Source organism: Pogonomyrmex barbatus, unplaced genomic scaffold, assembly GCF_055798465.1.
Source record: "Pogonomyrmex barbatus isolate J1 unplaced genomic scaffold, ASM5579846v1 scaffold4, whole genome shotgun sequence".
NCBI lineage: Eukaryota > Metazoa > Arthropoda > Insecta > Hymenoptera > Formicidae > Pogonomyrmex > Pogonomyrmex barbatus.
Genome location: NW_028297138.1, coordinates 8560730 through 8632818, shown reverse-complemented (window position 1 = coordinate 8632818; position 72089 = coordinate 8560730). Strand labels below are relative to the sequence as shown.

The 72089-nt window shown below is 40.3% G+C and overlaps 1 protein-coding gene and 1 long non-coding RNA gene across 4 annotated transcripts; both read left to right on the top strand.

Annotated features, from left to right (window-relative positions):
- Positions 1–41292: 41292 nt before the first annotated feature.
- Sgf29 (SAGA-associated factor 29) lies at positions 41293–44059 on the top strand. Of its 3 annotated transcripts, XM_011636572.3 has the most exons (4): positions 41294–41486; positions 42691–43650; positions 43764–43805; positions 43920–44059. In XM_011636572.3, coding segments are annotated over exons 2-3 (882 nt in total). In that variant the 5' UTR covers positions 41294–41486; positions 42691–42770; the 3' UTR covers positions 43766–43805; positions 43920–44059. The 3 variants fall into 3 exon arrangements, with proteins under 3 accessions (XP_011634871.2, XP_011634874.2, XP_088936929.1); XM_011636569.3 differs by lacking the exon at positions 43764–43805 and having other exon boundaries at positions 41293–41486; XM_089080803.1 differs by lacking the exons at positions 41294–41486; positions 43764–43805 and adding an exon at positions 41513–41637.
- An 11293-nt stretch (positions 44060–55352) lies between these two features.
- Positions 55353–59101, top strand: LOC105425700 (uncharacterized). Its single transcript, XR_016140206.1, has 2 exons — positions 55353–57612; positions 58532–59101. It is a non-coding gene; the product is annotated as an uncharacterized LOC105425700 (long non-coding RNA).
- The last annotated feature ends 12988 nt before the right edge of the window (positions 59102–72089 follow it).

Genomic DNA, 72089 nt, shown 5'->3' with positions numbered 1-72089 from the left:
ACACACGTGTATCGCGGGAACGGAGTTACGTACCAAACCGCGGAGTCGTACATCGAATAGATCTGCTATCTAAGGGAAACGAATCTACCGGTCGATGCATCATTTGTCGCGCCACGCACGCTGAAGTTGCAGCTCAATTATCGAACGCGCGTACGCGTATGCGTGTGCGTGTGCGTGAGCGTGCGTGTGCGGCGTGCATGCGATATCGCAGCTGCGCGTGTACGGGTAACATTAACGTCGGGGGATTTTAAGAAATTGACGTATAAACGGAACGCGAACCGGTTTCACGATTGGTTAGGTATTGATTCGATTAATTTCGAATGGAGTAACAAGACGCGAATTGGCAACGCGAACTTTTACGCCATTTTATATTTAAGCATTTTATGCAAAATCAGTCTTGATAGCGATCCGGTAGTGATCCGGTTGTAAATTAAACGAACTCGAACACTCATTAATGGCCCGATGCTATTGAATATGTTAAACGTGATAAAGTAAAACTTTCATATAGGATTTATTTATATGATAATAAGATAATTTATATTCTTAATTGACACGACTACGTTTAAGATTTCGCGAGAAATGTACCATTACGTTACTAAATTACACCGACACGGTCTGCGAAACATTTTCAGTTGTATCTTTGAGAAAATTTTACGATATTTACAGAACCCATATATATATTAGCCAGAGCACCTTACGTGTGATTTATGGATGCAACGTGCGTTTTCGCGTTCCTTTCCTTTCTCGACAACGAAATACTCTATCTTACGGTACATTTACACTTGTCTAAAATATTCACACGTGCTGCTTGCGTACACGCCTTTCCGGACATGAAATTCGCTTTTTGAAGTAACAACTATTATTATTTACCGTGCAAAATCCAGGTATATGAAACAGCCAGTGTTCTCTCTAGTCATAGCGAATCATAATTCACGAGCTAGGTAGCTTAGCTATTACCAATCTACTATCAACTGAAAGCAAATCGAAAGCGATCGGTCGATCAACGTATCATTTGTCGTATGCTGAATTTGTGGCTTACTGATCATACATGCTCGATATATGCGTACCAGTAGTCTCGTACCGCGTGCGTTTGTAATGAGTGGACAAGCGATTACTTGGAATTGGATTAAAATTATTTCCTAGTGTTTAATAGTGTTTAGTAATAAAAATTAGCGCGATCAATATCGATCATCTGTAAAAATTTTATAACCTTACGCTACGATATATCTGCATGGAAAAAATAGTTTTGTTGACAAATCTAAAAATTTTATACAGATACGAGTGTGAAAATAATTTTGTTGAATCATTACAATTATTATGTAGGACATTTAAGTATTATAATAATAATATTACAAAATAATGTTACTGAAATTTTTTATTTTCTAACAACCAATTTGAACGTATATAATAATTCTAAAGGATTAACAAAATTTTTATTTCAGATTTATATTTGGCCAAATTTTTAGATCTTTTAGCAAAACTGTTCTTTCGATATACGCGTGCATTCGTAATATACTATTTTTAAAAAATTAAAAAAGAAAGATATTGTGTGGATATTGGTGCTGGATTGTGTCACGTTGTTAAAATTAATTTCCCGTGATAAGCGTTAGAATATATAAATACGCGCCACTTATGTTCGCCATCGGGTAAAAAACGAAAGTTTTATTTCGACGTAATTACCCGCCATTATCTCGCACACGCAAGAAACCATAATTTGTTTTACTAGCGGTTAGTGCTGTAATACAACTTCTGTGGGAATCAGATTACATGGCAGGAGTCACGCCAGCCACTGTACAAAACGTATTCGCGCCGCTTCGTCTGATTTATTATTTATTAAGTTGAAATCGTCCGGCGTAGGGATCATTTGTTACGTTGCGGGCGCAGAAACTAGCGTTTCCGTTATCGCAACACGCGTGTAGCGTGTCTAGCACGGTGCATTCACGCGTTTGCCCTTCTCTGTGAGATTCGAGCGGCCCGCCAGGCGGGAGAGCGAGGCTTTATATGAGAAATGACAAATGATAGATTCCATGATAATCATTGTATGCCACGCACCTTTCGATACGTTCGAATGTCGATCGAGAATGAACGTTAAAATCCAGCGGATAACAGTTATACTTCTTCGACAATTATCACCGCAAAAGCACGCTTATTGCAATTAATAAAATGAGACGGAAATATCAGCACGTAATAATCACCGGTCGCGAAAAGATCGCGACGAGCCTCGTAATTGCGTTTATCAATCCTTTATGATATTACCAACGTGCTATTTCCAGATCGCGAATGTGCGCGACTTGTAGAGAGTCATACATCTCCTACGATTGATATCTGAAGAAAGAGAGAGAGAGAGAGAGAGAGAGAGAGAGAGACAGAGAGAGCGAGAGTCGAACTGATACATGTATCGACTCGACGATACATCATTTGTCACTTTGGCACTAAATTCATACCTCAAATTAACAGAACCGGTACGTGCGCCCGCATACGTACGCGCGTAAGCGAGAGGCGAATAAGTTGAAAGCTGCGAAAAGGTATTTAATGGTAACGCTAGAGCTAATAGCCTCTCGCGCGAGAAACCGGACATTTGTCTAGAATTTGAATAACCAACACATACATATACATGTCGCGAGGTTGCCCGTCGCTCGCGTGCCCAACGCATTCATCGTCGCGCCGGTATGTTTATGCATGCCGTTCCGCACGTGCGACTTCGACGAGTAAAGAGCTCAAGTAGAGAAATACGGAAACTACTACACGCGTTCCCGATAGAGAGCGGTACGCGTTACGATTGGACTGTAAATCCTCATCACCACATGTTTATCGAACGCGCCGTACGTGTTCGCAGATCCGGATTAACGTCGTGTCGTATCATTATCACATCTAGATTATCCGCCAATAATTCAACGGACGGTCGACTCGTCTTTTAGCATAATTATTACGTTTCGCGAGAAAGTGACACGCCGGGTTAGCAATCACGCGTGCTCGGCCGTTAATAAATCGTCGCGTCGTCATTTACGCGTAAAATTACGCGGCATGACTTCGGCAGCGGTGGCGGCGGCGGCGGCGGACGGCAATAAGGAGTCGTACATTTACTATGGCTGATATCTGGTGAAAACGAATCAGCCGACCGATACATCATTTGTCGCGCCAACCACTAACTTGTGACTCAATTATCGAGCGCATGTGTGCGTCGAAAGCGTGAAGCGGCGATGCAGCGGACGAGTTGCGAGTCCTCGCGTGCGCGCATGCAGCCGCGAGGCACAGACGAGCGATGATAGCGAGAAAAACGTGGAATGACAGATTTACGGAAATTATGGCTCGCTTCGTCAAACTTTCCGCGATCCCCGTAATTATTTCAGATTCCGGAGCGCACGTGCATTTGCATATCGAACATAAATGCCGGCGAGGCCGCATCGCGTGCTTTTACGAGCCGCCTGCGTTAAACGTCGTTTATCATTTCTATATAGCGCACCGCGCGCGCGGTTCTTTAATAATTTTACTTTACGATTATTTAAATGAGAGTGACGTATTATATATAGTCCGGCATTATATTTTTCTGAGATTATTATATATTTTTCTCGAGATAATCAATACCCAAGCAGCGTAGAAATTAATGCTGTATTAAGATGTAGGGAACTGTAGGGAAAGTTACCATCTCTCCGAAACCTCGAGTCGTATCGATTATACTTTAATTTCGGGGTACAGGTCTAATGTGCGTGAAGCCGTTTTCGTCAAGCCTCAATGCCGTCGTAGGCATTAATTTCCGATGATGAAAATCATTTCGTAATTTGCACGTGACAACGACAAACGCGAGATTATTTGAGGCGTCACGAAAACGCGTTCTCTACGCCTACCGCGTCTGATATCCGGCGGAAACGAATCGTCCGAACGATACATCATTTGTCGCGTTGGCCGCTAAATTTGTGACTCAATTATCGCGCAGGCGCGTGTGCGTGCGTGCGTGTCTACATGCCTACGTGCGTGCCTGCGTGCGTGCGTGCACGCACTTGTCGCAGGGAGGAGCCGAGGGAGTCGAGGTGGTGATAAAAGAGAATGAGAGGCGCCTTCGTACGCTAACCAGTCGATTAAGTTAACGCTTCGGATTCGCCGGTAATATTCTTCTGGCGCCCCGCCGTGCGTCCGAACGGTTATGGCACCTCCGCCGACGAAGGTGCCCGTAATTACTCTAACGCGTCGAATCTCTTCGTGTTAATCGTCTCTTCGGACCGATCGAAAGAGATCTGCTCTCGTAGCAGCTTTCGTCGCGATTCCGTGTTCCTAAGGTCGTTTTCGACCGGTGAAAATGTACACAGAAATGACTCGGTGCTCCAGTATGATGAAAGATGCACAATCGCTTTCGTTTTCTTTCATTCTATTAGAATCAATGTTGCGAGAGGTAAAGTGGAAACTTTAATAATTTCTTTTCTTTATTATCGTCAGTGATAAAGCTACAAATCTGGAATTTATATGTAGATAAAAATGATTTTATTTACACTTCGTATAATAAACTTCACGGCCATAAATGCGCATATTCGAGAAATGCATCTTGTGCGTGATTAAACGAACGCGTAATCGTAGCCGAAGCTGTTATTATGGTTCCGTTGAAGGTGATCGGCAATTATCTTACGAGCGTGTTAATTTTGCTGATGTTGATCATCTTTTTAGCACGCGATCAAGTAGATTCCTCGTATACTTTCGTAATTGTCGGCGAATTTTCCCTTCCTCGCTTTTATCTGTCGTCTCATCAAATATTGAGAGTAACAAGCAAATATTGAAAATTTTTATTTAGTCGAACCTTTCATTGAAAAAAACGCAGATTGCAATATAAAATTAATAACTAGCATAAGAAAATCAACCAAGCGCACGGAATCACCAATTAATTATTACATTTAAAAAAATGCAGTTATCATTTTTCCATCCAGTTTTTAGTTGCGCTATTTTCCTCTCACGCGCGAACCTGATCCGTATTTAACCTCATCTCAAAGCAACACTTGACGTTACATCGCTTTCACAGCTGATGATCCGTAATTATCCTACGCGCGCGTTAACTCATCGATGTTAATCACTCTCATCGTAGCGATCGAGCTATATCGCGCGTACTTTTTCAGTCCCGGGTATATCTTTTCTGCCTTATCGTTTTACAAGACAGATGATAGGTAAATAGATAAATGAGTTTATCTTGTCATAATTTTTTTGACGACATAGCAAGCGCGTTTGAAAAAAAATACATGATTAGAGAAACAAGCGATAAAAAACTAGCAATAAGAATAATTCGTTTCGCGAATAAAATAAAACAATAAAATTAATAAAGTAGTTCGTAATAAATAATTAGAGCGCGTCTTAAGATTATAGATGTAATCGATGTATATATAATTAATGCGGATAATCTTGACGTTATTAATAATATGTTCGATAATGATATACGCGAGTATGTCATATATACACATAAATGATAGAGAAGATATATTGCGTTTCTTTGATATTTAAGTAGTTCCGCGAGAGATCTATCTATTCGATTTTATATAGACGGAACTGCCAAAGCTTTCTGTTGCACGCATCCACGGTACATACCTATTTCGCACTTCATATGCCACGGTGGGAACTCTGTACGATCGTGTTGGTTACCTCCGAGAGGTAGTTATTGAGCGTGCGAGCGAGATAGAAAGAATTCTCGATAATCATCGCGAGTATGGTTACCCGGAAAATCCTTTGACCTGCGCTATACGAGAGCCTAGTCATCACGAATTCATCGAGAGGATGCGTTCGAAGGCTTTCTCGTTAAAATAGAGAAATAATATTTCTTGGAGGTTTTATCCGCTTCTGCTGATGACGTATGAGCAGATTGCATCAATTCTGTATATGTTGAAATAATCCCTGGATTGCTCAAGAGTAATCCGCGATATCGAGAACTAATTTTTTTCAAACATTATCAGCAATCTCCACCTTCAATTCCTCTCATGTGAAGATCGCTCGCGATACCGTTTGCCATAAGCTGAGAATCAAACGAACTGCGATGCAATTCCGCGGTTGCGCTCTGTGCGAGATCGCAACAGAGATCGAGATATTCGAAAATTTCGCATCTTGGATCCCTCGGGGCAAGGAAACAAGGCCACACAGTTTGCATACACGCAAATACGCCATTGTTCCTATTTACATACATATGGATATACATCGAAAGCGCGTTAAGAGTGACGCGCGCGAGTGTGCGCGCGCGCGCAAATGTTAATGGCGACGGTAGCCTTGGCCGCCCTACCACATTCCCCGATCCTGTACCGTTTTGCAGTATCTGCCGGTTTAACAGGCAGGCAAGAAGCAAGGATTGCGAGGTAATGGGGCGCGGAGAGGAGGCCAGTTAGGAGCGGTGGAAGATGGACGGCGAGGGAGAACGAGGAACCGAAGAAGCGGAGGGCGAAGAGAGCGAGAGCGCGCGGCGCTTGCGGGCACGGGAGCCGCTTTTTCTGGACTTAGCACATTTTTCAATGCCCGTCGACAGCTATCCCGATCTTTCCTCTCCGTCTCTCCCTCTCGTTTTCTACCACCTCTATCTTCCATCTATTTGACTCCTCTTCGTTTCTTCGGGTTTCCTCGCGCGTTTCCTCCACCAATGACGCGTTCGCCACCTTCTGCTGCCGTTCCGACGACAGACGGTTTCTTCCATTACACGCTATCATGAAGGACGACGACATTTGCGCGTTTTCACGCTCGTCGGCGCTTTAGAAAAACCATGAGAGCAAGAGTTCATCCGGTTAAAGCCACTTCGCTACAAACGTCATTGAATTTGTGCAGAATGAACAATTTTATCCTGCAGCGTCAAGTAATTTACATACGACTGCATGCAAGATGTTTGTCAAATTTCTAAGTATTACACGATTCTAAGTATTATTATATTTACCCACGAGAAAATATAAATTATTGCATTATAATAATTAAATGACAACAAAACTAAATATTAAAATATTAAGATGTTACTTCGCTTGATATTACTTTCGAACGAAATAGGTAATATATTTGCCATAATATATTTATTATTTTTATTGGAATACATTATAATACATCTTTTAACAGAGTACTTCCCGTGCAGCCAAACAAGATTAGTATCCACGTGTAATAGAAGAATGCGTTTATTGATTCAATTAAATCCTAATTGCAAAACCACATAGTGATAAATACGTCGGTAGAGTCTTTTCTCTTTTCTTCTCTTTCTGAACTCGTTCTGAAAGTGACAAAGGAGACTTTTACTCCGAACAAACGTGCGCACAAAAAACCGAGCCGCCGCACTGTATACTCGCCTCTGGAGACGCTTGTTACATGTGTACGAACATCCGATAACAATGTGCATTCGTTCTCTTGAATTCGTCGGCGCTGTTTTTCTCCGCATCGAGCTATGAGCTCCCAGAATCCTCCCCGAGGACTCGTGCGCATTAAATGCGCGCCGATATCGTTCGCGCATGCCGTATCGCAACAGCATCTCGCAGAGAGAGACTTCGCGATCTCGTTGAAACGCTCTTAAAGAAAACTGCCAATGGCACGAAATGAGACCCCGTAGCGAGACAAAACAACGAAGCGGAGATAAAAGAATATGGCAAATGAAAAAGAAGATCAGATTATCTCTGATCTACTTTTCTCTCTTCTTTTCCCCTCTCTCTCTCTCTCTCTCTCTCTCTTTCTCATGGACGTATATCTCATGACTATTAAACGACTAGTAAGTAATGCCACGACGCAAGAGGAGACGCAAACGGTGGTTCATGGTGCTAATGAAAATGTATCGAGGTAGGAAGTCATGGGCCGACTGGCCTTTCAAGAAGGGTTCACATTGGGTTGGCATCGGCTCTTCCACCAAATGCGATCCTCAAAGGCGCGATTCTGCTTCTTCTCTGCTGTACTTCTCGTCCTTGGACTTTTGTTCTTCTTTTTCTTCTTCTTCAATATGTTATCCTTTCTTCTCTTCTTTCCCTTTTCCGATCTGACCTCTCGTTCTCTCGTCTCTGGTATTACAGAGGCTTCAGATATATCCTGGGCCCTGAAGGTAGTTTGTTCGCTCTCAGTGCTTTAGCGAACGACTGTACCGAGGCAAAGCAACCATAGCCACTGTCGCTATCTACCATCTGGCATAAATCAACTCAATGCTCAACTCTTAGAAGCTTCACTCTCCCTTAAGCCCATATTGCTTGCCTTCCTATTCTTTTTCCTCTCGCCCAACGTGTTCGAGGGGAAGCTGCTATCCGGCCGATCTACCGATTATTAATTCAACTCGTCTTTCTACCCTCCGTATACACTGGACATCCTGGATCCTTCTCTCGCAATCTTTTTTGACGACCTCGCGCGCACTTCACTTAACTTTTATGGTTTTGATTCCGCACCTTCGTGCAACAGAATTCGACCATTATTGGACCAGCCGTACCCACGACGATAGGTCACTAATTCGGCTTATGAGCACTACGGATAAAAAATTACGAATTTTGACTAAAAAAATCGATGATTCGATTCAAAGACAAGCCGATGAGATTTAAAACACAAGAAGGGACGGATGAAGAGAAGTAGAGAATAAGAGAGTCACGGTGTTTGCTCGCTGGCGGGTTCGTTGCTGTATACTTTGTGCTCTCCGAGATACTTCGATAGCGAGGCACACCTCCTTCTTCTTTTAGGTTCCTCACTACACGGTTGCAAAGATTCTACGGGAGAGATCAGGACAACGGGCGTAACAAAGGATTCAGCCATATACACTTCGCTGATGGAAGCTGGGAAGGGATGAAGAGGAGCAGGTAAATGCTGCGTCGGCGTACATATATAGCCAAACGCGTACGTGAGCGCGTATGTCCGGCCGTTATCGTCCTATCGTGGCGCACGCGGAAAACTAGATCCGTCGTGAACTCGAAAGATGATAAATCTAACGAGCTGCAAGCAGGACTCTCGACGCTAACTGGTATGATTCACGATCACGTGCGAGTATCTCTCGTCGTGAGCATGCGAGGTGTTCGGATATACCAGAATCCTTGCTGATATCTGTAAGTCTTTCCTTCTCTTGTTCCCGGCTGAGGATTTACGCGAGAACTCAGTTCAGCTCTGGTAAGCGTGAGACTAAGGAAGAGAACGACCAGAGGCCGTCCAGAATATTGCGAAGGACGCCATCCACCAATTAGTTTGGAAATATCTACCCGCCACGCCGTCCGATCTGCCGCGAATGTATAGTCCGCTATCAAGTTACTTCTTAACGTAATTGCGTGAAACTATGGTTTACGAGATTCCATGACTTAGCGTGCGTCTTGCAGTCTTGGCAGGCCAACGAAATTTGATAATGGATCACGATAAAACTCTTGCGTGAGAGGAAATTTGAGCAAAATTCTTAGTCGTCTAACAATATCCGCCACTGAATCTACAGGTGCACGTAAAAATAATCGTCAAAGTATTGCTTGGCCTTAACCTCTTCTTGACCGGTAATAAAAGTACTTTTCGGTAATAAATTATCAGCATATAAATTAGAAGAAGCGATTGCACGTTCTTTGTTCAAACGGAACATACGAATGATCCTTATCGTTCGCATTGCCGCGTACCAAAACTGCTTTCCCAGAACTGCGATCGTGCGGTAAAAAAGTTTTCTGCATCCTCGGAGCTCAACCGACCGTTTTCGTCGATGGCGGGACCATAGCCGCGGGCATTGGTAACGAGAGCGAGTAAAAATCACGCGCGAGTAAATCAGTCGCCTGTCGTTTGCATCCTTCGATCCATCGGGCCGAAGCTCGGGCCAACGGCCGTCGCGCCCGATGCCGAGCGGGTTAGAAAGCGGTGCCGGGGCCGGTGCAGCAGAATTTAAGCGAGTTTTTGCCCGGAACAGGGCCCTGTCAATGCAAATGATTGGTGCGCGCGAAAATGGAACAAGACACCACGAGACAAGGGGACTCCTTCCTCTCACGCCGCACCTTGGCCACCATTTGTTATACGAGCCTTGTACGAAACATGACGACGGCAATGATGCATGGCGGAGATATTGGGCCGGACCAAAATATCTCGCACTCCAAGTGTACGTATGAGCGCGCGCGCGCGCGCGCGTGTGTGTGTGTGTGTGTGTGTGTGTGAGAATGCGGGGCGCTATCGATGGTACCAAGGACCATCAGACCATGCGATATCTGGCCGGACAGTCAGCCGATGTTCCAAATACTGGATACGTATCATCGAGAGACGCGGCCGGATAGACATTATGTATGTTCGTCTGAGCGAACTCGTGTTTTGTCAGGAATTTTACGTATGTCGATACAGTTAATTAGAAACGAGTTGTGTATACGCTTATCACGTATTATCTCGTGTCATTCCTCGTGCGATACAAAGCACGTGATATGTTAGAAGCAGCGTATTTCGTGTCGCAACCGAGTAAAACCACACGTAAGTTTAATGTCGTAAGTTTGCCGTGTATTAACGCGCAATCTCCGAGCGTCGAGTAACCCGTAATTAAATGCGTTACGCTCAAAACAGAAATCTGTGATTTGCTACAAATTTGCACGGCGATTGTCGAAGCGGGAGGAAAGTAAGGCCGTTCCGTTCTATAACCGCATTACGTCACGTAAAATAAATTCCTATTACACGTGACGCCTTCGGCGATTAGCGCGGAAAGTAATTGCATAGGTGCCCCGTAGTCGTAGAAGGGTTAATCCAATAAAGCGGTTAAGTGACTGCCTGTGTCAGTGGTGGGACGAAAACCGGCTGAATGATTTGCAGCGACAGCTTCGTTCATATTTCTTGCGTTGATACACCAGTTTCCCACACGATCATTACTGCGACCGGTAACGAGCGATGCCAGGCCTTTTGTGCGAACGATGAATGGCACGCTATCTGTTCACGCATCCGATCACGCTTATTGCATAATATGCATATGCGTAACGTCTCTTGGGAATAGTCGAATAGTTGATATTACTCGCGGTTTAAGGAACGAATCTTGCCGGAACCATTGGAATCCCGAGCAGTCCCGCAGGCATTGCCGAGCTCCCTGTGAAACCACGGCGCTATCGTGGCGGCGGTTATAACTGCAAAATCGCCGGCGAGATAGCTCGGGAAACGGTTTAACCGTATGTGCACACATACGCGCGTCGCATACGTGTATGTCGAGCGCGGGATCGGTATATTTGAGTTTGTCGCAGCGCGTTACACGCAAGGTTGCCTCCCTGTCGTGGCATAGCCGGGTGCGAGCTGGCGACGCGCCAGAATCGAAAAGAATCCCCCTCTCCTATTAAAAACCGGGAATGTCCTCTTACGTCTTTCCCATCCCGTTCTCTTCTTCAAAGAGAACTCTACGGTCGTTTCCGCGCACCGACACACCGACAAGGCAGAAAAATAGAGAAGCAGCGTACGACAGCCAGCATGCTGGCCGACAGCGAGCTTACGAACGGAATTGTTGATTGAAAACACTTTGTAAAGTTTGATCCTAGTCAATTGTCAAAGTTTTATAAATAATGTCTGAATAATTTATTTTAAAAATCGGGATGTCTCCCAAATGCGATTTTAAAATAAATACATCTCCTTCCGATTTTCCAATATATTCGGAAAATATTAATTTAGAAAATTATAATTTGATATTATATTAAAGGCACAAGAGGATGGCAAATGTTAAATTTAAGAAAATGGGACAATCATATATGGAGAATGGAGAGGTGACTCAAAGTTCAGGATAAGCGTTCCTTGATATAAAGCGGCATATATAACTGGATGTAAAAAAGATACGATGTCGCAATCCTCTCTCATTTGTTTTCTACGCTCATATCCTTTCCTACTCTCTTATCGTAACAAACGGTGTATAGCACGGAATTGCCGTTTAAGCGGCGTGTTTCTTATATGATTTCTGAGATGGCGACCGTCCAAACTCATTAATCGTAATGCTCCTGGATGGCGGAACGTAACATACTCCCACAGAATTCTCTTCCGGTAATAACTGCCGCGCCGCCAGAACGTTTTTCAAACCCGCTGCCTCCGGAACGGGGCGAATCTACCGTCTATTTCGTAAGTGCTGCGTAAGTCCGCTCGTAGCTCGTGAATATTACGCGATGTCGAGATGATAACGTTGCACTTGAGCGACAAAACTTCGCAATTTGTTCCATCTCGATTATAGATCTCATTTGACAGCCTTTCATATACTCTCCTTTACGTACTACTCGTGCAAGTTATGCGTCATAAAGCGCAATATACATCCTTTATAATAAAAGTGGCATTCATTTACTATCCTAATTAATAGATAATTATAAGCAGACTCGATATGTAAAAGAATTATCACTTTTGACTTTGTATTCGCTCCTCATTGTAACATTAAAATGCGTTACATGTCAAAGCTAATTTCGCGTACATAATTTTAATGCAATCAATATTATTTGACGCGGTCAAAAACGTTACGCCTCGTGCAAATGCAATACACAAGAGTTGTGGTATGAAAAGCAAAACGTTGGTGTAATTTCCGGAAATGTACGGAAGAATATCAAAAGTGGCTTTTGGTATAATATACGGCTCTTCAATTTCGCGCGACCCAGCACTGCTGTGCTGGATCAGAGTAAAATATGCAAGCGGCCGGGCCGTAAAGCTTCGGCCTTAAAGTGACAGTCATAAAAGGCGGTGCTTTATGCAGAAGTCGAGATAAAAGATTTCATCTCTGCTGTTTCCGCGGAAGACAGCTCCGGAGTAGTCTCCGGAGTATTAAAATCGAAAAACACGCATCTACGATCTATTCGCGGAAAATAAAAGCATTTAATTTTTCCTTAAATGTAAAACCTCTGGAAACCGGATTAAAACATATACATCGATTAACTTTATCCGTATCGATGCTGTGGCAAACGGATACTTTAAAGTAATGATATAAGCGTAATTTTAACGACAATATTTGTTCAACTTAAATCTTAATTTCCAAGTTTCATATTGAAGCACAGATACACGAAATCACTTGTATCGCAATATCACATTATCCCGGATCCCTCGTGCGAGAGAATCTTTCGCGGGCACGTTTTAAAACAATTGCCCTCAGCGAGAGAGTCGTTTCGTAAGCGGAATACGCAGCTATCGGCCGAACGGGTCGATCGAACTCGCACAAGGTTCACTCGGTCGAGGGCGTCGATACCGATTAAATTAAACACGCCGAAAGCTCCGTAGCGACGGACGGGTTAAATATGAAAGAAGAGGTCTTACCGAGAGGAACGGATGAGAAATAATGAGTACGCCCGGCATAAGTATACCCTCGGTGAAGGTGCAAACAGACGAAAAAAGGCGCCAGCCGCCCGGCCGCAAAACGAGAACCATCCCGCTGGATATCTGGGATGGACTCCTGTCAGTTCGCACGTCCGCGAGCCCGAGCACCTCCTCTTTTCTTCTCTTCGCTTCGCCTCGCTTCGCCTCCTCTTCAGCTCGCGCCAGTGCCGGCACCCTAACACCGTCTTTTTATTTGATAAGAGAATCCTCCTCGAGGCAATTTTCACGGTCTCCGCGGCCGCACGAAACATCGTTTTCGTCTTAAACGAAATAATGATACTGGCAGTAACACGATGAAGTTCTTTCTCTGTGAACGAGCGTACGCTTTTTACGATTTGCGCTCATGTGTTGCCGAGATACTGTGTGTTCTACGCTGTCGAATTTTCTGCCGAAGAGCAGAACATACACGAAATAAGCGCGAACATTCGATCACGCGAGGCGAGCCGCGATGGCGAGCATTAATTACCTGGTTTCCTCCAGACGTCGATTTTTTTACGTCTCGCAGCGTTTAATGATCGCGATAATGTCATGAAGGTAACTAATCGCCGCGCTACCAAAGCCGGACCGATCCGATGAGCATTCAAGATTTCGACGTCGATTAATAGCGAACGATCACCTCCGTGATTCGTGCCTGCGAATCGTTTTCTTTTGAAATACAAAAGGCGAAATAGCATTTCTGCGCATGGGCGGCGTGCATAAAGATGCGCCGCGTGAACGAAGACGTGCCGCAGCTGACTTTGAATGATTCCGGTCTCGTTCTTTCGGCAATTTCAGGCGTCTAAGGCGTCCCCATTATCAACGACGATTATGATGGAGAGATACCGCGTTTGCACCTGCTGCGCCAACGCTCCCGTCTGCCCATGGGGAGTTAGCGCGAACGCGGTAGGGAACATATCGCGTGCCTTTATGCGAGGAGCAAAGCCGGCCGCGCGGCGCAGAGGCAGAGATGAGCTGTGGAATATTTATGGTCATTCTAGGTGCAGAGGACAATGGCGTCTCATTGAACTCCACGTGGGGGGGAGGCTGCATCAGAGACGTGCGCCAACTACGGCACAAATGGAAGATCCGAGCCCCGGCCGTGGCTTATGCGCTCGTCTAGCGAAGGAGATGAAATATTTTAATGATTAACACCCGAAGAGCACCGGCATGATCCACTTTTACAGTGCATTTTGCGAGCTTCTACGAGAAACTGTGAACTTTTCCGTAAAACTGTGGAATTTAAAATGAATTTTTTAGAAGCTCACTGTACCTACAAAAGCTGCCCTGCAGCATTCCACCTTTAACGAGAATAATGTAAAATTTTAAAGGCAAATTTATATATATATATATATATATATATATATATATATATATATGTGTAAATGTATATATTAATATTTTCAATTGAAATTAATTATTAATTAAACTTGAATGTGTAATGTTAGATGAATATATCTGTGTGTATTTTCTATAATTTAATAAAAAAAAAATTTTTTATGTTATGTAAATTATAATGTAGAATTCTGTAATACATTCTACATTTACTATTATGTCATATTCCAATATATTAAATTGTTGTATACTTCAGTATATTAAATTGTATATTTATGTACATAGGATATATTTATAAATACATAATTAAATTGTTTTTTTTCTATATTTTTTTTTTGCTCTATATTTATATCTGTATCTACATCTTCGATTTAATCCTAAAATAGTATCCCCAGAAAGTGATCTTTCGACTAGCGAAACATGTAACGAAAAACTAGCGAGTGGCTTACTGCATCGATGTATTTCCCCCTGGCATTTTTATGTCTGGTAAAATGTGGAAGAACTCGTAGATAAAACTTCTTGAGGGAGAGGCGCTCGGGCAAGTGGCAAACGATATAAAGTTAGCCGAAAAGTTAAAATGTGTGCGCATGCATTTCCAAACAGGTACCTTGCCGTCGCAGCAAGATAGAGATAGCATTATCTGAAGTAGAAAAATAGTAATGCGGTATAATCATAGCAAAAATGTGGTAGCATGTAGCAAAAAACAGCAAGAATTAGTCTATAAAAGTGGTAAAAACATCTGCTTGTTATTAGTATTTTCAACATTTTATTTAACTATATTCCGCTTCGTTCAAAACAATTCGTTTGACAATTTTTTGAATTTAATGAAATTGTTAATATTTAGTAAACAGGACCGGTCGAATAAAATAATTCTTCAAGAAATGGAACGAAGTTTTCCTCCGACCATGCGATGTCTTTCGTACTTTTCGTCCGGCATTATTCTCTTAACTTAACTCGTAACACGCCTCCGCAGGGTTCAACGAATCGCGAGACATTTCCCATCGTAAAAATATCCCGAGGGAGCTCATAGATATCGCCGGCAAGCCGAAGTCCCGAGCCCGCGCGGCGCGCAGGCTGCTAGGGTACACTTCCTGTATAAGAATAGTGCGCGCTCGTGCCTTATATCGCTCCTCCCGCTTAAGCTGCCATGCTTCCCGCGAATGTTGCACGTACCAGTCCGGGCGAATCGTCGGAAACTTATCTTCTATCCCGTGCGCGTCTGCTGCTCGTAAAACCAGCTTCGGGAATATAACCTATCGTCAGGATAGCACCTACGTTCAGTGGTAAACGCGGCCCCCTCGTTTCCCTGCATTCCTCCAAGGGGGCTCTTTTCGCCTACCCATCCGACAATAATGATCTTGCGAAGGCCTCTACGTCGGCCGCGATGCGATTTTACGAGATCAAGGTGCAGCGCGGCGGATCAACGCTCGATTGTCTTACCTCTTCTATTTGCATACCGCGCCTGGTACACGGCCAATGAAAAGAAATCGCAGATGCTTATCTCACGCAAGATCGTATCAACGCCTCGTGAAATAAAAGTATATTTTCAGATACATTGTTTCCTTGCAATTTTTTACAATTTTAAGATTTTTGAGAAAAAATTACATGATATATCAGAATCAATTTTTCTACAATATATATCACGTTAAAATCACATCATTTTTAATTGCATTCATTAAACTTGATCGATGCTGATATATGTTGAGAGACTCGGTCAAAATGAATTTATCAAATTTATCGTTAAGATTTACGGACATCCTAATTAATTACGAAAACGTTAAGCTCACGTTAAACTCTGTGACTTAGGAGCTTTGAATTCACCGCCGCGAACTCGGCGTATCAAAGTTAGTTCCGCTTCTGGTCTCTCAGACGTGCCTCGATTGCACAGAGATACCTTGACAAATGAGCACAACCGGCTTAACATTTGCCATGCAATCGTTTGCGACTAAACGGTATTTGTTTAATTTGCTCTGTCAGCCGAGCGTCCGTGTGGTGACCGTACATTTAATACCACTTTGAAGCGTATCGAGCTACCACCCGAGTATCACCCGGCTTTCCATCCTCCATCTCTCAGCCTCTTTAAACATCATTAACAATCACCCAAGATCTATCAAACAGCCTGGAAATTAGTGTACACAGTGCAGCAATGGCATCTACCGGTTTCTAGTCGAGCTCCTACAAATGTCGGCAATTCTACGATACGTCCGCGCTTTGCACGCGCACATCCGCCGCCAGTACACGTACTCGGCAAGGTGACGTGTCCGCTTGCAGATAACCATGCGTACCTAGGTCCTAGTTTGTCCGCGACGCAGTCATACTCCGTTTGCACGATCCGAGACCCCAAAGCTAATTGACGCTTTGGAAGCGATAATTACGCGTTTAGGATCCGACGCTGAAGCACGTACTGGCTCTCAATTCAAATGTATGAGATCATTACGCGTTTATTGTTAAAACAATAATACATATATTATCGGATTTTACAGGAAGATAGCAAGGGAAATTATTTATAAACATCTAACGTATAGAATCTCGATTTGATCGTCGATCGTCAAAAGTGAAAATAAAAATCGAATCAATTTTTAATAAATTATACAAGCTTACAAGCTCTGTAGATTTGTGAAAATTGTACTTTCCTAGAGATCCAAAAGGGATATAGAATGCAACAATTAAGGTGCCTTAATAGAACTATCGTTTCTGCTGACGTGGACTGACACGCTTGATGCATATACATGATTTCCGAGTAGTCCAGTGGATACAGCGCACGTGGATATCGAGTGCATTCTATGGGTAAGTGTGTCGTAAGTACGACTGAATGAGATATCTCGAGCCGCATTAATTTGCCAGGATCAAATCGAGTTCGAAGCTTCCGTGAGCGCTTTGCCTCCCGTGAATGATATCTCATACTTGATCAAACGTTGTTGCGCAGTGCACTCGATGGCGCACATTGCAACGCGATCACGGCACAGCACACGCAATCTCATTACGTCGTACAATTCGAGCGATCGGGCGTAACCGGGCTTTGTACGGCACCAGAGGCAATAAATACTTCAAGTGGGCAGATCGATATAGAGCGCGACGGAAGTTTCGAAGTCCGATCTCGAATGACGATCCAAAGGGACGTCTGGTGTGATCTCCGAAATAATCGCGCTCAAGTAACGAGCCGCGTAACATTCGTTTCGCGTGACAAATACCGCGTGTCGAATGGCGCGCGAAAATGAATGAGTCCCGCGAATAGTATAATGCGGGGGTGATGTGGATGATTGACTTGCGAACATAACAGATTTCACGCAGCGCCGAAGCTATAAATACTTCGGTCAGACAAACGGCGCGGATTTGCTGTGAAAAGTTTTGCGTCAAGATTGCAGATGGGTCGAGAAAACGTCTGCCGAGACTCAAGACTATCACGTGCCGACACATTGGCCATTAACGACGTCATTTGTATCCGATCATGTATCTATTCAGATATAAAATATTGTGTAGGCGATGGTGCGATATAATTAAATTTTTAAACTTGTGAGGAATAGCAATGATTCTGACAAATTTTTCTTTACAAATGTATCAGAATTGTTGCCAGCCAGTTAATAAATAAATATCGAAGAGAAATTTTTTACTACGAATTTTATATTTGCAGAATTATATGCTTTTTCGGAATGATAAATAGATGTCTAGTTAAAAATGTAAAGTCACTAATACTGCTATAATATTTATGGAATGCGATAAAAAAAATCTCACGTAATTATCCAAACAGAATCCAGAATCCAAAGAAAATATTTACACTGATGTTAAAAAGGTTTATGTGATATAAATAGTTATCTGATGTTGACACCATCATTCGCCGCAAGATTTGATGTGAAAATATAATGCGTACAGAAAAACTCGATGTTACAAACGTACTTTTACTATGGGGCAATTCGAACGACTGCTTCAAATACATTTTTCAGATGAAGCTTCCGTTTGGAGGCATATCATCTCAGCAGACAGCGAGGAGAGTTTTCCGCCAATTCTCGCGGGTGTTCTCGCAGATGTACCGTCGATGTACGGCACCAAAGGCAACGTTAGTGTTATGCTTCCGGTTGCCTGTAGTTCTCTATATGGAAAAAGAATAATCGCCACAACTCGTGGCATTTTATGGACAGCTTTATGAGCAGCCGCACGACAGGCGGCGCACTCTGTTACGCAAGGAATAATTCGAACTTTCATCGGCGTCTCTCGTAATGGTCCGTTGCGTTTTACGAGTAATTACGCTTTTAATTTTATGCCGGTAAGATATTGCAGACGTGACAACTTCTTACCGAACGAATAGGCCTCGGAATCTCTCTCGATCTGACAGCTTCGAACAAATGCAAGTTATATAGAACGATGCTGCTAAGTAATTGGAGACTAGATAATCCGACTTTGCGATTCAATGATGACAATTGGAACAACTTCTCGATCAAACTCTATTCAAATCTTTGATTTAGTATTTGAAAGTTTTGTTACCGTGCCATTACATGCAGAAATTTCAATACGATATGAGTGGCATACAAGCGCTCATATTTTAAAACGCTATTTTGGTAATGGTAATTAGATAGTTGTAATGGCCGCTGTTCTCAAAACAATTTACTTGCTCGCAGAATTTATTAACTGTAATATTAAATAAATTTTAGTGCAAATGAATCACAATAAACAATACTTTAACATATTACAAAATTTGCTTCTATCAAGATAGGAAAGAAGAGAAAGTGAAAAGAAAAAGAAAGGAAATGGCATGTTATTTTCATAATCCGATTATTTGGAGTTTGTACAGATTATATTTGTAGTCATAATTATATTAAAGATAGTTATTATTTGTACCACTATCACCAGTTACTATTTTATGTAATTGACAAGAGATAACTCGCAAAGATTGTATCTTGTGTCGCGTTCGCGTGATCTGCATATTTATACAAAGTATTTCGTAAACGTGCCGCCGACAGGACGAGGAAGTGATAATTTCATGGTGAGAAAAATCGAGACGGTGAGTGGCAATGAGGAACGCAATGGCCCCGCGGCTCGCCGAGGGAACAAAACTGTACGAAAGCCCAGGATCGTTTCGCTTTCTCACGTGTCCGCCCGTGCATGTACGCGCTCCTTTAGCCGTATGGAAGCACACGAAAGGGTGGAGGGGGAGGGGGAGAGGAAGAGGTAGGTGAAAGAGGAGGATACGGCGGCACCAAGACGGTGGTGCGGTATCGGAGGCGCGAGTGGAAACGAAACGGCCGACGAAGGAAGCAACAATAACGGTGTGAGAACCGAGGCTCGTAGTGATTTCCATAGTTATTCCGAGATAACCGACGGAGGAGCCCTCGTGGCTCTGGCTCGCTCTTTCGATGAGCATCCTATCATTTCGCGCTGCGAGGCCGGGTACACACTTGCCGTATATTCGCCATATATTCGCTCGCCACGGCACCTCGCAAAGATTCATATGAATCTTCGCGCCTATGAATTGGCCGATATCCCATTTCGGACGAGCGAACGATTCCGCAATGGTATCGTATTTTTTTTAGAAAAGAAGAATCTAGGCGAGAATCTGTAGAAAGCTAACCTTTGTACCCGATTAGACGTTTTTAACGTGAAAAGATCGCTCGAGGTTTTTTTACTTTGATTTATCTCTTAAATTGATCTGTAGAAAAATCAATAAAAATATAAAACAGCCCGTTAAAATATTTAAACAGCTTGGAAAACATATTTTCGATGTGGCATATAAGTTGGCCTTTCGGCGAAACATCGTTTCGGATATCGACAAACGGAGGAAGCAAACAACATTCTATTCGTCGATAAATGGTCTAACTTGTCTTTCGCGCGTTCATAGGACCCGTCTGAAATAATTGCATACTTTAATACACTGTAACCGCTCAAATAAGCGTTTGATATCCGTGGTACAGATAAGCTGTTATTTCACCATAATGACACTTGATGACTCGCCCAGTATCGCTCCGAAAGGAAGGTCTTCCTGGAATCGCGCGGGTTCAATGAACCTAACATGCTCTGAAATTGCGCGCTAGCGGGCCCCGGAGTGTTTCAAGGGGGGCAGGAGTAATCGCGCGGTCCGGGAGAGCTCAGGATTCGGGGTCCTAGTGAGCTCTTGTCGTCCATCACGTATAAACGATTTAAACGTAGCGAGTGTCAGCTCGTAAATATTATAATTATGACATCAAATATGGCGAGATCTTTACACCGTGTAACGAGACCCGCTCAGGAGACGGGAATACGGTTAACGCGCGACCGGACAACTGTAGTCCACGGCGACGCATGATTGTGGGTGTGGTCCCGTTCTTATGCCGGACCAATAGATGTCCGGTGCCCGTCGCGCAGATTGGAATGTTTTGTCCGCTCGATTTGTTCCGTTCGAAGGTATTAACTCGTCCAGCGACGATCAATAATTTGGCCGTCACCACCATGAAGTGCCATCATAGCGTAGGGGGCCGAGAATGCAGAGAAGCACCGCGGTCGAGGATGGGGCTTCACCAATTTGTGTGACCTGGTTATTTTCAATGAAGTCCCGTACTTGACGTAATCGTGCGTTTGAGGTGTCTGTAAAGGGCTAGTTACCGCTGGCATTCGACCTGCCCGTCTGTCTGTGAAGCGTCTAATTGATGCAGCGAGCAAGGTGCGGTTTTATTGTTACTATCACACTATAGATTTTATGCATAATTTCGCGAGAATTTCCAGTGTTAATCGCGATTTTCTACGTATAATTATTAAAAAATATAAAAATAAATGCGCGAGTATTTCTGACTGAAGGCTAATGTGCTTGCTGATAATTATTTTGGTATACTAATACTTATGCAATTGCATCATTACAAATAAGATGACACCAAATTAGCGTACATTGTCGTGATTGGAGGAAAGTACCTATACCTTATAATGATGACTTTGACATACACATAAATAGTATAATCTATTTCAAGAAATAAGTGAGTGAGAATGTGTATACTAATATCATATTCTTACAATCACATCATGTCCATGAAGATTTTATTAATTTTCACAAATAAATAATGCTTTAAAAATATTCAATATGATTTTCTGCGCGTTTCGTGTATTTCTGTTAACATTTGATTATCGTTCCGTATATTGATCCTCACATCAATATTCTGCATTTTGATTGTCGCTATCAGACGTTATATCAACCCGCAGATAATAAAATGTTTAAACCGAAACTTCGCCGCCAAAACTAATTTACCACGACCGTATTCGTTTCCGGGTTAGACGGCCATCCAGCAGGATCGCGGGGAAACTAATAAAACAGGTACAGACGGGACAAACGAAACACACCGCGAATCCGGCAAACCACGAATTTGCGGGCGATACTATGGCGAGCGGCGTGGGAGAATTTGCAAAATCTATCATGGAAATGTAATTACCAAGTTTGATTGGATAATCTCCAGAGAAATCAGCTGTGCATCGGACATTGCCGCTCTTGCGTCTAAACTTGCGAGACACAAAACAGAAGTAAGCTGCGCGATAGTGTCTCGATGACGATACGGTCGACACATCAGTTAAAATCGACTGGGACGATAACATTAAAAACGAACTTTGAGCCATGGCTTTGCTATTATTATCCATCTCTCGCATAACGCAACTACATCGCTGTTTTTAATCATAAACACACAAAACTGGAAACTGTAATGAGTTTCCGCGAATATAATGTTCACCAATTCTAACCACTGAAATAGTATGGAAATAATTAACGAGTTTTCGACGAGTTTCCAACAATTAGCATCAAAAAACAATACGAGTCGTATTCGGAAACCGCAACTAGTGGCATTATTTGAAACCTAAATGAGCATGAGACATATATTTATATCTTTGATATATTTATCTCGTAAAAGAATCTAGAAATGCATCCTATTTAAAAAAAAATCGATCGATCGATCGATCGATTTTAAGATATCAGATAAACTTAACTCTCATTTAATGGATGTCAAATTTGTAAAAATTGTACACATTAATATATTCTAATTTTTTTTTTTTTATAGTGATGTAAAACTTAATAATACATCGATATTTTTAAAGTGAGATTTACAAGAAATTTAATTTAAGCAACATGTTCAATTTCAAAAAGTTTAATTTCAAAAAGTCCCCGAATTCCGGCATATTTCCAAGTACTGCGTAAAGCTTCCTATCTTTAAAAGCAGTCACTCGAATTTTTCACATTCCGGTTTTTAATCCCTATAAAATTCCATCATCTAGGGAACTCCGTTTCGAGAAATATCTCATAGACTTTAAAGATAATACGAGCGCTTCTCCGAAAAATCCATAAAAGCTGGTCACGAAAAAGTCGCCGACACCTTCCGCGCCTGGAGGCTTCGCCCACGTTCCTCGATCATCGACAGGACCCGTGCGACTGCAGCGAGCTCGGGGTATGCGCTTCATTCTTATCTCGATTATAGTCGAATGGAGTTCACTCGGGGGCCGAAATACTCCCCGAAGTATTTCATTATCGAGATCGTACCTCGGTGGGTAATAAAATTGGAAGGCACTTTCTCGTCCCGGTCTGGAAGAGGGGCAAGCTCGCTGGTTATACCCAGACATAAACGCGTGAATGTGTGAGCGTCGCCACGCTTGGTGCGCATCACAAGCGGGATTGAAATATTGGGAATACGTTCACGAAGGTAAATAACGTATGTGTAAAGAACAGAATATACAGAGAGGAAAGCGACAGATTTCGGAATAAATGAAGATTGAAATTTGAAAGAAAGGAAAATAGAGGGCCGTAAGATCGAGATATCGATGTGTGGAATGAAAAGAGAGCAAAACGCATATATAAATTTGAATATTGAGATCAAGAAAAGAGAGCTACTTTGAAGATGGGAGCGAATGGCGGGGAAGGAAAGAGAAGAAGATAGTGACGTGGAGATGAGGGTGACCGTAGAAATAAGGAGGATCCAGGTGGGCCAGGTATGGCGAACGGAGGTGCCGTACGGCCCACGCAAACCGGCCCCCGCTTTAAAGCCCCCGGGCCCGCACGCTACATCTCTTTCCGTCCATCCCTTAGCTACGACCATCTACCATCTTCGAGGTTCTGTAATATCCTCGCGTTTACGACTAAGCGTCACCCCGACACGAGCGGACGGGGGGACACACGTACGGAAAACCGAGAGAGATAGACAGACGCGCGTGAATGTGTGCATATAACCGCCTGCAGACGCATCTGCTTCGATCATATTCCTTCCTCGAGAATTATTGGCTCCGCCATGTATACGATGTTCTTTCGCATTTCGTCGAGCTCGTGCGCTTTATATGAGCGCGTGATGATATTTCGCGATACGCGAAGATTCCAATCTTATATAAAAAAGATTTTATAACAGATTTTATGCACGCGACTGAGAGCATCCTTCTCTTTTTAAATTAATTTTTTACATTAAATATATTAAAGTCAGTGTTGTTAAATCAAAGTAAAATTCAACGCTTTATCATGCCGCTTCCGCATTTCCACAAAAAACTTTTTACACTTTCTTCTCACGTTGTACTAATGTGAAATTCGACTGTCGGATATAGAGCGATTATCGCACGTATTCGCAGTATCCCGCTGGGAAATTCGTGGGATTAGGATTTGGCACGCGACGAAATTCAATGTACGTTCTCTGCCAACATTCGTAACCTATTCAGACGCGTATCACGGATTCATTTGTAACACTTTCTCGGACATTTCTGCGACATTTCGTGTCAAATAAGCTTTGTTGTTGGACTCTGAATATTCTTTCTCAAAAACCTCCATTTCTTGAGAATATTCTTATTTATAATTATATGATTCTTATTTATCTCTATTGTTTAATTGTTTATTTAAATTTTAAAAAATCGAATAAATAACATTGTTATCTTGATTCTACAATAATTGAAAGCAACAATTCACGTTTTACTCGTATTTTGCTTTTAACGACGATTGCATTCATTTGCACGCCACAGTATAATACTTGACGCATGAAACGTTACCTTCAAATATCCGTTCTCATATTGTTCCGACGATATAACACATTTCCTGCAACGACCATGAATATAGCACTTAATATTCCGTCGCGTCGCGTGAAAGAGAGAGAGAGCAGGTTAATTTCTCGAGATAGATAGCTCGCTCGCTCGATCGATCGAGTGCATGAACAGAATTGCACGCTGCCTAGGACAGTTCGATAAATGTGTGCAATTCAACAATTGACTACGACAACAATGAGAGATCTCATCTCATCTCTGTCTCACAGCACTGAGAAAAAAAGAGCAAATAAGAAAATGTGGCATAGGCGTCAGCATTTCGGAATTTACTACACGCGTCAGTCACATTCGAGTTTTACTATCAGGTATATTACGTGAAACGCATCTTCTTTTCAAAAAGTTAAAATATTTCCCTGCTACTCTTTTCTTTATCCTCTTTATTATTATTCGAGAATAAATTTTTGCACAAGTCAGAAGCAGTTGTTTTCTCCTTCCGCATCGTAATCTTCCTTGTTGTTATTATTATTTTACAAAAGACTCGTCATGTTTTTTAAAATATTTTTTTTCAGCGTGCACGATAGTAAAATATTTTTTCAGTGGTATGCTTGTAAATTTACATATAAACGAGAAACAAATAAATTTCATTGCAATAATCATCCTTTTTAAATTTATAAGAATAACCTTTATCTTTCAATTTTAAGAATACATAAAATTATATGATAATTAAAACTTATATTACTACATTTACGTGAAACATTTGTTCGCAGTTAATAAACACACGTTCATTTGCAATGTCGTTGAAAGTGCGAATGATGCATATCTCACTTTCGTATCGCTGTCAATCGGAATTGCATACGTGGCGATATCTCTAATCGAATTTACATCACAGTCTTTATCTCCGGACTTATTTATCTCGCCTTATTTACGGTCGCCAAAATTTGCGCTTCTTTATCGCATTTCAGCAGTTACTTTGTAAGCACAACCAGGTTAATCGATTTCCGTCGCTGCATCGCTCCTATGTCGCGGAACAGCCATACCGAAGGGGATGGAGAACGTGGAAGTATTTATGGGTACCCCAAACGAGCGCGTCGTCGCTGGGGCCAGCCGAATGCCACCCAGGAGATAGTCCGGGGATGAAACCAATTTTCGACGGTGTCTATATAAATCAGATCTTGTTTCGCGCAGGTACCGTCAGAGCTGCAACGCTGGCCTCTCGACGAGTTCCCTCCACCAGACGCAAGTCCCCCTTTGTCCGCTCGTCGAAGGCCTCTTTGAAGCCGAGTTAAAAAGGGGGTCAATATTTATTAGACGGTTTCTAATGAAACATTTTAAATGCATGGAACTTACAGTTGTGGCAACCCGTGACCATACCTCACCACTCTTGCACACGTAACCGTTCCCCTTACGCAATCTCCGCTCTTCTTCCGATCGTGACTCCCCGTTCACGTTATCTCTCGCAGATTTGACATTAAAACGCTATGAATCGTTTCCTTTTGCCTCGCCCTGCGTTACGCCCGACCTGCCCGTAACTCCTCGCGCGAAAAGTACCGGGAGGGGAGATACTTTAAGCATCATCGAGGGACGAATTTATGCCGAGCTAATAAAATTACGATTTCATCTGTGAGAATGAGAAATTGATTTTAAGGAGTGCTGAAGGGAGGCAATTGACCGTATTGTAATTTAGCATGCCGGGAATGCCACATGTTACTGTCGAGTTCTACTTTCACAGCGTGTATCACGCAACGCCAAAATACGAAATTATTTCGTATCGTGATGACTCAAATAAATTCTATAAACTATGGATTTGTAACGACGTGGAAAGTGATCGAGAGTATATAATCCCGTCAGATTTTGCAAAAAAATATATATTTCCGGTGGCGAAAATATTTAAACGGCACTCGTTACATTCGTTTGCTGCCAGTGTAAAATGTCATCTCGGCTTTACGAGTGAAGAAGCACGGCGTACTCTCGTTCTCGCAGGGGATAGGAAGGCAGAAGAGCAAACAGAGAAAATAGAGGCGACTTTTACGAGCAGAGGCATTTTTCTCGCAAGAAGCGAAACTCGTTACCTCTCACACCGCCGTCTCGTTTAGGCGCCGCGCAAAAAGCAGATTGTCAAAGAAGAAAGGAAAACGCCAGGGACACGAGCGAGATGTTCTCCGGGCGCGAAGAAAACGTGAGATATCAGCTGAAAGTAGGATTGTCGCAACGCAAATCTCAAATAGCTGACTGAGTACAAACGTTCTTAGGATCTGTCCCGACAAGCTCGCACGTTCGTTCGTTGTCCTGTGAAAATGGATGTATCTACCAATAAATTGAACTGTCTGGTAGCCGTGACTGATCGTTTTCAAAGTATGATATAACCTTACGAGTCTACGCGACAAAGTTCTACGATAGATATTTTGTTATTGCTTCACGTGACGATGATTATTATATTATTATTCGTCGCTGCGAATCTCCTTATTTGAATTAAAAAAAAAAATACTTTGGTATAGATGAGCTGTAAATTCGTCTGGCGATAATTTCGTAGTCGATAAGCATGCATGTGAAATCATCCGACCGATATAAAATCGCGGAGTCATCGACTTTAACGATGTCGTTTCGCGCAATAAGATGGCTAATCCTGTAAACTGGTCGATGTTGTATAAAAAAGGGAATGTGGAGATTAGCGAGACGACCGAGGATTACTTCGAATAGGCTTAATCCGAAGAAGGTAAAACGTTTTGGGTAATTGACCAGCGGTCGCGAACGCAGTTAAAACAAAAAAAGGAGATGCAACAAGCTGCAGATTCACTGAATGTTAAATCCGCTGTAAAATTTTTTATTATGTTTTTATCAAGCAAAGCGCCTTTAATTCGCAGTCTGAGAAATTTAATATTCTAAGGACATTATTCTCTTTTAAGAGAACATTACTTATGATAATGCTAATGATAAGTATTCGCTATATTAAGTTGTCATTATTTTTATTAAACCTTTTTTTAGTTATTGTGCGCGAAGCAGCGATATTTATTATTCAAATCGATCTATTTACCGAAACTCTTATCCATATTTTAATACGACGAGACCGTAATTTAATCACCAATTTCTTAGAACAAAGATATTTCTCAGAACCCGGGAAGCATTTATGCCTCTACGCTCTCGCAGGAGGAACCTCGTAGGAGAAAGAGAGTATAAGTCGTGAGTAGACAGGAGCTAGTGGTCCCCAGGCGACATCTTCTTCCTGACTGTTTCCACCTGAAACCTGAAACTAATAGCGTCTTCCACTTTGGTACCTCGGTAAGTAACTAAGTGTGTAACTAATCACGCGCAGCGCGCGTTCACTATGTCGTCCCTCTCTTCCTTCTGCTCTCCTTTCGTTCTAACAGCAGCGGCAGCAGCAGCAGCAGCAGCAGCAGCAGGAGCCATTCCACTGTGGCTTTCGTGCGTCTGTGTGTGGACGTGGAGCAAGGACTCGTCGTTCGATTAATCTCCGCTAATACCTACTCGCTACTTCGGCACACCTCTCCACCCTTTCGGTCGCCGGCCACACCGCCTCGCATCGGCTCCTTGTCCTTGCTACCTCCGAGAGGTAATTTAACCTCGATGCCTTTTCCCCCTACCCCCTACCCCTACCCCCTGCCTCCGGACGCTCGATCTATCGGTTACTAATGCCTACCCGCCATCGTCTGGGATTGGCAATCATTTTCATGAGTTCATTCCCGATGCGGGATTCGAGAAGCCAATGAGCCGGGGATTGCTCCTAGCCCACCTGCGCGACCGCGCGCGCGCGCGCGCGCGCGCGCTCTCATTCGCTCGTCCGCATTTCAGTGTGTGGGAGTCAGCGGGTTCGAGATAGATGATCGATACAAACCCGCAGTGTAATTGGATGATATTATTTGCCTCGCCCGATATATTTATTTATGAGGCGCTACATTTTTCCAGTCGGAAATCCGTGATTCGATCTCCTCCGGCGAATACGTTATCTCGATCAAACTTTTTCAACGAATTCCTCTTATACCTTTCATATCCGAGCGTACTTTTTCACGATGCGTTCCACGCTACGTGTCTATGTATTTTGAAGTTTCTTCCGCATTGATTTAAAGATTCTTTCGAGAAAGCGGGTAATTCTAAGTTTGAGTTATATAGCAACTTACGGTGTAGTATAGTACGCTTGAGTCACTTAAAAAAGAGAAGCGAGATAATACTTTATAGTCACCAAAACTACGACTTTAGAAAGAGAAATCCCGAGGTTTATATCCTCTTTTGTAAAGTCCAAGTGAAGTTTTCTGCAGTAAATTCAACTTTTCAAGCTTTGCATCTCTGATTTTGAACTGTTGGTTACAGTATAAGTTACAGTATAACGTTACGATTTATTGTAAATATATTTCAGTAAAACTACATATTAAAACAAGTTTTCTACAAACTCGCTAAATTGTATTAACAATTTCATAGAAAAAAAAATCCATAAACATTAAAATATGATTATAATTAAGTTATACAATATTAAAAAATTAAATTAATTTTTAATTCTTATCTAATAATTAAGTAAACACATTCGTTTACAACAATCCAGCCTGTATCCTCGGGTTTCATCTTCCTCTTTATCGCGCGCATTAAGAACCCGGCTACCAGTCCACAATGATATTAATAAATGCGTTTAATTAGTAGCCCGAGAGGTCTAATTAACGACCGGTGACGAGGTCGTGCGGCCAGTGCCCGTATCTCCGTAATAGCGAGATAGAGAGAAGTCGGCGACGGAACATTGTACGTATATGCAATAGAGGCGACGCGCGTAACTGACTGCACGATTCGCACGTTACATTGCAGAACGCGCCGGAGAAATAGCGGTCATGAGCGGGAGAAAGAGGGGACAGAGAGAGAAAGAGAGAAGGTTGTCGGCGCATGCAGAGACGTAAAGGCATGTATAACACGCGGGCGTGCACATTCTGATGACTGTTTGCGCTGCGGTCCCGCCATAAACCCGTTCTTCCGTACGACGCGACGCGAGCACGACGCTTATTATTCCCAAATTCAGAGAACGAGCCAAGTCTACGACCATCCTACGATGCGTGATAACACCTGTATGTTACTCCTGGGAAACACGTGCCGCGCAACCTGCTGCACATCACGGGCACATGTATGAACGAGGTGATAATTGACATCTGTATGGGCCTCGGGAATCGACAACTCAGCGACAAATATTTGCTCAATAAAGAGAAAGTGCGAAGGCAATTCCGGCTGAGAGAGAGAGAGAGAGAGAGAGAGAGAGAGAGAGAGAGAAAACACCGCACTGTTAGTAGATAGTTATGGAAGTGTCAGGATAACGACGGGGCGGATCAGTAATAAGCGAGGGTGCGTCTTTTCGAATTGGATCGATGGATGGACTTTGAATCCTTGTAATCGCATTTATGCGACGGGGGCCAAGAGAAGGTGATTATCGCTGCCGCTTAATTTTTTGCCGGACGAAAGCATTTAAACGATGCTCGCCTCGTTCATCCGCTGAGGCATCGCTTATTCGCGACATGGCCGATATCATGGTTGCCGATAAGGCCCGGCGATCGGTATAATTCGATAAATCGGCCGCTCGGCGGAATTCGCATGCGCGATAAATCCCAGAGTAACCCGGCCAGATAAACGTCGCGAACGTGCGGCGAAAGGGCAACACGAGGCGGTAATTGACAAGTGGCATCACCGAAACGGAAATTTGCGATAATGGCGGCACGGCCGTTACCGCGGTGGGAGACGAAACGGGAAGAGAGGGGGGAAAAAGGGACGCAGAGGGCGAATAATAAATGAATTCCGTGGACCAGCAGGTTTTTTATCGAACGCCATACCCACGCCAGGATGCTTTGACTCGTTAGCAGTTAGCAATAACATTCGTTATTTTTATCATATCGCCGCGCCCGTTCGCTTCGCGGCCTTTATTCGGGTAGGAACACGTTTTGGTACTCGGGACTTAAGATACCCCGAGATAGCCGGACCGTGCCGCGCGTTGCTTAGACTTCTTCTTATATCGCGGCCGCGATATACCCACCTCGCGTGAATACAGGAGGCTTCAACAAACGAATGATCCTTCCGACACCCGGGAGAGCGAAACAAAATTCAATCCGAGGGCGAGTTTCGACGGCTTCGTTTTTTATCCATTCAATAATCGGCCTCTCGCGCCGGCCAACCGGACGTTGTTTAAGAAGGCCGAGGCTATATCTTCTCACCGTTTAATATATTTATCTTCGATCTTCTCGAGTCGCCTAACGACGAGCAAACCCGTGGGGATAATTACTCATAAGAAATAAGCACGCATGCACGCACGGTTTACCGACACGGCGGGCATACCGATGTCCAGCCGGATTAATTACACATCTTTTTTTCTCTCCTTTCGCCTCTTCGACGCGACACGCTTCCTTCCCCTCGATGTTAGATCACGCGACGCCGACTCGTTTTCGCGTTACCCAGACTCTCGCGGGCGAGAGAAAGGATAAAAAAAAAAACGTAACTTCCGCGGTACCAGTCGGCCAAGAAAAAAGAAAAAGAGAAAAACTCGTGCCAGGGCCATTTCTTTTTTTTCAGGCCCTGCGACGTAAGAAGGGAGCCCTTGTTGAATGAGATTCACACGTGTTGACGCGCGAGAAACGGGGCGTCGACGTTATCGCTGCGTTGACAACCGCTCAATTATAATTGAAAGCGCCGGTGACCTTTATTTTTCGAGTTTATTCAAATACGCGAGATAAAGCGGAGGACGCGAGCGTTTCTTTCGGGGTTGAAAAGGGCCAGCCGGGCGCGCTGCCGGAACGTTTAATGGGACAACTTGTTAATACGTGACATATGTTACTACACACGACTTAGCGTTTCATATACATAACCAGTTGTGATGTCGCTCCTCTCGATTGTCTCCAGCTTGGGTTATGCGCACTCCGCGTCGTTCGGTCTTCTCACCTCAATGAACCCGAAGAATGTTTGTATCAACGAACCAAAATTCAATGCTAGAAAAAAATCCATGTCACAAATATATGAATTGTTTCGCAGCCAGCCGCACAAATTGTTCTGGATTTTTCTTTGATTAATGCAATACGCGGCTATTATCACGGCAATAAATCTAATTTAAATAAAGATGTAAAGTACATTGTAGCATTTACACTTGAAATACGGGACTTGAGATTACTGTACGGTAAGTGGATAATTCATTTCGAAAATCTAATTACTTCTTATCGTGTCACGAATTTTAATTGCGCACTCGACTTCTTCAACGATTACCAATTGCCTCCTGCAGTGTTATAAATCACGTAGATACAATCACAACGGATATTATATGAACGATGTAGCTATATCTGGGGTATCTTCTCCGTGTTACAGAGATATAAATTTTGCGTATTGTTATTACCCGAATTGGTAATCATAAATTTCTCACTTTATTCACTAAATTAGCAATTATGCATAAAATGTACATAAGAAGTCCGGGCGTGCAATTACAGCGAAATTAATAGCGTGTTTCCGGAATAGTAGACAAAGTAAGCAATACTTTGATATCATATACTTAGATTATTATGTATCACATTTATTCGCTCCTAGTCTAAAATGTTAATAAGCAACGTTTAACGTAACATATCATTTAATATAATCATCATATCATTTAAAATATACAAAAAATATAATTTATTAATCTCAATATTCTTTTTATATTATATCTTTTTAATGTCTATCGAAAAAATAAATGAACAGAATCAATTTTACATTATTTTTGCTTATGTATAATTGCGTCTAATTAAATGACTTAAACCAATATAAGATATAATCAATAAAAAAGTGAAAGTGATAAAAAATTAAATCAAGTAAATAGAAAGATGATATTGCAAAAATCTGTTTTCATATTTCTGTATCGCAAGCAGATTTGCTGTCACGTAAATTCGATTCTTGATTGTTGGAATATAATTGACGCAAAATAGTTATGTCAGCTGACCACCTGCTGTCAAATCTCTCTTTACCACAGGCTTCATCGATAAACACGTAGAGTCGACGTTTAGTGACGCTGTACAAAAAGCTTTGCTAATTTGCCTATTACAGCTTTATTGCTCTGTGTTACGACACTATTATTACACTATCTTCCTATGACGATTTACTACTCCCCATCTCCTCCCTGTCGAGTTCCCATTAACAATAGATTTCCCCGCAGACATTTCCGCGAGCGATTTCCACCGCATTCCCGCATACTGTCCACTGGCATTCGAATAGAACTCGATGCATTACGATGCATAGTATAATAGTAAGCGGGAATGACAGTAACAACAGCAGTAAAGCCGATCAATATATTTCAATTATGACATTAAATCATATGCAATCAAGAAAATTTCGTTGACAATTTTATATTCTCACTTATCACAAGCTTTGAATTTATTTTATTACAGTAATTATAAGAAGGTTGTAAAATAAAATTCTATTAAAACGCGAAAAAATTTATTAACGTTTTGTTCAATTTTTGGAAACCAGATGCCTCTTTGCAATTAAAAAATATTTTAATATAAAATTTTAATATAAAATTTTAATATAAAAATAATGTAATATTCTTTTAAAATTTGCTCCCTAACATTTGCTGTTATTGGCGCTTTTAGGACAGCTTGTAGTGACGGCTTTTGCGATAGCGGCAGATCGATCGTGCGCAAATCATATCGTATCTTATGATCGTTAACACCTATCTTGCCGAGATACGTGCGTATATATACCTAGTGCTGAGAGAGAGACATACAGCGGTCTCACTTTAAGTTGTAGATATCGAGAGGTACGATCGAAATGCACATTACGTCCATAAGTCATTAGAAAAATCAGACTTTATGTATGCATGCGTGCATGTAAGAAGAAAAGTATGAACATTATTACCCGACAGCTTACCAACGCGTTAAAAGATACTATATATATATATATCCACGTGAACGTGAACGCGTAAAAATATAAGAAAAACTTATTGCGCCATAACATTGTTCGTCATTCCCATATATTTGCGAAACTTTTGAGCGTTGTTGTAATCTACGCGTTTATTGAAACTTGAATATTTAATATAGTCTTAACAATAATAATTTAGATGATGGTTATTGAATGATTAAATTGATTATTCTACGAAATAAGTAGAATAACAATATTTATTGTATAACAATAAAAAAAGACAATGTTCAACGAACATATTTTTTTAATGTTTGTAAGAATGGCTTAATATGTTAGGCTTATTGATTTTTCTATGTATTATTAAAACGAAAAAACAAATTACACTCGAAAAGATTGTGACTAATTTCCACATCGAGAAAATTAGACAATGATATTAAATCAATTTATTTGATATTATGTCTTATTTTAAAATATTCGAGCAATGTCGCTTTTACTTGGCAGTCTTGTCAAAATAATCGAGTAATAATATCGCTTTTTCTTGCTTCGCCTTCAAGTAAACTCGCGACGCTCGTTTCTAAACATCCCTCGCGTGAAAAATTTCAATTGATTTAATTTCCTTCCTTATTGGATCACGGCATTCTTATCTCGAGCGATCGCCATCGTCGATCTCGCGTGCTGCAAAGCACAGACTCGTAGCAAAATCAATGCCACGGAGCATGGCGGTGCGTTTATACTTACAGTAGGAATTTAAAGTTTTATCCGTTCGGGATTCGATTTCAACTTGGCTCGTATAAATCCTCCGCTAAGTGGAGGATGGCGATCTTACTTAGGGAGATGAGATCGCGTTGGTGGTACGTGTATTCGAAAAGTTCTCCATGGGAGTAGCCTCTTTCCATCTTTCTTTCGTTCCCTTTTCCCCTCCCCTTGTTTAATCGATGGGACACGCGTTGCGCTTCGTCCCTTTTGCACTCACGGGTTTTCTCCATCCTTTTCCTGGTTCCATTCCCCGAGCCCAGATAAAGAATCGATTTCCGACAATCTCAATCCTTATCGGAACAGTGCGACGGTCCAAGGTACGCTACATCGGTGCTGTTAAACTCGTCTTGCAAAAAGGGTGTCCCAAAGGAAGTGCAGTCTCGTGCCGATAAAACAGTCATTCTACACTTCAGTGAGTGCACTCGTCTTTCTCAGCGCGTTTTCTCCGCTTCCGTTTGGATCTAGAGAGCCATTTATCGAGGAAAATCCTTTCAACGTCTTCTTTGACGTTACGGCCGCTGTCACTCTCTTTTTCTTCTATCATTCTCAAAACCACGGCGAGGAGCCACTTCGTATCCCTCCCCTGTGCGTATCCTACTATTCGGTAACTTCCATGGGATATCCGCTGATTGTGCAATCGATTTTCGTGAAGTGATATGACTGCTCTTGTGCAAAACGGAAGATTCGCATAACTGTCGCACAACTTGGGAGAATCTTTCTGTTTTAGAGAACTAGCACTTCTATCAATCAAAGAAAATAGATCACAAACTAAAGTGATATTTTAAATGTGGATTTGTCACAGTTGCACGTAACATTAAAATAATTAAAAATATTACGTATTAAAATATTAAAATATTTCAATAACCGTATTTTGTGACACAGAGATGAAAGTAGACTCTCATTTGTAGTATATAGTACAAACAAAGAGAGTGTAACGTATGAAATAATTTCATAATTAAAAAATAATTTATAAAATTTAATTTTACTTGTACAATTTATTGAGCTTGAAAAATAGTACATATTCAAAGCCTATATGTACCTATATCTTTATGTATATATATATATATATATGTATTTGAAAACAAAAACATATATTTCAAATAATTTATACGCAGACAGGAAGAGAAGGGGGGGGAGAGAGAGAGAGAGAGAGAGAGAGAGAGAGACAATCAAAACTTTCGCGTACGCGAAAGTTATATGCCGGAAAGTGTTTAACCAGATTATTAAAATCAATCGACGCAGATGGTGAGAAAGAGAGAGTACTGTCAACCGAGTCATAATTTAACTCCACTTCAATTTCCCGGACGCTGTATACAACATCGCAGTAGTCAGGCCAGGGATTGCAGAGGGAGATACGGGGGTTGTATCAATTTGTAGTTTGTTCAATGTCTCGCGCTCTTTCTTCGTGTCTTGGCAGCCTCGGCTCCCTGACAAACGCGCGCGGAAGTTCGTCGGAGCGAGTCCGGTGTAAGTAAGCAAACGGGCGACTAAATAAAGGGGTAGCTAAGTTCATCTCGCTTCCTCCCAAAGGGGGGGTGGCAGGTCTCCGAGTTGGCTATGAGGGTGGCGGCGGCGGAGGCAGCCAGACAGAAATTGATGTTAGGCGTTTGCATTTATTATTAATACGCTCGCCGGGCTGTCACTGAGTTCAGCCTGTCAGCCAGCGTCTCTCAACCCCTCTTTCCGACCCTCTTCTCCTGTCGCCGGCCTCGGCTATTTCGCTTCTCTCAGCTCTCTCTCTCTCTCTCTCTCTCTCTCTCTCTCTTTATCCTACGGATTGTCAATTTTCCCCAAACTTCGGCATTGATCGGCCAACTCGCACATCTTCTTAATTATTTAAACGCCATCAACCAGAGACCGTCCAATGCTGGCTCTCGCTGTTTAGCCACGCAAATGTCGCTTCAGTGTCGATCAAGTTGTCATCATAAAAATTATTTAAACACGCTATATGTTCAGCATTGAAAGTTGTTTCAACAACAACATTTAAATAATTTTTGTACTGTGGAAAGCTATTAAATTCGTACGTAGCAAAATTTTATTTTCTAAAAAATCATTCATATTCATTATCAATACCGACGGCAAGAAATACAGCAGAAAGAAACAGTAAAATATCGATATCATGACAGCATAATATCGATTGTCATGATATCATTCATCCCTTGATGGAATATTCGCACTGTCACATCGATTATTCTATGCCAATATTTATGGACAAATTTCACGGCAACGGAGGCGGCATTATCGTTCTCGAGAGACAGTAAGGGTGCCTGTTAGTTTTGACTACCATTCCGGCCTGCCGTTGCTCACCTGGTCGAATTTCGTATGTTTATTGAAATAATAATCGTACCGTACGCGGGCGTTTCTGAAATTCGATAATTCCCATCTGTAGAAGCTTCGCTGCGCAAACACAAGGCGGTCCCTTATGCTACGCGTGTCACAGAGTCCTCATGCTACCAACGAACCGCATATGGCAGTCCATGCCTTGCGCCTTATAAAAAATAAACTAACGGCGAAGAGGAAAGAGGAGGAGAAGGGGTGCAACGACTACAATGTCAATTCGAACGTCGATCTAATCGCGCTAATGCGCATGGTTCTGCATTATATAGCGGCCGAGGGATTTCCACGTGTACTTTCGCGCCAAGGAAGGAAGCCCGTTCAACATCCTGACACTTCGGATCCGAGTGTCTGGCGTAAATCAAATATCTCTTATGCCTTGAGAGAGCCGCGCCCCCTCTGTGATTCGACCTTTATCACCTCTCCTCTCTGCTCCACCGCTCCTTTCTGTCCGACTGATCCGATTACGGGCTACGTTGGTCGCGTGCGTGGACGGAAAGGAATATTTGGTTTGCAGCGCGCATACGTCGATGTCGCCTTCGTTGAATATTCTATCCGGCCGGAAGCGAAGCCCTCGAGATAAAAGATAAGACACGCATCGACGTGTACGCATGATAATATGTTTACTTTTACATGCAACAAAGCGCAGACATGGCGGCCGACCTCCAAGCTCCGCATTTGTTTTCCCCGATTCGCCTCGATAAATCGTCCGATACCAGTTAGAGAAAAGGAAAGGTAATACAGGATAGGGAAATCACGACGTATCGATTCCGTTTGAACGGCTACCATTTGCAAGTTCAATTCTCTCTTCGACTTCTCGCTATTCTTACGAGCTCTCGTCTGGCGCTTCCAGACGAATCCAGGTAAGTCTCTGTGAAGGAGACGCTGTGACATTTCGCGTGGTCGTCACTAACATGCCGATTGTGCATCAAATATACACATATCAAGAGAATATTCAAAACCGCGATACAGAAACAATGATTTTTACACGAACAATAAATGCCATAATTCACAGCATATAGATCTCTTATTATTTCTTCGATAATCAATAAAAATACTATAAATTGAAGTGAGAAATAAATGTTAAAGAAAGATTTCCCAATTTTATCATTTTTTTATCTTTAACTTTTATATTCTATTTTTCGCATAAATAGATACACAAAATTATACAAGTATTAATATATTTCAGCTCGATAATATTATATCGATATATTTTAATGTAAGATTTAAAAAAATATCCATTACAATATTTTTCATACATGATAATTAATTACGGATGGGAAAATCTCGAAAATAAAATATGAGCTAAAAAATTGATTTCTCTTATATATTTGTCTGCAGTTTGCTTGATTTTACGCAAGAATTACGATTACGATTGGAAACCTGTCTTTACTGCCTCTGCTGAATGATCTGCTTCGACAATTTGGAGAAACAAAAGAATGAATAAATGTGTAACAATCACAAGATATTGAATCCCTGTATAGATTGTATTTTCGAGTCAAACTTCCTATCTCGCGTTCCGCCTTTCTTTGCAGGCTCTTGTTTCCCGTTCGCATCAACGATAACGTAGCTGCAGTTGACATTTTCATTCCGCGCCTTGCAGAAGATTCGTTTAAAATGTCGTTTATACGCGCCGGTATCCGGCCTCGTAGCCGGATTAACGACTGCAACAAGTCGTTAAGTCGTGCGTCGTAAAGCGCCAATATTAGATGAAGATCGAATCGCGCGAGCTACCATCGAATCAGCCGTTCGCTACGCACGATCGATTTATGTGAATGTCCGTGTACTTTCAGCGGCACTTCCGTCGCATTATTTTGCTTTGTCCTGCATCATGTTTGCTTACTGAATGCCTCAAATGAAATATAAACGTCACAACTGGTATAATAAATTTTCATTTTTATACTCGTTTCTCGGAGGCTTCTTTTGTTTTTTCTCCGTACGCGCATCACACACAATGCAAATCTTTAAAAAGAGAACATTGTTATAGTCAGTGATTTATTTTTTTATTAGAACTGTAAGTATAAACATTGCTAGACAGTCATAATATAATAATTAAACAAAGCGATAAAATAAAAGATTATAAAAAAAAAAATAAAATTTATTCTGTTCTCTATTTCTGTCAAGTCTACTTATTTAATTGCCGTCATGTGTTCAATTTATCGCGATTCGAAGTTTCGCTGCAGGATTCGTCACGCGAATTCAGTAATGAGAGTTGAAAGAGACAGTGTCAGTGAAAATACACATGTGCGGATGAATGGCGTGAGGATTTTGCTCGAGGCCAGGCCCAGGATCTCTCCTTACGCCTCATTAGACACCTTGTTCTATATTTCGAAATCTACATTCGTACGTACATACATATATGTAATACCTATGTAAGTGACGTGAGCTGAGCTCACCATTGTCGCAGCACATTTTAATGGCCCATTCGCGGTTGTACTAGATGTGTAAAAAGAATTTGATTTCCATCCAATAAAAGCATGAATATTCAAAATTGAGTTTCGCCGAAATAATTAAAGTGAGAAACGAGATATATACGATTTAATAATATTTAATAATATTTTATAAAATCTATTTATATCAACATAACGCTCAAAGACAATACAAATATACCTATAATAATTTTAGAATGGCTTTGTGTTGTTGATCATAAAATTTGAAAAATTCCGATTAAATTAAATTATTGTTGAAAATATAAATAAGTCAGACCAGTGAAATATCAGTAATAGCGAGTTACGTTTATATCGTGCTTCGCACTTCGCTTAAAATGAAGAAACCAAGTTTCAGGCGTTCCACCGGGATATTCATCGACGTTGCGCGTGTGTATACATAATTCACACATGCGTGAGACTCTCGAGGGACGTACAAGGCCGCCGAATCGTCTGCGATTTCTCGACGATGCCAGTATACAGCATCGGTACACGTGCGCGCCCGTAGCATGCGTGACACGCATCTCATTGCGGATAGGTCACGGAGTTCATAAGAGCCCGAATGCATACGGCTGGGATGGCGTCGCGACGAAGCCGTATATCGACAGGTGCACGTATATATGGTACATGGGGAATACCTATGTAGACGCGGCACGAGAGACGAAGGCAGACGCGATAATGGTCCACGCGGGCTCGGGATTCTCTCAAGTTCTACGTACGACGCGTTATGGCACGGTTCCGTGCATCATGCGTCATCGCCGCATGCACTGTCGGAGCACCAATGATAGACGTGCCCCTTACGCAATACGTCGTTGCGATATGCCAGGCGATCGCATATCTTCGGGAACGGCGCGACACGTTTCCACTGCGAAATCCCGCGAAATCGAAACCGATTTATCGAAACGGACGCTGCGCCCGTTGAAATGCATCGTCTGACAACGGCAAGTAAATTCATAGTACGCAATCATACGTTTTCTACTAATGTATTACGCAAAATTTTTATTATATAATTGTTATTCTAACTATGATGAAAATAAAAAATAGTTAAATATTGAATTCTGCTGTTTTTCGATACGATATTTTCACGCATTAGATTCTTTTTACTCTTTCTCTTTTGTAACTATGCCAATTTCAATTCGGTTGTTAAACCGTGGATTATCATTTATCATAGGGAATTTCATACAAAGGATGGCTACGTTTATCAAAGTACGATAATGCAAAGATTGCATGCCGCGGAAGTATGAATTTAATCAAGAGATTAGATTCAGTTTTCCCAAGCCTTGGCATGCCTTGGCGCGAATGAGTTATGGCATTCTGCGGTGCTATCGATGCTGTTAGCGCGGTTAACCTGTTGGTTGTTAACGATGATACACGCCACATTCAATATATGCCTCCGCTTGGTGCCGCAGCCAGCCTGTCTGTGCGATACGATGCACGATTGGATCTACGAGGAACGAGTTCGTCCTGAGAAAAATTATCAGCGTACGGCCATTTTTCGCATATCGAAACAACTTTATCATTGACGTACACATACATAGTCTACATCTCGCAAGTAATGGAATGTCCGATCAAACGTTCAATGAAATATTTCGAATACGATTCAAGTACAGTAATAGCATTGACGTGATACAAATCACTATGAAAGACACTCTTGAGAAAAAAGATGAAAAAAATAATCCATTCACCGTAATTTAATGATAATAGATAATATTCAAAGTTGAGTCTTTAATTAAATTTTTTAATATCTTTTATTTTAAGATAATTTAGAAAGTATGCGACATTTAGACTCATATGGGTGATATTTAGTCTATTCGCTGTCAACACCGTGATATTCATAAAATAACTTGTTTTCTGCAGACTCTAATGAATATATAGCAATAAGTAGAAAGCAAGGCAGAGAAAGTTGCACGATCGAATTATAACGAGAAAGCTTGATAATTTGATTATTTATATAATAGATTAACTGCAGTCTTAACTATATGCATAAATACTCCAGTAATTATCCATACTTTCATAGATTATCCTTTCAGATACATTTTGATGCAATATAAATTCTAATTGTAGGTAACCTGTATTAAATGCAAAAGATTTGTTAAAAAATTTGTTAAAAATTTTATCAAATTTAAAATAAAATTTTTGCCACAGACTTCATTATATTTTTTTTTTTTTTTCGTTTAGAGACACTTTTCAATCTCTTATCATAAAATTGTAATGTCCTAACATTATTTACAACAAAGTTTGATATAAAAAAAAACGAAACGTGGTATAATCACGTGTTATTATTGTTCATCGATAAATAAAAAATATTCAATATATTAATAAGATAGCAACGAAGCATACAATAGATACAAGTAACTCCAACTCTGCGACGGTCAGCTCTATCACTCACGTACGCTGTTTACAGAACTTGCTGCAAGGTGGCAGCATCGCCTTGATAGGAAACTCGATTCGCCGCGAGTGGAAGGTAGTGGGAGAAGCGACATGGCGCAGATGCGTGTAAGCGATCGAACGTGTAACATCTCGGCACGCTCGGTGCCTCTCATAATTTGGTGCTAGGGAGATCTGCGTGAAACTCCATGTTCTAAAACGAAACCTCGTTCGCCGAAAACTCGTCGAGAGTTCGTCCAGTCGGATATGAGTCCATTTCCCGACCGGGTAAGTGTATTGATCCAATCGTATCGCGCCGACTCTCGGCCATTTTGGCACGAACGCTGTTGGCGGAGGTTAGTACTTGCAGTATTCGCAGACAGACTTTTGGAAGTGAATGACAATTGCGCGCCACTGTGCTAACATCAAACCGAGCAATGTAAGGGGGTCGATGGTATATCGCAAAATTTAATGAAAATTATAAGAGTGAATTTCTTGCTCGCTCGACAAAAAATTCGATGTCGTATCAAACTTGGTTAGATTTTCTGTTTGATAAAATTGAATGATAAATATAAGTTCGATTATAATTAGATTATTATGTTACTGAAGGAAAATAAAGAAAATAATAATCAGATGCAAAAAAATATAAATATAAAACAATAGTTAAAGAATATTTAATCCTTCCAGATAGTACATTTCTTAAATTGTATAATTTAAATATATGCAAGTTATATTTTGTTACATATTAATTACATATATACAAAATAATTTATATACATATACACACATATTTATGATTTATATATAAAATGATTAAATTATTTATATATATTTTTTAATATTAATGCTAATATTAATGCTATTATTAAATATTTATATTATGCAATATGTATAGAAATAACATTCCTAACATTAATAAAGGAAACAATAAATTTTATGTTGATTACAAAAGAAACAATCAAAATTAGAAAGCTGCTGCATAAAACCAATATAAATTTCTTTTTCTTTTTCGTAATATTCATTATTGATTATTATCGATTATTTTTATTAGAATATTTTTGTAAAGAAATTATTCATTTAATATTTTAATCCCGTAAACATAGGAATGTCACATTTTATATTATGTTCATAGCTAATTGCGTATTTTCTTCCATATTAAACGAAAGTATAAGAGATGAAGAAATTTGACAAAGATACACAATCCAAAAAGTTTTTGAAAAAATATTGAATCGCTAGTTGAATATGAATATTGGAATATTAATCTTAAAAAATACAAATTCAAGACGGATCGCTCTTAATATAATTTAGAAATCTTTCTTCAATCTTATTACAGTGTTCAATATTTTGAAATTATATGAACACATTAAATATAAAACATATTTGTTTTTTAAATTGTGAAAAGATGTAATTCAATAATAAAAAAGTATGTAATTTATATCATAATTAAAGAGATGTCTCTAAAACGAATATGTTATATCTTTTTTTATTACAGAGAAGCAATCGATAGCATATTGTAATCGATAAATCACTATCTACTACAGTGAATATACAACTAATTTTTGTATTTCCACAATGCCGTTTACGACGGATGCGGCGATGATGACTCAGATACAAGAGCGTTTAAAGAATATTTACAGTCTCGTACACGAAATAGAGAGCCAACGCGTTCGCTCAGAGCACAATTTAAATAATATCATGAAAACTCACGAAAAAGTTACACCGGATGACAAAGTTTCCCCTTACTATCAGCAAAAGCTGAAAAATTTATATAACGCCGCAGTGACCGACGCACAGCAGGAAGAAGAAGTCCTGCGCAAGGCTCTTACTAAAATTAACGAGATACGCACGATAAGAAACGAGCGACGCATACAGGCGCGTCAAGCCGGTAACAAGGAGGCCATCAGACGCGGCGCGCTGATGAAGATGTTGCTGAGCAGCGCGCAAACCCTACCCCTTTACGTAGGAAAGACACCGGGCGCCAAGCCACCACCGCTGTGCGGCGCGATACCCGCCGAGCCTACATACATCGCAAAGACAGGTGACATGGTCGTCGCCTTCGTGAAAGCTAACGCGGAGGGAAAGAATTGGATACTCGCGGAAGTCGTGCAGTTTAATCCCACGACGAATAAATACGAAGTGGACGATATCGACGAAGAGCAGAAGGACCGTCACATATTGTCGAGGAGACGAGTAGTGCCGTTGCCGTTAATGAGGGCCAATCCCGAGACTGATCCACAAGCTCTATTCGCGAAAGGGTCCATAGTAATGGCACTGTATCCACAAACTACCTGCTTTTACAAGGGGATCGTGTATCGCTTACCAACTACTGCTACGGAAGAGTACCTAATTTTATTCGAGGACGCTAATTACACATCCGGTTATTCGCCACCACTGAGTGTAGCGCAACGTTACATGATTTCCATGAAAGAGAGCAAAAAAGATAAGAGTCAATGTTAGTAAGCAATGTCATTTTTTTTAATTATTTTCAATCATTGCGACTTTTGAATTTAGTTATCCAATTAATAAAAAACTTTATGATAATTATGTATCTTTTCTAATTAATAGAAAAAGGTGCAGAACATCAAAGACAACGCGTTACATGCAATGGTTAAGCCTGTTCCTTTATAATCTATTTTTATAATATGCATATATATATATATATATATATATATATATGTATACATATATAGCATCAAATTAATTTTATAAATTCCATTCCAGACATCAAGAAGAGAAAACATAAAAAAAGAAATAGAGGGGACGCTTGATTCATCGATTCATCGTTAATTCATATAAATTTTTACATTTGATTTGTGATATTGTAATGATATAATAAATGATGATTTTTTTTTTAAAGTTTATTCCAGCACATTCCTTAATACTCTCTTCAAATCCTTTTATAAATTAGACTTGTATATTTTAAAATTGCAATCTATTTTCTAACCATAATAATTTCAATTTAATAATTTTATATACGAGGATAATAAGACATAAATTTTATTTTGTAAGTAGTGAAGAGCACTTCGTGATATCAGCGATAATATAATTATTCGTACGTGCCTTGCGAAATGTCTATCGAAATCGCGCGGTTTGTCTCATTAGAATTAATTCTGGATGTTACAACCGAGAGAAATAAGCACGTACTGACAGTTAAAATTCTATTTCCGCTGCCCGTACTGCTCGTCGTCGGGAGTAATTGACGTAGATTATAGGATGATAATAGCGGTATCCTCATGAACGCGGATGGATCTGTACTCGGACTCCGCTGACCTTCCGCGGAATTGGTCCTCCGTGATTCCGCTGTAATTTCTTCCCATATGGAATAAATCTTCGCATCCGTTACGAAGCGGAATAGAAGTAAAGAGAATAAAGGAGAGGAAAACGGAATAGAAGAAAGATAAAGAGAGCGGAGAGCGAGCGAAAGCCTGAAGTCGCGACTGCGAGAGCAAATCGGAAAGGCTAGAGAGGACGAAAGAGGGAGTACGCGCAATAATTGATTCCATAATCGGCGGCTGCCAGACATCAAAGCAACTCGGTATGCCGAGCCGAATCCCCAGCAGACCGGCTCAGAGCTAGCCAATCCTCATTCATTATTTAACTTAACTACCCCTACATGGAATCACACAAAGTACTTTGATTCAGCGCGCGTTGTGGACACGATGTTTTCGCCATTTTCCTCGAAATTAATCCTGAAAATTTTTTATTGATTTCTGACTGCCGTTCGGATGGAGCTTGCTCGAATAACGTATCGAGAAGGCTTTTAATTGAAATGCGAGGCTGGATCTGTCGCATGAATGAAATATTGTGCGTGATAATTAAGGAACAGAGCAAACACGCCGAATAGCTTTTGAAGTGCGTTTATTGTAAAAGAAATGTTACGTTGTGTAAATCCTTCATGTAAAAAATTAAATATAAAATATACATATTTTTTCTCTTTTATGACATTCTCTTTTCGAATGAATAATGTATAAATATTATATTCAAAAACTTAATTTAGATGATATTTAATTTTTATCAGAAAAGAAAAAAATTTATTTCTTTATATATCTTTATATGTAAATGGAACATAATTGAAAATTATATGAAGAATCAGAAAACATATATAAAATATATGTTATAATACATGATATATAAAGTTGTAAATAGAAAAGAAATATGGAATGATAAAAGAAATATAAAAGAATATCCATATATATATATATAATTTTATCTTGAAATTTGAATTATAAACACTAAAGCGGGTTTAAGATAGAGTTATTATTTGGCATATCTCAAAGCAACTTTCTATTATCTTCAGCACGACTCTCGTAATAATAGAAATTATCTAGCCTGCGTGTAATGGCTTTTATATGCCTTCTCGCGAAAGTTGTAACGACCGATCGTATCTAGTCTACAGTAGTTTCCCTAACCACATCAGAGTTCACCTCCGAGCCTCCGGGTCGGTCAGGTCACATGAATTTAGCAAAACGGACGACCCCGAACCTTTTATCCACGTACTCGCATTAAGCCGCAATCGAAATCGCGTTTGCATGCACCTGCTCTGTTTAGCATTTCCGGCGGCCATTAGTCGCACTCGATAGTTCGATATCTTTCCATTTCCAGATAGTAAAGCGTCGTCGTGTCGGCAGAAGCCATTCTCAGTTCTGGAATTAATTCAACTGGCGATTAGCTTCCGCGTCGGGGGTGAGTTCTGGCCGAAACGGCTTTCGTGCGTTCGATCGTAAATGCTCGAGAGAGTGTGTGTTTCACGTGTATCCATGTGGCCGTTGACTGACTACGTCCGAACCGCGGGCGGGCGTGCGACGTATTCGTACGACGGGCCTAATACAAGTGGACTTGAAGCATGCGAGCAACCGGAAGCCAAGGCGAACTTGCGAACCGAACACGCAAACCGTGCTTTCCACCCTTGGTCCCCGCGAGAGCGAGCAATCCCCGTTGCCTCCTACAACCCGCTCCTATCCGTTCCGAAGTTCCCTTCGTTTATTCGTTCCACGTCTCAGTTATCTGAGTAATACCTCTCCTCCGGCTTTGCCTCGCGCTGCCCCTCGTTGGCCTGCCCCCTTTATTTCGTCTATCTCGCTCTCATGCTCGTTTCTATCTCGCTTCCTTCCTGTATCTCACTGCTGACCCTCTTCTTCTTCTTCTTCTATCGTGCCATTTTTCTCCTTTTCTCTTTTTTGTACAAGCCGATCAGGGCAGGTTCACTTAACCCTCCGGGTAATGGCGCGCTGTATTTTTCTTCGACGCTCGTAATTACGCCCGTGCTCTCGCGAGCATATTTTATTTCGTTCCAGATCGATCGATTCCGACGTTGGTATCTGTCACTGCTCCCTCCCTCGCCACATCTCCTCGTACTTTCTCTCTCTCTTCCTCTCTTCCTTTCCCTTTTTTCTCCTCGTCCCGTTGAAGACTTCACCAAGCGTCACCCTCCGGCAACCATTAGTCTTTCTTTCGATAAATTGGCGAACCGGAGTGATTGCGAGATGTCACCTCGGCACCCTCACCTGTCCGTAACACACATTTGTTAGTAATTCGAACGGTAGTGCGAGTCTCCCTTGTTCGCGCTTGATTAGAGCCATATCGATAATGATTTGGTAAGAACGCATATGTTACTTCCCACGGTTGCTGACGGCTCTGTTGAACACGACCGTGTGCTTGCAGCTGTGTTTCTAGTATGGGTATTCAACTCTAGCCAACCATTCGGAATACTCTATCGATCGAATTCACATTCTCTACCACGTTTTTCGCGGTAAACTATAATTTAATGCTCTCGAGTATGAAAGAGGTATGAAAAGATAAACCATGGCTGGCTAACTATTGAGGCTAACTTTGCTAGCTTCATTTAAGTAGTATTCCGGAGCTCATTGAATTATTGATACCCGAGAAGTAAATTGAAAATCGATAAGCGATCCAGTGTAATTTAACTTCGCGACCATTTCCAGACGAAAAGAAGAGAAAGAGAGAAAGAGAGAGAGAGAATGGGTGAGAGCGAGAGAGGATATGGAACTTGAGGATTATAGAACTCCTCGTGTGTTGGACGGGATTTTCATTTTTTAATTAATACGCCGTGCACAATGGTATCCAGGAGAGACGATCGATAAGGCCGACTAACGAGCTGCCAACCTCTAATCCAACTTTACCTCGAAAACTGTCGGAACTCTTATACGACGTGGTAATGAGTTCTGGCCGTTGAACGGAAGAAAAGTCACGATGTTAATAGCTTCTACCTTTGAATATCTGGGCAAAAAATCGCGCCGTACAGAACGGAATCCGGATGCGCGCACCACCTCCGGACAACGTGCCGTTGTGGATTATGTTTTAGCCTCGTTTAGCTGCGCAGCCAGGTCGAGGAAATAAAGCTCTCCGGAACGATCGCGAGTACCAATTCGATCCGAAACCTATTGGATTTCGCGGAGTGCAATTTCTTCCTCGAGACCGCAATGCAATGTTCTGTGCGGCGCGCGCCGCGTTCTCTCGTCGATACCACGAGACACTTTAGACGAAAACGATAGCGAATCGCAGCGCGCTATGTAGTCGGTGCAGCTCAAGTGCCACGTACTTTTAAAGTATCGCATCAAGTTCTTCCCCGGATGCCCTGTGCTACGCTCACGAATCGAACGCGATTATATCGCGAGGAAAATCACGTCGTCGCGAAAGTCGCACGCGGAATAAAGTTCTTGATATAATTGTGAACGATTTTGGAACTCGGGTGGGCTCCGTATTACGTTTCAGTTTGCTGTAATAACATTTTCGAAATAATGCGTTCATATCGCGTCGACGGAGCTCGTGCGTTAAGAATTACAATGAGAGTGGGAAGTAGCGGGAAATTTAATAAAAAAAAAAAAAAAAAAGAAAGAAAAAACGCACTCGCTAACAGCTTAATAATGCGAACGTATTTCGCCATGATCGTGCTTCTTTACTACCGTGAACTCCTTTGCATTTCTCCCGCCGTTAAAAATACGTCTGACTTTGTCGCAGACAAAACACCATAATAGTAGCTCTGTGCGTAATGACGCATACTAACATTGCCAATTCAAGTACTGGTGCGCGAAATACAGACACGACCATCGTCAAGCGACGTAATGCCTCGCCATAAGAGGCTTGCGATATTATCCAGCTGTCAATGTCAGAAACGGAGCTTTCTTATGGGGTCGACGGCGTTCATGATGCCAGCAATTTATTACGTTTTTCGTCAACTAAACGCATTAGGAAGCAAAAGGGAGAGACAGACGCATTAGCCACGAAACGTATCTTGCTTACATATTTCAACGAGATATTTGTCTCTCGCCCGGCGAGTATCATGCGGCGTTTCGCGAATGATGTTCTCGTTCGTGAACATGCGGCCAGTCAGTTGTACAAGAGAATCGAATAATTCATAGGCGGGCGGCTTCTCGTTAATTAATTGCGTTTGCCAATGAAGGCGGGACAGTTTAAAACTTCCTTCATAATTCAGGGCCATAATCGGTTATCGCGGTCATTACGGTACGACACAGCGCGATCGTCGATGAAATTAGCGTTTACAAACGATTTTACGGCGCTTCACTGATTCGCGAAGGAATTTTAATCTCGCGAAAGTTGCTAATTACAATTGGCGGTATAGGTAAAGAACGTTTTAATGGAAGACACTTCATTTCTAATTTATTATGAAAGCACGAATTACGTCTGTCATATAACCTGGCAAAAGTAGTGTTGCTAATTACTGCTAGTAATACATATTTGCTAGTAATAAATTTGAATTTTTCTTTTCTATATTTTTAAAATGTCACAATTCTAGCAATTTTTGGAAAAATAAATGAATTATGTTCATGAAGAAATCTAAAAGACAAATCTCTTAATGTAAGAACTTGTCTTTAATGTATGAAATAATTTCTTTGCCTCAAAGCTGGACAACTTATAATGAGCAGACGAGATTGTAATTTTTCATGACGAAGTGATTAAAAACTTATCCATGCGCGTCAATGCACCGACCGACTATTCGCGTTTTCTCTCGGGTCGTAAAGTCGTTGAGAGACCGATGGTTGTTCGAGAATTTATTCCTAGACCGCATTTCAGAAATTCACTAGGTCACTGTGATGATTAATTTCTAGCTACCATCAGCGGTATTAGTTTTTAACGTATGATCATTGTTGTGGGAATTATAATAATTAGTTCTGAGTCCTGCAACTTTAACCGTGTTTTAAGTTTCCAATTGTGTCATTTGCATTTCGCATATTCTGTTAAGTCATTCAAAAACAGTACTACTCGGATACGGGTTGTTATATGCATTCAAATATGTTACATACATACACATACACATACTTGCACAGATTTATACGCAAATACAAATATATCAACTAATTTTAGTCACGGGCAATTAACTGGCTAATATCTGATCGCTATGAAGAAGTTGCTTTATGAGTAAATATGTGCTTTTACTTAAATGTCCAGAGAGATATCGAGTGTCCATAATTGCAAAAAAACAAAAAGATACATAACGAATAATCTCACCGTGAATATGGAAAAGTTGCAAAGAGAGAGAAAGAATTCGGTGTCATTGATAAACTTTCAGCTTAAAAATTGTTTTACGATTTGTTTGTGCCTTATCAATCGCAGCGAAAAATTTAATAAATAAATTCTCAGCAATCAGCGAAAGCTCTATTCCCGTCTAGTTAGATAAACTATGAATTGTAATTATTATAATTAATATTTCTAAATGATTTTGTAGCAACAATAATTATAACTTTAAAAATCTAAATATAAAAATCTGATAATAGTAATATAAAAACAGAAAATATAGAGCATAAAATAAATTGCCTTTTAATAACTGTGAAAATATTTTTTCGTAAATATTATAAAATATAAAAATTAAAACAGAATAAATTTTGATTACTACTTGGCAAACATATTATCGTACTAATATGACTCTAGAAATAGACTGATGAGAATTGTCAAAAGACTGGAGCAAAAAATTGAAATCGATGAGAGAGAAAAATTTTCGACGTAAATAATATTAAAAATAGCTTTTCATCAGACAAAATTCAATCAATTATTATCCTATGAGAAAGTAAAATGTTTGCTATAATAACTTATATGTTATAATAAGATAAATTTCATTTGATTTCTCACACATAAATTCCTTTTTATAAAATATTTTTTTATAATAAATAATAGAATATATTTTATCCTCTATCTCTTGAAACAGATTTGTTGATATTTCGAAATCGTTAGATTTTATACGATGTATGAATATACAAAGAATTTTGTTTTGGTATTTTGATTCATTTTATGACGTACGCCCATTCTAAATGTATCAAGCAACTCTTCACCGATTATATTTAAAAGGTCAGAAATCGATGTTATTGTGTAGATCCATTGCGGGTCGTTGGCCAACGGCGACAGAGATCGCGGACGCAATCGACGCGTTCATTCTCGCGGAGCTTGTCGAAGGCAACCACGGACTAACCGGTGAACCCGACCTAATTGAATTTCGCATACGAGCACCACGACGATTCGTCATTCCGGCGTCCAATTTGGACACGAGTTTCGCGCCGCTCTCTTTCGGGTTCTCGCTTTACGGTCAGCTACCGCGTCTTTCATCTTCGTCCCGCCGACTGTCAGGACATCAGCGTCCATCACCTCGACGTGGTAGCATAGTTATTTTGAAATTTCAAAGTGACATACTCACACGTATATCTCCTATGCGTCTTGTGGATATAGCTAATTGCACTTACCTGAAACAAACAAAAACGAAATATAGTTAGCAAAAGCGTTCTGCTAGAGCGAAGTCATGATATCGATTACACTTCACGAGGAAAGAAAAGAAAAATCCACGCGTAGAAAATTACGCCTATTAGACAGAAGAGGTTCCTTGCGAAATAGCGATATGCTCGGAGTACTGCCGCGGAAATTACAACGTCCGCGGGGTGAATTCTATTTTTAGGGGGAGCATCCCTAGAAAGGCGTAAGCGCCGTGTATAAATTACTAGAGCGAATTTTCGCGTTTCTCCCTTGAAGAAATGCTGGAAGGCAGCGCTATTGATTTTATGCTAAATTACTCGTAGTAATAATATACAAACACCTGGGCATTCTGCATAAACTGTAATCGAGCTAAGGGCAAGAAACGTGGCGGAGAAAGCCCGTTGTTTCTCTTCGTATCGGCTATAAGGAAATAAGGAAAGGACAGGCTTCCTACCACCAGAGGCAGCTGCTTAGGTTCTCACATAGATTAACTCAGGTAGTTTCTGTTCTCCTTCGTCTAGAAGACAGACCTTCGGGCTGCCAGGAAGTCGCTCGCAAACTCGATGGCAAATTGTCGAGTCTCCATGTGCGTTCTCCCTCTTTCTCTCTATCTCTCCCTTATCGCGACGTCCCACTTGTCTCCTCGTCTCGCAACATTTGTCCTCGTGCGGCTCTCTTTCGCTCCTGCAATCTCCTATCCTCAACGAATCGTCTTTATCCATCGGGAGCTCGCAAATCACAGGCTGGCGGGCCGCACCGACCAAATTATCCGGGAAATTCCGAGCGCAAAGGCGTACACCAAACCGTGGCACGTGGTTATACGGTGTTTGCGACTCGCTTTGCAATCGAGATAATCCCCGTTGATACATACGCCCGATGCCTGATCGCCTTAGGATTCAATGCTCTCTACTCTCGAACGAAGGAAACCGCAATTAGGTCAGCGAAGAGGTAAGCTGTCGCTATATGTATTTTATCCGCAATGCAACTGTGATAATCGGTACCCGCGAGTTTAATGCATATTTTTTCACGAACGGCTTACTGAATTTATATAAGTAAATTCTTCCCTTCGTTCCTTTAAAAATCTTCTAAAAAGCGTTCTAGTCATAATATTTATTGTACGATCTGGAATAATTTGCACCGGTTACGACGCAAAGTACAATGGTGCTGATTTAATTAGAATAATTTTAAAGAGATTAGCATATTTCGTTTGGACGGCGCGAAAATGTTTTATGAAATTTATACGATTGTAAGAAAAACGAGGGTTAATATTTTGTTAACTGTGCCCCAAAGAAACCATTTGTAATAATTAATATTTAAATTATTAAGCGCTTTTTTAAATTATCAATATGTTAATTGTATGAAAATGATTAAATATATTATTAATGATTTGGGCAATTTAAGTACAATACAAAATATAATACTCTTCACCCTCTACTACTATAGAGTTTCTTAAACGATAGAACCTGATAAAAAAGTTATGTTATTCGAGAAAGTTCTTTCACTTCATTCCGTTAGACTTACAAATTGAACTAACCTACATCTCAAATTTTTAAATTAAGGGTTTGTGTATCATTTTCTCTTTCCATCATTATTGCTCATTAGCGTTGTTTTTTTTCCGCCGTTCGCGCCGTCTCTTTAGTCAATGTTCTTGAAGCTTTGAAATTTCAACTCGTTTTCTCTGATCTACCTTTTAATAAATGATTGCGAACCTCTTTGCTCGAGAAACAAACTTCGCCCAGTGCGGGTAGGGCGGGCTTGTAACTTTGTAACTTTTGCGACAGGTATCGAGCAAACTTCCTACGTACATTAATATATACTGTTTATCCCTAATCTTTAACTACTTTCCAGTTTCAAGTCCCGAGAGAAGTGCAAGCCGAGATATTCTCGGCCTGGTTTGTTCTTTTTAATCAGTGTCGGCCGTTGAGTGGATTCCGTATCGCTAGAAAGTATTTTCCGCAACTATTGAATAAAAGTAAGACGTAAAAAATAAATTATATCTTAAAAACAATAAATAGCTTCGAGACATATATCTTATCTATAGAAAAGTTTATCTTCTGATAATCTGCTCAAACCAGTCTTCTCTTAATGAAAGACATACAGTAATAGTTACAAGTAATAGTTTTATTATACTGTTTATCTTCTACGTATCTTTTTCGAAAAAGCATTAAAGTTATACGACATAATATGAGCGTATCAGTAGTATTACTGACACCATAAATAAATTTTGATCCTTTGTTGTTCCTCTGCGCTACGTAAAGATGCTGAACAGACATTATCCCAGATGGCTTTTAATATTCTGCTAGCTCTTGAGCGATATGGGGATAAAGCCGGCAGCGCAAAATTTGCTTTCAACAAGGAAGGATTCGCTGCACCAGGCTATCTTCGCGCAAAAACGCTTTTACGGTTATTTTTAATCCATCCGGTGCGCGTATAGAAAATTCATGAAAGCGCGAGAACGCGATCCCGCACTATTTCTTGCTCGAGGAAGAACGCGGAGTATGATGGTTCGGACGGCCTACGTTTTCGCGTTTACACGGTAGAATTATTGTTTACACGGAGGAACACCATTCCACGAGTTGGAAGTTGGTATGAGCAGTAGGCAAGCAGAAATGTTACGTCAACATGATATGAAGAACTGGAATGATATAACATTATCACGGATTTCAAATGAAATGCTAAAGATTCTTTTGACGTACATTATTTCTCATCGAAACCGATCTCACTATTGTCTGTCCCTTTATTTTAAAAAAACATGTTTCGCACATCAGAATTTTGCAATGATTTATAAAATATTATGACAGAAAAATAGCAAGAGAATTTTTTAAATATTTATTTTTAATAAAATTAATTGAACCTTTTTTTTATTGAATCTTTTAGTCTTCGACAATTTTAGCCACGATTACTTTCGTCAACTAATTACAAATAATTTTAGTATATATATCTTAATTTCCACAAAAAATATGATATATACTTTAATCAAATGAGAGAATATTATTTTGTAATTCATTCTCTCTTGATGTCCCGTGCCCGAATTATAACCATTGAGTCGAAAGTAATAATATCCAATAACGTACAGTGAATACGATAATTCGTAATTCGAAGCAGAATGAAAACGATAATACGAGCAGGCGAAGACGGCAATTAAAAGTGATGACTCCTACAGACTGTTATTCCAAAGTTGGCGTTAGTAAAGCTGTGAGCGCTCCGTCCGGTTTATAAATGCTGGTAATTTGGAGAGATAGAGTTCCTTTTTTTGGAAGAATGAGAAGATGTACGCTTGGGTGCAACCACATTGAGAGAAGTCGAGTCGTTGAACCTGCTGTTGCGAAGGGACAACGAGTTAATTCGTCGAGCTGTAGGACAACTATTCTTTTGCTCAGTTGGGACCTTTAGACTTCACCGAGGTTATTTGTATTAATTAGAGAAACCCGAAATTATAGTCGCGGTCAGGTAATCGTTAAGATGTCTATCGACGCCCATCCGGAGGCCGTAGCTCGAAAAAGATACTCTGGTGAGACAAGAATAGCGTGGAGACCTTCAAGCTCGACGCAATCTATCATTTGAACAAACGGTGATTATTTCTTTCCTACTCTAGAGCCATGAGGCTCAAATGATTTTTGCCGCAGCAAGACGATTCAGTCGTCTTTCTCTTAAAATGTATCGTACACAGTTACACTTATATATAAAGATAATTATCCTAGACGTCGATAGATCAAAATATGTTTGGGAAAAACGAGAGAATTGACAAACATGACGATCAAAGTAAAACCAATTTGAAAAATGAGATAAATAAAAACGATCGTAAAGCGTCGTTGGAGATTACTTGTGTATTATCCCTGAATACTCGAATAGATTGCTTTCGTGTGCATATGCATGCGCCGTACGCACGAAGCGGATAAACGAAATATTTTCTCCGTGTATCTGTTGCAGATGGTATCATGATAATATTTTACGCAAGCTGAGATCCGCCAGGTGCTGTTGCGATGTATGTAAATCCAAAGTCACTATGCAAAATATCAATATATATATATATATATATATTTCGTATTCTACGTTTTATATTTCCACTTAATAGTTTTATTATTAAATTGCAATAAACGCGGAAATATTAACTTATACGTGTTTCTATATCCAACAATATTTCTACCTTTCAGATTTATGTTTCGTTACATTTCATTCTTTTCACTCAGAATGCGATTCATGACGATAGCCGGCAAATGATGCATGTCATCATGCTATTATCGTCTATCGACGTTATTACCAACAATTGACGGCTCATGTTGCCATATTGTTACTAGCCAAAGCCACGTGGCTTTACACAACTACCTTTCATGTTCCGAACGTTAGGTACATTACCCTATTATTTACTCTCTCGCTAGGGATTAGGCATTATCCTGTTATTTACATTCATTACGTAAATGCTTTTTATTTCTCAGTTTACTAAAAATATGAATTGAATATTGTAATTATGTTCAAAGAGGAATATAATAATACATAATTATTACAATTATATTTTTTCAATTTTAAATTTTACCTCAATCTCAAGCTAATCTTCTCCATTTTCGTAACAAGCGACATCTGATTGTACATCTTTCGAACTGCTTTACTAAGCGCTACTACTTTAGTTCTGCTTTGCAAGGCTTTGTAATATACGTCTGTCACTTACAGCTCACTTCGCAATCTCAGCTGAGAACGCGAAACCATCGAAGACAAGCTCAACTTGCACGGGATTGAGCCGATCGATAAAGTTTCGTGCATTTCGTTGCCGCAATTTCAGACAACAAGGCACTTGCACGTTGACGCTGATGAGCCGTACGACTTCCACTCACGGCGCCTGCTTTGCATCGTGGGGAAGCCAGACTTACACATATACATTCGCTCGATACATACGGATACATACTGTACATTCACGATATATATACATGCACCTTGGAATACAGAAATCTATAATACTCCGCAAAGGATACGTGGTCTTCTACGTGATCCGGAGAAGGAAACGACGGATTATTTCCCTTAGGGCGTCGAAATCGGAAGCACTCTCGTGCTTCCGAACGACAGGCAGGTGCGCGTGAGGGAAAGATCGAGAACCGTTCGACAGGATGACCGAAATAAGAGGGTTCGATTTGCAAGAGTGCCGCACTACCCTCGACGCAAGATTTCCAAATATAGAGATCCCTCCGTCGTCACGAAAAAACTTTCGCCAAAAACCCGTATCTATTCAATTCGAAGTCGGCCGAGTGTGAGAACGAAAGGTAACTCCTACTTCTTAGCGAATAAGTGGAAAGGGAAAAGTACGACAAGCAACGTATTTATACAAAAATGAAGACACGTGAACGAAATATAATATATTTGAAATATAATATATTTTCATAGTAACGCAGATGTAAAAATATATAGAAATTTTCAGATTAGCCAAGCTTATGCCATTTAAGCATTACAAAAAAAGACGTTTTGAGTACAAAATATTGTCGTGAATATCGGACAAAAAGAAGAACAAGAAAAGAGGAAGGCACTGAAGATACAGAGGGCGATGAGATCAAGTAAGATGATAAGGAAGGTGGCGGATAGAAAGTGGTTGGTGGATCGGGATGACTAGGATGAGATCAGATCAGATCGGTCGTGGGCGGCATTGACGACGGTGATGGTAAACTCGTGGGCTGTGGTAAGCGCAGAATCGTGTCGCGGATAAAGTGGTACCCGTCACTGTCTGTCAGCAGCCCTTGTCGCAGTTTCTCTCTTCTTCATCCCCCTCGTAGCGGCTCGCGATCCGACTCGGCGTCATTCTCTTCGATTCTCCCGTGTACCTTTCCTGTCAGTGAACGCAATGTAGCACGGCAACCATAACTCATGAACGTGCATAGACGAGTGCGTATTGCACGAGAATGGAACAATCGTGAGTGTCAATGAATCAATCGCCTCGTCGGTTTCTCCTTCGTCTCTCTCTTCCTTTTTTTATTAGTTTATCCAGTAAATAACGATCTAGTAGAAGTATAATTTTTTGTTGAATAGAAATGAATCGTCGACGATAGGAATTCAGTGTATGAAATTATTTATATATAACTTCTGTAAATAATTTTTGTTTTCCAGCAAAATTAAACTGACAGTAAATTACAATAATAATTCATTCTTCATATATATTTTTAATATTGTAGACACATTTAATATATAGACACATTTTAGAAAATTTATTTTCTAATGATTCGTTCTCTATTTTTAAACGTATCTTTTGTTTTTAAAATTTCCATTCAATATTCCTCATTTTCTATTATCGTTCTAATTCAAATATTGGTGTAAAAGACAAAACAATCTTATTCCTTGCACGAGAAATGGAATTAAGACTATTAGAAATAGAGATAAAAAAGTATAGGGAGATAGGGAGATAGTGAGCCGACAATAGGCAGATATATATAAGATATAAGGAGAAGGAGGGAGGGAGAAGGTTAACTTACTCTTTCGCGCTTTTGTTGGAAAATGATACGAGTTGCCCGATGATGAACAGATACGAGCAACAAACGCGCTTCTCGCACGTAGTGTCTACGTCGTACCGACCTTGCCCATCGCGTATATGCCTGCTTGCATGCGCGTACATACGAAGTTAAGCGTCTACATGCGTACACCGGTACACAGCGTACAATCGCGTATACCAGCGCGTACACCACCAAAGGATAGTCGAGGAAGCCCCGAGGGCCTGTCGGAGGTGAGAACAGTACATTACCCTCGCTCACGTATGCCTCTCCTCCCTCACTCTTTCCCCCTCATCCAATGTTCTCCATATCTACCTCCCCCCCTCGCCCCCTTCCCTTGCTCACCCACTCCTTCACTCTCTCATTATATTCACATATTTTCTTCAGTCGGTGTAACTATGGCAACCTTTTTTTACTAACACTCTGTCATATACAATCAATACATATCTATAAATCCTGCATACAAATGATACAATTCTAGTGTATGTATATGTGTGAAGATGTACAAATATTTAATACATACTTTCTGAATCGTGTTTAAAAAAATATTAGTTCGTCCAACGCGTGGCACGAGAAATATTCTCAACGCGATTTCGGTTTTCATTGGACAAGAAAATTATATCAGGCGCTTATTTATCAACCAGTATATTTAATATATAACCGGTTCATCCGACGTGATCGGTAATGACATCAACATGTGGCGTCCCTGCATCAAACGGAAATGCGGTTCGTATTTCACACCATTTAATTTGACATTAATTGGACAGAGTGTGATTAACGAATTATTGCCATATACAATGCCGTTACGTCTGTCAAAAGTGAACGTTACAACTATCGCCCGTGTCGGTTTCGTAACAGTGGGCGGAATGTACAAGTTTAACATTAATTATGCGTGATTCAATAGACTGTCGATGATTATGATGAACTGAAAATGTGTACCATGAATACGTAATATACGGAGAAATGTACTACGAAGCGCGTGTTAAAATACAGTTGCAGCTATTTCGGAATGTAATGTATCGGGAAATACGTAACGGCGTCCGCGGCCTATTGTTTGCCATCAAAAATGTTCATTCTTGAAATATTGACCCGCCCGTGTTTGCCCATGGACGGGTTAATAAAAGGAATTTTCAGACAAGACAATTCTTGTAGGAAAAACGGAGAATCCACGAAGGTACACTGCGACGTAGGAGCCATCATAGAGGATGATGCGAAGTCAACAATGGCGTCCGGCTGTCGGTGATGAGAGGAGAGAAGAGAGATGGTCCATTAGCTCGGCTGTCACTCAACGACCCGACTGGCTAGTACGCATTATGTACACACCCACCCACGGATACGTGTCTACAGTACGCGTGACATAAAAGTTGGTATATATCGCTGCGCCAATGTTGGGAGAAAAATTTTCTAGCTTATATATTGTTTGCCTAGTTGCACACAAAAAAGGCATTTAATGTAATTGATGATGCAATACAATTTATCCGATACAATTTCTCCTATATAATAATCGATTATCAATACACATTGTTTTAAATAAAGATATATTTTCTGTGAAAAAATAACAATAGAGATTGTATATAAATATTATTATTTGTAAAAAAGGTTATTATAATATGTTGAAATTCGTTAATTTTATTCAATTACAGATTCCAATAGAATTGTTTTGTGCTAGCTGGCTAGTATATACAAAGCATGTGACAACAATTAAATTAAATTAACAACGTATTTATTCAGAGATTACCAATTTTGTAATTATTTAATTAATTAGATCATAATTAAAATTAAATCTGCGTACACAAAAGTTTAAAACAAACCAATAACTACACGAATAATTACATTAAGAAGATTATTTCGTTTGTCTCGTTGTTATTATTATTAATGTAATAATGAAATCAATATATGTGTCCCTCTTTAATCATCAAAATAAATCAATTTAACGACATGTTTAAGAATAGTTGAAAAGAAAATTATAAGAATTTGAAAAATAATTAAATTTGTATTTTACAGATTAATTAGATATTTGTCAACAAGAACAATGGAATTAACAATAAATATACAAAAACAAAGTAAACAAGGAAACAAGTAAAACCAAATGTGAAGCGTTAAATGCATGCACTATCAACAAATATTCGATCGCAAAGTAGATTACTCGAGATTAGTCGGCTGTACAACTCTACAAAGGAGAAGATCGCGAAGAGTAAGAAAAAGTTGTTGATTTAAAAAGTTTGCAGAACTCTCGCGCCCTTTAGTCCCGGATGGTTCACTGGTAACGTTTTTCTGTACGGGAAAACCATCGGAAGGAAATGAGAAGATTGAGATGCTTGGATTCTTTAAAATTCATAGGAAGCCGGTAAAGAATTGGACATTAATTAGACAGAAAGTTAGGAACACACGCAAAGTCGTACGGTACAATCTAATCTAAAATAAATCCTTTAAACGTGCCTCAGAATGCTATAAACTATCACATTATAACTCAAGTGTAATGTCGATTGTGTGCACTTCATTGATACTACTAATAGTATTAAGGGTATTAATATTCTATTATAATTAAAATGCAATATAATATGCAATTCCCAGTTGTGCATATGAATTATTAATACTGTTGATTTTGTGGATTGGTAAGAAGCGAATTGGAAATTTTGGTACATAATATATAACATTATTTCAAGTCCAATAATTTCTAATTAGCGTTCATTATTAAATACATGATCTGTATCAAATAATTATATAAAGATTGTATCAAAGTTAATGCAATAAAACGTAAGAATATTCAATTCTCGAAGTTCTGACGTTTTTGAAGATATAAATGATAAACGTAGTCATTATTCGAAGCAGTGACGATGCATAACGAGGTCACCATAATTAATGAGTAGCTTTCTTCTCGCGTCCTGTTCTATTGTTAGTATGATATACTGTCCTTCTTTCGTTGCATGAATAATATTTTCCCATCTATCGAGTAGAACGACAATGAAATGAATTTTGTTCTTGGAGCATATATAAAGTATAAAATGGACTGCGACATTTATTAAATACGACGGATTTAATAAAAATCATTTACAAAAGAACTGTGAAAACTGTAAAAAGATTTAATATCTATTATCTAAATTTGTGAATATACATAAAAACAACAAAAAGTGTTTTAAAATTTTATTAAATATAGATGGACAATGGAAAAATCCTCGAGAAATCACGCAAAAAGAGCAAATGTTTTGCAAGAACGAGTCTGTGAAAGTATTGAGGATTATAAAAGATATAAAATAATAATTGCGAAATTAACCGAATATAAACTCCATGTGATACGATCGTTAAAAAAAATGTCTGTATTTTATCGGTGCTAAAATCAGAGATTTAAAGATATTAAATTTTTCATGCATGCAAGTTTACGTATAGTAATTAATGAGTGTTAATCTTTCAATATATAATAGATATTTGAAATATAAAAGCATTAGATTGTGAAATATTATTGAAAGCTATTATTGCAAACACTAAAATTATAAGTAAAATTTGTAATTTAGTGAGATTGAGACTTTGTCTCAATGGATATTTAAAATATATAACAATAATTCGATATTAACAAAATATATTAAAGAGTAATTTAAGTAAGATATTAAATATTAATTATGCAGATGTTATAATAATACATTGTACTTTAATTTTAATGCATTACTAAAACATTATATACATATATTTATGATAATTATTATCACTATATTATTTTAATGCATTCGCATTTGTAAATGATATTATTCGTAGATTATTGATATTGCTAATCTGATAATTTGAATATTTTATCTCAAACTTTTATACATCTAAATTAATAGTGTCTATTTTGCAATTAAATAAAAATTATTGTTATTTTCTTCTTCATTTTTTTATATTCAAATATTCGCATCAAATTTGTAAGGTATAGTCAAAGCATGGATTTTCACATGAGTGGCAGTCGGTCACGCATACCGAGAGGCAGTCTTATTGAATAAGTGGACAAGTACCCGGCGAAGAAAGGAATTAATGCAATTCCAATTAGCCGGGCAAGCTAGTACCGCACTTGGTCTCCATCGGTTTTGCGCTCCTTTAAAAAGACAAACCGCCGCCAGTCGTGGAAACTAGTAAACGGTGCGTATATACCGAGGCAATTTCGATGAAACCGACCGAGCAAGTAACCAAGTAAATAAAACCAACTAACCAAATAGGCATGAAGGCATAGGCGAGAGAGAAAAAGAGAGAAGAAAGAGATGGGAAGAAGAGGGGTTCGAAAGTATCCAGATAGATGGGGGAGAAAACAAGCGATAGGAAATAAGGAAGAGACGGACACCAGCGAATTCGCGTGAATCTGAAAAACAGTGACGTTCTTATACAGACAGGATGAGGGAATGAGAAAAGTGTGGAATGGCCGGGAAGGGATAGGGACAATTGAGAGCGGAAATTGTAAGCGGAGAGTGTAAGCGTAAAAGGAAGACATAGGAGATAACCATTCCGAGCGAGGGAAGCGCGAGAGAACAAGAAAAAGCGGGTCCCCGTGAGCTGCGTTGGGGATACCTGGCCCTTGGAGTGTTGTTGTCAAGGGAGTGCTGCCGCTGGATTTCGACACAGCCAAGTAAATCACGCTGAAATGCGGAAACGAGCGCGAACAGGAACACGCAAAGAGTTTCGTCTGCCTGGAAATTTTCGATTACGTAGTAGAACGCTGACACTGCGGTCGCCGTATCAATCCATTTCTTCGGGGAATGTCGCTTGAATTTTCGCGTCGCGTAACTCGTCGTGTAAATTCGATACGGGTTCGATGCGCGATTGCAAGATTCGACGAACTTGCGAATTATGACCTGTCGCGCGGAATGTTGGCTATCGCTTATAATTACTGACAGTTCTGGGTCTCCTCGATTTGGCAGACGTAGGAAATGCGACACGGATACCGTTTGTAGTTACAGCATACGGCGCGATCTTATTACAAAATTAGAATTACGAAAGGTACGAATGCATGCAAAAATAGCGATTATTAGTAAGTTATGCAGTTATTCGATATATTAGGTCATTCTATTTTCTCGAGATAGAATCGATGGCGCATTTTCGCACATTTATACAAGTCGTTCCCTCAATTTTCAAACCCTTCCCGTTTCTCGCGTTTCCCCTTCTAGCTACACGGCATGGGCGTAATTTCGTGAGTTATTAATAATTAACTCGGAATTACATGCACCTAACCGCTGGATAATGCCCGGCGGTTTGCGATATATCCATCTAGCACGCGACGTGCGATACATCAACTTTTAACCGCGATAATCCGCACTCTTTCGCATGTAATACCTGCATATATGTATTTCCTTTTCTTCCCCCTCGCGAAAGAAGTCCCTCGGCAACATAACTGCCGCGCGATAATGTTCCTAAATTTATTCATTCCCGTCTTTTAACTCTCTCCTTCGTGATTCTAGCTTGTCTAGAATCACCTCAGCGTCTAAGTTTCTTTCAGCATTTCCCTGCTGTACGCACGTAATACGTCTACCAAACGTCCATTATAATCTTTTTTTCATATTTTAACAAATATCACATTTTTGCATGTGCTCTTGTTTTATTAATTTTATAACATTCAATGTGGAGAAAAATATTGTCTCTACTTATGCAAGAACTTTCACACACAAGGATGTAAAAAATAAAGCGATAAATACTTCGCGAAGAGTGCAAGATTCGCAAACTTTTCATCCATTAGATAAAATTCGAGCGCTTGATGTATCAAAATAAGAATGTTTCCTTGCGGGGTAAGATGGATCACGTCGTTACGACACGGGGGAGGGGGGGTTCTGCGACTACAAAAGTGCATACTCTCGGAACGCGCGTCGCGCCGGGCGCTAGGTAAGGTCTCTAACGAGTCCTCGAGTAATCCGGTTAGGTAGCGGCGAGATTTGATTAAGTTTTAACTTTGGTTCACACGGGGAGGCGCAGGCGGACGCGCACATTGGAACGAATTAAGCGAGTTTTACTTAGTGCTCGTGGCGCAGAAAGAACGGTCCTTCGGAAAACAAACGTGCTCTCGGGGACCCTTTGCCTTACTACTTGCCTCTCCTACTCTTTTCGCATCCCCGCGTCTTTCTTCGTCGTCCGTATTTCTCCGTATTTTTTCCTTTTCTCCCCTTTTTTTGTCAGTCGTCGACGAGAATCTCTTTGCAACCATTTTATAGCCGCGGAGGATAAATAAAAATAAGTTTAAAGTTTCGTTGCAAGATGTTCCAGGAGTCCACGCCTGTTCCCCCCTCCCCTCCTCCCCCTCCCTCCTCACTTCGTTCGTCCTCTTCGCTCCCTTCGCCCAGGAGAATCGTATTTCACGCAGAAATCTTGGCAATCCGAGTACGCCAGCGGTCCACGGATTTCGGATGAGAGAGATGTATGTTTGGATGCAGGAGGCGAAGGCGTCACGCACGTGACTCACATGATGAACGCTTTCGTATAATATCGTGGCGTTTTATATTTTCATAAATCATAAAGCTCGCGTTAAAATTTACGTTTCTTCTCGATGATAATGTGTAAACCTGAGAATCAATTTATTTATTTAATTATCCGTCTACTTTATTCGATAATTGCACCATCGTTTCGTGCGAGATGACACTCTAAGATCATCCCCATTAATGTTCTCCCACGGAAATACAGAATCGCAAGTGACGCGTATTAAAAGCGCGATCAATCGATGGATGTTCTCGGTGAGAATGTAATCTGTGCATGTCGATTTCGAAGAATGGAAAAGTGCGAGGTCTCGATGCAAATAACCGGGCGAAAGGGGGCAGCGTGCGGCGTAATTGTGATGTATGAAGTTAGAAGCAGATGCATGGAGACGGGGTTTGATGGATGAGAGGTCGAGGGCTTCCACTCCGCGAAAGGCGAGAGAGTGAAATGAAATAACGCGCGGTGGGGAAGCTCGACGTAAACTACGGTCGATGCCTCTCTTCCTGCGTTCGCTGGTATTCGACAAGTTCTCGATTCATCTTTCATGCGTATGTTCATGCGCGAATAAGTGCGCGGTTTTCTATCTGCATTTCTGCGAGTATTCTGAGAAAAACAGTGCTTGTTTCTTTTCTCTATTTACGATTCAATATATTCATATATTTACAAGAAAACCAATGACGCAATAAATTATTTAAGATGATTCATTAAAAAAAAAATCTGTTTTATAATAAAGAGGGAGATATCTTAAAAAGAAAACGTAGAAATCCTATATATCATATTTATAGAGAGATAAAAAAAATGAACCCGAAAAAAATATTTAAATGATTTTCTCATTTATAATCATAATATGCATAGAGTTTAATATAGATATAAAATATATAATTTTCGCTTTTGCATTGATCAGGTATTATGTAAAATATAGATATCAACGAGACATCAAGGTGAATATCGATTAAGAATATCTGAGATATATCTTTTGCATCTTACATGCTACAATCATTTTGCATTATGCTAAATTGTCCTTTATTACACCGTTCAGGTGACTTCTGAATATAACGCATGGAAGAATGCAACTTTCACCTCATTTTATATCTAGGCCAATTTCGTCTCGATCAAATTATCGATAAAAAGTCGAGCCCGATTACGATCGATTGCTACGGAGCGTCATGAGGTAACGAACCCTCGCGGTGCCTATAAATTCCTATAAAATAAAAGACAAAGAAATATCGAACCACGGATGCACAAGATTGCGGCGCGCAACCTTACACCACAGCGCGCCCTTCGTGATACGTTATCGTGCTTTCTTATCACGAAATATTACCGGAAGCACTATCGGCCGCGTGTAGTACCAGGTGTAGTCGAAAATGCATGCCGCCGCCGCTGCTGGCTCCGTTGTCATTCTTATCAAAGTTAACGAAATCAACGATAATGACGACGTAATCGACGGTTGCGATTTCCGTGAGAAACGAAATCTCACGAGAGTTGTCGTTCGAACGGACTATATCGTCTCGATGTATCGTCTGAGCCAAGGCCGTTGGCGTCGAAACGGCGGGGAGGATTGCGACGTAACCGCAGAGCCGTTACACGAACGTGTCTCTAGAGTACCACTTGCACCAAATTGAAACTGGTCTTTGCATTGGATTAACTCTTTGCGCGGCTATCGCCACAACTTCGCGTCGTCGGTCCACCGATATCCCCGCGTACCGTCCCCCTCGCCCTTCCCCTGCACCATCACCTTTGTCGTCTCCTCGGGAGCAACCTCAACCTTTGTCCTCCTGAGACTCCAGTGGCGACCGGACGGATAAACGAAGCGTGGTTACGTTGACGAGACTTTTATGGAAAAGTGCGAATAGAATTAGCGTAGAATGCTTCTACTTTTATTTTGTTGAGAGAAAAGGATGCTTTTCTAATTCCCTTGCGGCGCACTGATTTTGTACTTTTAATTAAAATCCTAGAAAATGTTTCTAAAATAGTAACTTTCATCTACTTTTCATTACTCTTTTTTTTATTACTAAAATAATTATTTTAAGAAATATTGATAATATATATCTCTCTCATCATTGTTAATCTTTTACTTGTTTCTAAAATGACATTTACATTTAAAATAATTTAACGTAAATACGACTAAGATTCCATTTAGCCACTAAGGTATTAGTCGCGCTTCATTGCCTGTCAACCCTACGCAAATTCCATTCTAAGGGATGCGGACCTTGAAAATGCCCGAAGAGACCGAGACTTGGAATCTGGACGCGGTTGGCCCCAAAACGTTTATCTAATATCCCTGCCTCTGATTCGTCGATCCTGAGAGTGTGAAATTCCCCGACGGTAATTCCCCGTAGAACCTCGGATCTCCGAGCTGTAAATTAAACCACCCCTCCGATCGTGTATCTGTCTGTTTGTCGTTCGGACCCTTCGATGGCCTTATTCGAGAATCTCACGAGGAAATTAAGCTGTGAGAAACAAAGGGTGAAAAAGACGGCGCGCCCTTCGCAGCTCGCGCGACTCCACGCTTATCGCAGGCGGGTTTTATGACTAACAGGACATTTAAGATAACGGGATCTTAATTTCCGGAACTAATCTCCCGGGATAATAGCTCGCGCGAGCTTTTTTTAATGTCGTTACCGACATCACTTCGCTCCCTCTACGAGAATATGAAAGTTGTAAAAGTCACTACTTATCACGGTGACGATAAAGTATGGCGTTGTGCAACTTTGAAAATTTTCGCCCACCGAAGCCGCGCTCGCGTAATACCTGGCACGCCATTAGCGTGTACAATGAAACGGAACCGAATGCGACGACATGCGGAACGTATGCATGGCCTAGGTATCATTTGGCTTGCACCGCTGGAAGCATGTGTCTTCATTAGGCGTCGGGTAGGGGCGGCGCAGCTCCACTGAATCACATCGGGAAACCAACCATCGTGGCCCGAATTAAGCGCTAAATGCAACCTCCCTCTCCCCCCCTCCCTCCTGTCTCTTCAACTTCCCCCTTCGTCCCTTGTACTTCTATCCCGCGTTCCCTTACACTTACTTTAAACTTCCCGCCCTACGTCGCCTTACTGGCCGAACTCGAATGTCGGATGTTTTGCATGCGGCAGCTATGAATGCATTTCGAGACGTTTGAATTCAAAGTATGTAATAGAGACTCTCGAGCCAAATCTCGGACATCTTCCTGTTTTTGGACGATAGATTATCCAACAATGCATGCGACGTAATTTATCGCAGCAAATTTGGGAACAGGATTATCTCTTTTTCAATTAAAATTTTGTTATTTTGTTAATAGTTATTTCGATCGCTGTATATAAATAAATTTCGAAAATTTAATCATCATAAATAAATTTAAAAATAGTGATTGCTATACTCTTAATTTCAAATAAGATAGCCATGTCGCTGTAATTTAAAGAGTTCTGCAGATACATATAAGTGACTTTTAAAAGCTAATGTCTTATTGATCCACTAGTGGAAGAGAGCGTTCAGCAAAGTGCACTTTAAAGAAACTCATCCGGGAAACTGAATCATTTGGATACTTGATCCCGCCAAAACTGCAGGAGGTGCATTACGTGCCCGTTGCACCTCCGCCAGGGGAACATTTTCCAGAGTAGGGGCCGCCTCCCCGAGCGTACACGCTTTGAGCCACAGCCAAAATTTCATCCCTCTCTTCCCTTCCAATCGCGTCTTTCTCCGGAACGACTTTTTTGCGACTTAAACTCTGCTCCTTTACCAGCGGATTGTCGCGTTATACATCGGCTCGCACAGTTACCCGTTTTTACCCGGTAAATAAATTATTTGACAAATAATTGCTCCCAGTGTACTTTATGTCCCAGTAGTAAATTTTACGAGCGAACGATTTGCGGGACGCTCCACCGTTCATCTACTCATCGTGGCGCACTTTTTTTTAAATTCCATTATGTCACCTCCTCCCTCCTGTATTCTTGGAGGAAGCTACTGCGGATTTTATGATGGGCGAGACCCGGGTGCGCGAACAATGTATGCGCACAATAATGTGCGTGCGTTAGAAGCGAGGGCGGTCAAATACCCGGCAGGAATACCCGGATTATATAACGCTCATTTCGATGGCTCGTAACTCGAATTCGAAGGATTAATTGGGATTGTTACTCCGTCGCGTGCCTGTATGTATGTGTAGCCAGACGGGACCCGAATCGTGTTCAACCGAGGATACAATCATCCCTCACGCCGAAGAGAAGCGAGCTGGCTCATTGAGAAACGTCGTCGTCGTCGTCGATCGTCGTCATCCACGGCGTCAACATCAAGCGAAGTACGTCATAAATATCGAGCTTTATGTTTTACGCACAACACTATACTACTATCATATATTATGTTTTATAACTTGTACCCCTCTCAAACGTTACAAGAAATTATTCTTATCGACCAATTCGGCTGGATGAGATATATTGATGGCTTGATATATTTATAGCTTGAATGTTATTATTATAATGCACTTCGCGTTAGATCGTAATTTTTTGCATACAAACGAGATTTCATAATGATGAAAATGATGTTGATGCCGTTTTTAGAGATGTAAACATGTTTTTATGTTCTTTTTACAAAATTATTCACATTTCAATCTACGAAATTTTTACATATCTCATTTATGCAATTTATTATATACAAATTGTTATATACATATAAAAAGGATATTGTTAATAATAATATACATTAATATACATTAATAATTATTATTTTAATTATACAATGTGTGTATATTTACTAATTACATAATGAATATGAGTTTAAAGTGACACATTCTCTTTTTTTTAAATCAAAATAATATTTCAGAGGATAATCAATTTTTAATGATATTTCAGTAACACACGTATATAATTTAAATTCTGCTTTCTTCAAACTGATAAATATTAGATAAGAAAATTAAGAGAGCTTCTTTGCTCTTAAGAGATTTATAAAGCGACGTAGCGATCTAATTAGTACTATTAAGTAGAAAAATGTGTAAAAGCTCCGTATTTAATCCAATTCAGATTTATCGTGACGCGTTATCGGCCAATGTTCACGTAAATATGCTTCGCGAACGATCGTGAGCAATTCGTTCCGGGCGTGGTCCACGTCGATGCTTTTCCGTTTAAAGGAAACTCGATAACCGTTAAAGCTCGCTCGAGCAAAGAGCTCGAACTTCTTTCGCGATGTTCCATGAGAAAACGAAGATGGGAGTATAAGGTGCAGGAGACGGGAAGGATGGATACCGTACAACTGCGTGGCGAGGAATAGATTTAATTCCAAAGTAGATTTACCTCTTTCTGAATGATGAGCGGCGGGCGGGGAAGAAAACGACAACGGTAAGCCTTCGACTCGAGTTTTTCGCCGTCTCTCACGATCAGGGGAAAATTCCGCGATCGGAGAAGCTACCGGCGAATAAACATCCAGCCCGGTCGCTGATTCCGCGAGGCGACGAAGCGGAAACACTCGCTACCAGCGTACGTTTCCCGCCATCCTTCAGTCTCCACCTTCGTTTTCATCAAGCCTTTCCCCATCTTTCCTTGATACCCTACAGATCAAGGGATCCGTCTGCCTTTCGAACCGCGTCTCGAGGATGAAAGTTTCGCGAGGCGCGATCGCTCCCGGGGAATCTTCTGCCGACGCTCGAATAATTTCGCGATTCAGGCGGAAACGACGTGATTGGTGTTCTCCGTTCATCGTCTAGCTAGCGTACATTGAACTTCTATCATTAGTTAACCATACGGATTGCAATGATATACTGAAATGCTACGAATTGCAATGATGTAATGAATTAAATAAATTTTGCAATGGCCACAATAAAATCAAATTATTATTGAAAATAATAATCTCTCTCTCATATATTGTAAAAATATAATTAATTTCAGAATTCAATATAATTTCAGAATTTCTTATGCTCGTCATTTTTAAAGAACAATATTTCTAACATGTAAAATACATATAAAATATATATATGCGATGCATTTATATAATGTACGAGAGAAACAAGTCTCGAGGAAAGAAAGAATTATCAGCACTTTGAAAGACATAAAAAGCAAGAGTTAAAAATATAAAAATGAACAAAGAGAAAATGAGTAAAAAGAATATTTCTTATGTCGAGCGTAAGATGAGAAATGAACCGCTTTGTCCAGCAACAATTTTACTTTTATTCCTCAATTTTAACTTTTATTTTATTCACTTTCATCTTTCAATTTCGAGATGACCATAACGATTGAAAATCTATGTATTCTTATTATATTATAAACGGATACTAATCTTTATCCATTAATCCATTTTTTAATTTTTTATTTTCATTAGTAATTTTTCTATTTAAATATTATTCATTAAAAATTTTTTTCAGAAAAGATATAATTTAATTAATGACTTTTATGACAATCATTCCGTCTCATCATAATACCTTCTTATTTATTTCGGAAATTCTCAAAATACAATATCCTTTTTGTATGTACAATTTTAATGTTGTGTCAATATCTCGCTATAATTACAACGGAACGTTATTTGCATGTTAAACTTAATATTTATTTCGCTCGGATGTAATAATGTCTATATGCAACTTTAAATATATATATGCAATTTTACGAAATACATTGAAAGAAACGAGCGAGGCAGAAAGGGGGTTTAAATTTGGACATTCACAAAACTCAAATTTAGACGCGGGGCGAGAGAATGAGAGGGAACGAGAGCGAGATAGGCGGGAACACGCGAAGGGTGGTTGGGGCCAATTAAGTGGGCAGCAAGCCGCTATCTCTCGTGGCCAGCCATGAGACTACCACGCACCTCATTATAATCTACAGGCCACGTTATAATCCTAGCCGCGTTATAGTATCATTCGCAGATCTCTCCCGCTCTCTCCCTTATTCGTCCTCTCTATTGCGCCCGACCGTTCCTCTCCGCAGAATAGCTGTTTCGGATCCTATATGGAAGATCCGAAATCGGGGCCGCTAATACGGAACTACATTCCATTAACATCGGGTAATGGTGTTCCTACGCTCGAGGAGTTTCGACGTGGAGCAGAGGTGGATGTCCCTATGAAATCGAAAGTCTTGAATCAAACGCGATTATCACATAAGATAAATATCGCGGTACATTGTATCATAATCGCGAGTATCATACGAAATTTTGTGCAAAGCTATATTAAATTTTTCCTTTTTTCCAAATGAATCGAACATTGTGTTATTGTATTGTAAGGGAAAAGAGTGCCTAAAGATTTTTAAAGTATTACTTTTGTATATTTTATATTCGATTATCACACAATTTAACAGAAAAACTTTCAACAGAAAAACTTTCAAAAATATAAAATGTCACTTTTAAAAAATAATACATTATTATATCATGAGAAGAATGGAGTAATACAATTTAGTTTGTCGAGCGAACATAAAATGTTCTGAGAGGTGCAGAATGGCGACGCGCGTAAATCGCTTCCTTTCTTCCTTTTTCACGGACGCGTCGATGGCGTATTTTCTCTTTGTGAGACTTTAATTAAAAATATTAATAATGGCGCCTGCAGGTGGGCAAAAGGCATGCCGGCAACTAAGGGACAAACGAGTTTTGGCCCAGGTTACAATAGCCTTCGTATGGGAGGGCGAATGGACCTATTTCAAATATTGAAGTGCGTTTTTTATCGCACATGCAGGAGCAATCATAAAAAAGGCTTTTCTCATCCGCCGTTGATAAAGCAATTCAACTTCGGCGTGCAGCTTCATTGTTCTTCGAAAATATGAAATCACGCGAGATACGAGCTCATTCGAAGGAAATTAAGCGTAGGGGCGCTTTATCGAATTACAAAAGAAGCAGATATTGTGAGCAATAATCTCAGATCTAAAGAAAGAATTTAATTATTAGATCGCTAATAGACCAATAATAGTTGGATTCTTTTGCCAATTCGATATATTTTTCAACATCATCAGAAAACACACACGCACATCGCGATAAAATGGTAAAATATTATTTCATGAATAATTTCTAGACACTCGATGGTAATAAATTTTTATATCAACGTATAACAACAAGATAGAAGATTTAATCAAAAATAAAAACTGAGAAAGCATCAGGTAAAAGTTCCAAATAAAATCACTGGAAAAATACTGTAGCACACACCCGATGACGAAACGATTGATTTCAAATCTTCTAAAAAATTATCTATAAATATTGATGTGAATCCTTGGATATCATGTGTTTTATTGATATTGTTCTGTTTAGATATACCTTGAAATAGCGCAAAGTGCAAACGGAGAGGGATCTATAGTTGGATGTAACTGTGTACCTGCGACAGGCGTGTCATGCATCGTGCCGCGCGGAAG

Coding starts and splice junctions, on each gene's coding strand:
- Sgf29 (XM_011636569.3), top strand. CDS start 42,771: ATGCCGTTTACGACGGATGCGGCGATGATGACTCAGATACAAGAGCGT. Junction 43,651..43,919: donor CAAAAAAGATAAGAGTCAAT/GTTAGTAAGCAA, acceptor ATTCCATTCCAG/ACATCAAGAAGAGAAAACAT.